At 38.8% G+C, this 71354-nt stretch overlaps 8 protein-coding genes across 8 annotated transcripts; 4 read left to right on the top strand and 4 right to left on the bottom strand.

Annotated features, from left to right (window-relative positions):
* Nucleotides 1-8682: 8682 nt before the first annotated feature.
* On the bottom strand, nucleotides 8683-9449 carry LOC106086494 (trypsin-1-like). Its single transcript, XM_013251189.2, has one exon. The coding sequence runs from the start codon at nucleotides 9421-9423 to the stop codon at nucleotides 8683-8685; it is 741 nt and encodes a 246-aa protein (XP_013106643.2). The 5' UTR covers nucleotides 9424-9449.
* A 24889-nt stretch (nucleotides 9450-34338) lies between these two features.
* LOC106086491 (uncharacterized) lies at nucleotides 34339-35002 on the top strand. The gene is made up of 3 exons (XM_013251185.2): nucleotides 34339-34365; nucleotides 34429-34767; nucleotides 34841-35002. The coding sequence occupies exons 1-3, from the start codon at nucleotides 34339-34341 to the stop codon at nucleotides 35000-35002; spliced, it is 528 nt and encodes a 175-aa protein (XP_013106639.2).
* A 4797-nt stretch (nucleotides 35003-39799) lies between these two features.
* On the top strand, nucleotides 39800-40607 carry LOC106086499 (uncharacterized). Its single transcript, XM_013251195.2, has 3 exons — nucleotides 39800-39928; nucleotides 39991-40329; nucleotides 40399-40607. The coding sequence occupies exons 1-3, from the start codon at nucleotides 39869-39871 to the stop codon at nucleotides 40552-40554; spliced, it is 555 nt and encodes a 184-aa protein (XP_013106649.2). The 5' UTR covers nucleotides 39800-39868; the 3' UTR covers nucleotides 40555-40607.
* A 7311-nt stretch (nucleotides 40608-47918) lies between these two features.
* LOC106086492 (uncharacterized) lies at nucleotides 47919-48641 on the bottom strand. The gene is made up of 3 exons (XM_013251186.2): nucleotides 48630-48641; nucleotides 48149-48484; nucleotides 47919-48074 (listed from the first exon to the last, which is right to left on the bottom strand). The coding sequence occupies exons 1-3, from the start codon at nucleotides 48639-48641 to the stop codon at nucleotides 47919-47921; spliced, it is 504 nt and encodes a 167-aa protein (XP_013106640.2).
* Nucleotides 48642-53534: 4893 nt separating this feature from the next.
* Nucleotides 53535-54261, bottom strand: LOC106086501 (uncharacterized). The gene is made up of 3 exons (XM_013251197.2): nucleotides 54202-54261; nucleotides 53794-54132; nucleotides 53535-53729 (listed from the first exon to the last, which is right to left on the bottom strand). Exons 1-3 carry the CDS (start codon nucleotides 54259-54261, stop codon nucleotides 53568-53570), a joined length of 561 nt encoding a protein of 186 aa, XP_013106651.1. The 3' UTR covers nucleotides 53535-53567.
* Nucleotides 54262-57881: 3620 nt separating this feature from the next.
* LOC131997683 (uncharacterized) lies at nucleotides 57882-58362 on the top strand. Its single transcript, XM_059368909.1, has 2 exons — nucleotides 57882-57941; nucleotides 57997-58362. Exons 1-2 carry the CDS (start codon nucleotides 57882-57884, stop codon nucleotides 58360-58362), a joined length of 426 nt encoding a protein of 141 aa, XP_059224892.1.
* Nucleotides 58363-60797: 2435 nt separating this feature from the next.
* Nucleotides 60798-69004, bottom strand: LOC106086493 (uncharacterized). Its single transcript, XM_013251188.2, has 4 exons — nucleotides 68984-69004; nucleotides 61444-61509; nucleotides 61033-61371; nucleotides 60798-60965 (listed from the first exon to the last, which is right to left on the bottom strand). Exons 1-4 carry the CDS (start codon nucleotides 69002-69004, stop codon nucleotides 60810-60812), a joined length of 582 nt encoding a protein of 193 aa, XP_013106642.2. The 3' UTR covers nucleotides 60798-60809.
* Nucleotides 69005-69074: 70 nt separating this feature from the next.
* LOC131997682 (uncharacterized) lies at nucleotides 69075-69483 on the top strand. The gene is made up of 2 exons (XM_059368908.1): nucleotides 69075-69268; nucleotides 69331-69483. The coding sequence occupies exons 1-2, from the start codon at nucleotides 69092-69094 to the stop codon at nucleotides 69481-69483; spliced, it is 330 nt and encodes a 109-aa protein (XP_059224891.1). The 5' UTR covers nucleotides 69075-69091.
* Nucleotides 69484-71354: the final 1871 nt, after the last annotated feature.

Here is a 71354-nt window from a genome sequence, read left to right as displayed (position 1 = left end):
TCAAAAAGACGTATCTGTGTCAAATTTCAGCTCAATATCTCAATTTTTTATGGTTGTAGAGAGATTACAACAGACGGACGGACAGACACACGGACTTCGTTAAATCGTCTTAGAATTTTACGACGATCCGAAATTTATATACTCTGTAGGGTTGGAAATTGATATTTCGGTGTATTGCAAACAAAATGAATATACCCCCTATCCTAAGGTGGTGGGTATAAAAATTGGTATCTGACCATTTCCTGTTATTGTTTTTTCTAACTGTTTAACAAGTAAAAGAGTGCTAAGTTCGGCCGGACCGAATCTTATATACCCTTCACCTTGCACCAAATTTGTCGAGTTTTTTTCCCGGTATCTCTGTTGTGCGGTTTCAGGCTATAGACCGATTCAGACCATTCCAACACGTATGTTGGAGGTCATGAGAGAAACCGTTGTACAAAATTTCCAAAAATAAACCAAATCGGATAATAATTGCGTGCTCTAGAGGATCAAGAAGTCAAGATCCCAGATCGGTTTATTTGACAGCTATATCAGGTTATGGATCGATTTCCACCATACTTACAGCACAGTTGTTAGAACTCATACCGAAACACTTCATGCCAAATCGTATAAGAATTGCGCCCTCTAGACGCTGTCATTCAGTCAAGATCCCAGATCGGTTTATATGGCAGATCGGTTATACGGTTAGTAATTGCGCCCTCTAGAGGATCAAGAAGTGTAGACCCCAGATCGGTTTATTTGACAGCTATATCAGGTAATGGACCGATTTGAACCACACTTAACACAGTTGTAAGAACTCATACCAAAACACCACATGCCAAATTTCAAGAATTGCGCCCTCTAGAGGATCAAGAAGTAAAGACCCCAGGTCGGTTATATGACAGCTATATCAGGTTATGAACCGATTTCCACCATACTTAGCACAGTTGTTAGAACTCATACCGAAACACTTCTTGCCAAATTTCAGCCAAATCTTATAAGAATTGCGCCCTCTAGACGCTGAAGTCAACATCCCAGAACGGTTTATATGGCAGCTATATCATAACTGGGACCGATATAGCCTATTTACAATCCCTACCGACCTACACTAATAAGAAGTATTTGTGCAAAATTTCAAGCGGCTAGCTTTACTCCTTCGGACGGACGGACATGGCTAGATCAACATAAATTGTCATGTCGATTAAAAATATACTTTATGGGGTCTTAGACAAATATTTCAAGAAGTTACAAACAGAATGACGAAATCAGTATACCCCCATCCTATGGTGGAGGGTATAAAAACATGTCTTTTCTTCGTCCTTCTATCCTTTTACTGTTTGGTTTTAGTACTTTCTGTTTTAAATTTTGATGTTTAATGGATGCCTATGTTGATATGTAATCTGTATTATTGTATATTCACTACAAAGTATCAAAAATATTTGAATGAAATTCATCAGCACTTTGAATTTACTGTGGCTATGCGGGTGTTTAATTGTTAATATCATTGTGTGTGTGTGTGTCCTTTTTGGCAAGGACTTGTGGCTTTCAATCATAAAAATTCAAAAATTACTCAAGCATGAAATTAAATCTTTTTGCTTAATTTATTTTAAGCCAATTATCATTATTAGCAGATTGTGGTCCATCGACACCTCTTAATGTTACAGTTTGGTAATATCACAACTTCTTTTGATTCTAATTCAAGACTTGGAAAGAAACCTCAATTTTTGGCTTTCACATTTAAGGTGAACATTATGAATTTAAGTAAAATTGCTTGGCTCTTAATGTGATTAATGGTTAATGGCTTGTGTTGAACAAAAACTTCCAATTGCATAGAGTAATTGAGGTAGGAATGTAAGGAAAGTAGTTGGAGATAAAGGTATTAGAGATTTGGGGTCATACTTATACATTTTTAACATCACAAGCTGTCTATGATTCTTGAGGTATTTGGTTATATGTAATGATGTGGTTACTTCATTATATGGATATCCAATGCTAATGAAGAAAAGTTAACATACCGTAACATTCTTTTGTTTCAACCATTCAATAGCTTTGCCATTCATAATGATTCTGTGCAGGACAGAAGTGTGATGAGAGAAAACATGCGAGCACAACTGCCTACAATGATGTTTAGAAAAGAACTCATCATTTTTTACTCAACAACATACCTTAACATCCAATACATACTTCGATTCCGAAGACAGACAAATACAAACACAAGTAGCCTATGTCCATAGATATGGTATTGTAACACAATCAACTAGTTGCAGACATTAGATGAAACTCATGCACTCTTAAGGACAAAGCAGATTACTTTAACATTAGGGTGCTTGCATATGCTTATTTCATGATCTAAGTTGCTGTAACAACTATCCCTTATCTCCTTTATATGCATAACCAGATTTAAATGTGTATTTGTGGAACTATCCTAGAACTAACGTAGATAACTTTACAGATTCTATTTTTCTTTAGTCTTCTTAAAAGCTTTAAGCTGCATATTCTCTTCTTATCCATTCTCCATTACAGTTTCTTTGGGCCACTATCAGTCATTTTTTTGAGTTTACCTTCTCTATTTCAACATCATAATTTTTTGCTTCTTCTCCATTCTATTTTGTTTTTTAATGATGTCTTATATTTTGTTCTTTGTCCATAGAACTTTTAAGTGTTTCCAACAAAACACTTAGTATGGTGTTGCTAGTCTCAAAGGATGATATTAAGTTAAGAGGTGCTTAATATTGCTTTATCTCAAACAAGAAACTTAAACGTAAAGAAAAATTTTAGAATATTCTTTCAGTTAAAGTTTTGTTAGTTGGATATTTTAATTGAAAGTTATTATGGTTGTACAAAAGTTTTAAATGGGTTGACTTTACCTGCTAAACTACCATATAATGGCGTTGGTGTATCATTAACACTGAAAATATTGTCTTCGTTGGTTTTCAAAGGATGAATCTGAAAAAGTTTGCTTTATTACATTAAAGTTGCAAATTTTTTTTTTTAATTTTTGATAATGAAAGATTTTTTTTTTTTCCATAATACTTAGCAACAAAGTATGACAGCTTTCAAATTGTTACAAAGGGCCAGAACATATTGTCCAAAATGAACTGCGATGCATGAGAGGAGAAACGTCTATTCCGCAGAGAGAAAGAGAAAAATTGAATTCACGGCCTTAGACCTGTTGTATGCACTATGACACATTACTACAAATCCTGAAAAAAACTTGCTACAAAAATGTTGAATATGTGAGCGACATTGTTGTGATGTTCGGTAATTAACATTTGTATGGTAGACTTGCTGAGCCCGGCCCGCTCTGCTGCTGTTCGAGAAAATTATTCCTAATTGGGAAATTTCTGCCTAATTTTAATGCCAATTTTCCTACCTCTTATTTAAACCCCAATTAGTAAAAGTCCTCTTTAAGGGTATGGTGGATCCCCAGAGACTTGGTCTCAAAAGTGAAAGTCGATTTCGTGCTTTACTCCCAAAGACATTTCATCTAAGATCCATATTGCCATGGTCGGTAAATATGTCGATTTGAGGGGTTTTTTGTGGGTGGGATGACCCACAAAACACTTTGTCCCACAATTGGATATCAGATTCGTTTTCTACTCTCAAATTCCTTTAATTTGATACCCATATTGTAGTGATTGGTCTATAAATCCGTTTGGGGGCGGCCCTTCTAGGCACCCCACCTCATATTCTGATAACAAAGTTTTTATTTTAGATTAATGTTAGTGTGCCAATAAAAGACGCCTTAATCGCCCTACCCATCTCCGAGATTTTAGAGTGAGAAAGCTAAAAAATAACACCGCAACGAAGTCATTGCGAAGATAAATGCTGTATGATCACGTTTGACCACACTGCCCTCTTTCTGGCTTCTCGAAACTAGCGCCATTTACTGGCTGTTCTCAATTGGATCAACTAAATCCATTTGCAACAGCCTTTGAATACTACCAGTAGATGGCGCCAACTATAAATATATAGTCATTTATAGACAACTACCTATTAAATAGTCATAATTTAGTCTAAATCAAATCAAATTGCCATATAAAACGATTTTATGTGGTAAAGAACCTATTTGCCAGTCTATATCTTTGGTGCGGTGCGGATAATTGTTAAACCATGTAAAACTTTAGAACAAAAAAGTGGTCTTGTCCATCGATGAGCTAAAAATGCTTGCAAATCTTAACGTTAAGGTTTGCAACCTCAACTACCACGCTGAAAGTCATAATTTTTGGAGTATGGAGGCCTACATTTATTTGTGACCCCACACAGTAATTGTCATTATGAGTGATCGACTGTTTTGGGGTAAGGTGGTCCGCTAGATATATGAGCAGAATGAATAATTTACCCCATATTGTCATGATTGGTGTATACAGCTGTTTGATGGAGGATGTCTATATGAGGGTTGTGCGCCACACGCTATCTGTCACTTGAGCACATATTTGAATGACGCACTCTATTCAATAATATCTATCATTTGATCCCCCATTGTTTTAATTGGTCAAATAATATATTGGAATAATCTTGGACACAAACTTTTTGGTAATATTCATCATAAACTCCCAAATACAATACCTTCCATTTTAGTCTTACATAGCTATGTTCGAGTAAAATTCCCATTCCCAAATTCCCACTTAGACATAATTTTTCATGTCATATTCGTAATCTTCTCTCGAATAGCTTTCATTTGAGTCCCATATATTGGGTTGCCCAAAAAATAATTGCGGATTTTTTAAAAGAAAGTAAATGCATTTTTAATAAAACTTAGAATGAACTTCAATCAAATATACTTTTTTTACACTTTTTTTCTAAAGCAAGCTAAAAGTAGCAGCTGATAACTGACAGAAGAAAGAATGCAATTACAGAGTCACAAGCTGTGAAAAATTTTTCAACGCCGACTATATGAAAAATCCGCAATTACTTTTTGGGCAACCCCAAATAGATAGATATGTACCTCCAATATGTTTGTTTGGGAAACTTTTGGGATTGGAGTGGCCCCTGGCTTCCTTGAATTCGACTTTTAATACCATATTCGTATTCTACTCTTTAATACCTTTCATTTGATACCCATAATGTTCCGATCGGACAACCTTGATTTTGGTTAGCGTTATTGGGGTAACGGGGGAATGTCCGCCCCTTCCAATATCAAAAAATTATATAGCCTATTCCTCCTACCTGACTATATTCGTAATCTACTCCCGAATACCTTTCATTCGAGTCCCTTATTGCCATTATCGTCCAATATGCCATTTTGAAGGGGTTTTTGTTCGGTGCAGCCCCCTAGGTACTTGGACCCAAATGTTGATACCTAATTTGTATTCTACTCCCAAATACCTTTCTTTTGAGTCCCATATTGCCCCGATCAGTCCACATTTATTTTTGGGTGGTACATTTGGGATAAGGGGGAGGGTTCGTCCCCTTAAGATATCAAAAAATTATATAGCCTATTGCTCCTTCCGGACCACTCCCCACAATCGTTGAAAATTTAAAAAGATAGATTATAAGAACATCATTATAGAATAAGACTTCGTTTTCAAATTTAATACGAGTTGGGTTCAAAAGTACGACCTAGGTACTCTCTAGAAGTAAATCGGGAGATGAGCCCATATTCTTTATCGAAAAGTGTACATTTGGAAACTATATTGAAGGGACTTATACAACTTACCAATCTGAATTTAAGGGAAATATGATAAAAAAAACAACATCTCCGATATGGTTCTCGAAAATTATTCAAATCTCTTAATTGGGGAGAGTTGCACAGCCAATGGCTGAGTGGGAATGGCATCGGTGTATTGAATATGCCGAGTGAGATGTATACCTTTGAAGGGGTTCTAGAACTAGCGGCTGCAAATAAAGCCATATTTACTGCTTACCTATTAAAGTAGAGAATGTGTGGCGAATGGGATCAAAGTGACCATAATCCAATTCAGATTATGGGCACTGCTTGGAATAGGGGAATAAGGGTTATTACAAAGCGAACTAAAGTTTTAGGGAGACTATATCAACATTGCGTTAAGGGAATTTAAGGGCATGGACAATAGTTTACCAGATTACAAAGGTAAGCAGATAAGTGAGGTTAGTAATGTGCTTCCTTGTAGATGCCCAAAGATGTAAAAGTTTCCTATTGGGTGGTGTTTCTGGGGGTGGGAGACCCCCGACAATTAGGGGGAAATTTTATGCCAAGTTCGTACTTTACTCTTAAATACCTTTCATTTGATACCCATATTGTCCCAATCGAATGCCACCGTAGCGCAAAGGTTAACACGTCCGCCTATAATGCTGAACGCCTAGGTTCGAATCCTGGCGAGAACATCATGAAAATATTCATCTGTCGTTACCCCCTCCTAATGCTGGCGACATTTGGGAGATACTATACCCTTTGGTATGGCATCCATGTAAAAACTTCTCTGCAAAGAGGTGTCGCACTGCGGCACGCCGTTCGAACTCGGCTAAAAAAGGAGGCCCCTTATCATGATGAGCTTGAAAAAACTTCAATCGGACTGCACTCATTGATATGGGAGAAGTTTGCCCCTGTTCCTTAATGGAATGTTCATGGGCAATTTTGCAGTTGTGCAGCGCAAACATTTAATTTGTAGGAGGAGGATGAGGGAGTAACTGGCGATAACAGGTCGCTGAGTACCTTAATTGGCGTCATATCTAGACACTGTGCCATGGGTTGCATGGCGTCGCGCCTGGGAATACCCCACAATGATTTCTGCAGCTGTTGCCTTGATGAGGATGAGGAGGAGACTATCGAGCACTTGCTATGTACATGTCCGGGTCTACAGGGACGCAGGCTCACCTTTCTGGGGAGGCAGTTCTTCTGCGATCTGGGTGATCTTGTGAACATATCTCTGGGAGGTCTCCGGAGATTTGTTGACGGAACGGTACTTATGGCACACCTTGTCGGGGGTGCGCCGGCAAAAGCGTATATGTGCTTGCGTGGGAAAGCTGTTTATTCCCCGCTTTGGTACTCCTTTTCTCCTGTTTCTTTTTTTCGAGTATAATCTCTGGATATGGTTCGAGGTCTCACATCTTCCTTCCCTTCACTTTCTTTCAAGGGTATCTTCAGGGGCTAAACTGTCCTCCGAGTGAACTCATCTATGGTGCTCAACTTATTCGACCTTTGGGTTGATATCGGGAGGGCTATTCATACTTATCATACCAAATTTCATTGCAAGTGAGAACTGCAGGCAGGGGTATTTTTCTGATTTGCGGTATACTCATAAAAATTGGGTTATTCTCAGCACACTGATAAAGCAATTTGATAAAGTTTGAATTTTTTCAAACTTTTTTGGGTTAAAAAATTGCGGTGTTTTTATCAAACACTCATTATACCACTGCATGTAAAATAGAGTATTTGCGGTGGTGATTTACTTCATATGGGTAGATATCGGGAAGAACTTTTAATACTTACCATACCATCGCAATTGTTTGAAAATCACAGAACTACAAGCAGTGGTATTTTTTTCATTTGTGGTATACTCGTTAAAATGTGTTAGTATCTATCGCCACCGCATTTGATGCGGTATTATGCTTAGTACACTAATATGAGAGGCGATCGTATGAATACTCGTGCATTCATTTTCAAGCTGCGTGCGCCACCGCTTCCAATTTAACATCCTCATCGACGGTCATAATTGCCGTATCGCCTTTGCAACGACGAAAAAGCCCATTTATGTTAACAAAACAGTATTTCAATATTTGCAAATGTTTGCCCATGAACATTCCGCTAAGAAACAGTGGCAAACTTCTCACATACCAATGAGCTTAGTGCGATTCAAGTTTTAAGCTCAATGATAGGGAACCTCCTTTTTATAGCCAAGTCCGAATGGCATGCCACAGGGCGACACCTCTTGGGAGAGAAGTTCTTAAATGGCATAGTTCCTCACAAATGATGCCAACGTTAGGAGGGGAAAACCACCGTTGAAAATTTTTCTGATGGTCTTGCCAAGATTCGAACCCAGGCGTTCAGCGTCATATGCGGACATTCTAACCTCTGCGCTACGGAGGCCTCCAATGCTAATCTTTATTTTCGCTCCTGAATACCAATTTTTATAAATTTTTCAAACTTTCTTATGTTAAAAATAAAATTGCGATGTTTGCGTTGTTTTTTGGGAAACACTCATCGTACCTCCGCATGTACAGGAGACACGTGAGCATTAGTAATCGCAGGGGTAGTTTTAACTCAGGCTGCGTTCGTTGGCTTCATAGCGTTTCACACACAAAAATATCAAACCGTCTCAAAATCATTTGTGCTTTTGTACAGGCCATTTGCGTTAATTAGAGTTAAATGGTTGCATTAGTTGTGTTGATATCGAAACACAAATATTTTTACGGTGCAGCGCAAATGCGATACACCGTTGCAGATCATTGTTGAAGATACTCTCCACGTTGGGTTATATCAATTAAGCCAAAATTATTGAAAAATTATGTTCGCACATTTTTTAGATTTTCATTTTTCTAAGACTCAACTCAAATGTGACGCAATGTGTTTTTAACTCTATCGGGTCTCACTTCATGTTCTCAAGAAGTAAAATCATTTTTTTGGGGACAACCCCATATAAAACTTCCCCTAAATGTCCCATGTAATTCAATAAAACACTCCGATATGATGCATTGTGTGTGTGTTTTTTTATTAAACAAAAAATGAGAAATGATGGAAACACAAAATCAGTTAATCTTAAACCAAAATCGCAGATTCCAAACTTAAACCCCTGAATTTTCCTTAATCCAAGAACGCAATGCTCCCACATAGGTGTACATGGCCGGTTTGCCTTCGGCACCACAACCGAAACCCCAAGAGACTACACCAAACAACTTATTCTCCACCACCAAAGGTCCGCCGCTATCTCCTTGGCAAGAGCTTACCTGGCCACTGGGATGGCCAGCACAAATCATGCGATCGGTGACACCTGGTATATTCTGGGGATTACAATAGTCACGACTCCACAATTGAACCTGGGCAAATTTCAATCTATTGGGCAATTGTAAATTGCCATTAATGGCTCCATAGCCACTAATGGTGGCCAAGGTGTCGGCAGCGAAATTCGAGTCCGCAGAAGCCAATTCGATTTTGTCCACAGTAGCTGAACCCAGGCTAACAGCTTGGGCCAATTTGATAAGCGACATATCATAGTCCTGATTTTGTGGATTATACTGGGGATGTATGATAAATTGTGATATGCCCACATTTTGTCCTTCTGCCGTGCCAAGATCCGTGGCGCCCACCACAACCCTCATTAGACTTGGACTCTGACCCATGGTGCAATGAGCAGCCGTTACTATAAAATTCTCCGATATTAAGGAACCACCACAATGATGACGTCCTTTTAGCTGCAAAGACACCTGGTATGGAAATTGTCCGGGTGTAGCAAATTGCCCACCAATAATTCGACTGGCACTGGCAATGTGGGCCACAAGGAGCAAGAAAATCCAGCAAACTAGCATTTTTTTTTTACAAAATGAATTTTGGTTTTGCAATAATTTACAAAAAGGCACTGATTTCTTAAAGTTGTTGAATGGCTTTTTATACCCCTTGTCAATTGGTTCTTCTCACAGCAGGATGTCCAAAATATTTAAATTCTTAACATTCTAATGTTTGCAAATTACCATTAGTCAAGTATTTGGCCAATATTTGTGAGTTGCCTTTGACCCATTTCTATTTTACTTCAAAAGATAATAAATTTCATGGAATTTAACTGCCACTCATTTTTCTCTAAGACAAGTATGGGGGGAGGGAAAGGGGTCTCATTTGCCTAACTCCAGTGTTTCACTTAGCGAAACACCATTTGAATATTAAATAGGGAAACTCAGCTTATTACCTGTTCTAAATTTCAATGGGGTAGTATTTAGCTAAATGGCCTCAAATATATCACCTAACCATGGTGGAAAAACAAATTAACCCGGCATTCAGTTTGCTCGAGACTTTCAAGCATGTTATGGTTGGTAGTGTTTTAGCATTGCCGGGAGGAAGGCGAGTCTTTACTGACAACGTGAATTACTCTGCTGCAATCGTAGATGACATTGGCATCGCCTGTACGGCGGCTAATATTTAGCACCAAATTGGATTCCTCTGACTATGCCCGGACTGTGTGGAAAGATGTTTTTGGCTAGCATTTATCGATTTGAAGTTCTCTCTTTGCCATATGGTAATGGTATTACTACTGGCGAGTACCAAAACGCTCATTATCGACCTAAGATATATCTCCTAACTATGATGGAAATTTTGTGGCAGTACACAACAACCAATAAGTACGGCATTAGTTTGGGTGAGACATTTTTATATAGCCTCCATAACAAAAACCGTATGTCTTAAACGTTAGTGTTTTAAGATTGCGGGGAGAAAGTTTTAAGTGAAATCGGTCATGGCTCTGTTATAATCGTAGATGACAGTGACATTGACATTGACTGTGCGGCAATTATCTGTAACCAATGGCATGTCAACATTATCAGAACGCCAAGTCTTTGCTGGCATTAGGTGCGACTCTGCCATAAACATAGATGACAGGGATATTGGTTGTATAGCGATTTGCTATAGCCAATGGTGGGTCTGTATATGTGCTGAGAAGTGGTATCGAAATATGTTACAAGCTGGCAAATTGTAGGCTTACGACACCCATTTTCAGATATATGGATACGCTGCAATACTTGTAAGAAGTAATCCGCTCATCCAGTACTACTGCTCCGATGTGGTTCTCGATAATTTTGCAGCATTCGCTTGGTCATATGTATCGCTGTCAGTATGATATCATTCTCGACATACAACTATTGTATTGGGTTGCCCAAAAAGTAATTACGGATTTTGCATATAGTCGGCGTTGACAAATTTTTTCACAGCTTGTCACTCTGCAATTGCATTCTTTCTTCTGTCAGTTATCAGCTGTTACTTTTAGCTTACTTTAGAAAAAAAGTGTAAAAAAAGTATATTTGATTAAAGTTCATTCTAAGTTTTATTAAAAATGCATTTACTTTCTTTTAAAAAATCCGCAATTATTTTTTGGGCAACCCAATAGCTTTAGCGCGGATTCCAAAATGTATCTCTTTGATCTTAAAAAGGGAACTTAATTATCCCATAATGGATCTTCATGGTCACATAAGGGATATTTATAATTCCATAAGAGATCATTTTGAACACATAAGAGATTTTTATGATCTCTAAAGGGATATATCATTCGATTCATAGGATCCTTTAAGGGATCATAAAGCAACTTATGAACCCATAAGGGATCTTTATGAACCGATAAAGATCTCATAAGCGATTTTAATGATCCCATGCAGGATCTTTATAATCCCATAAATGATCTTTACGATTCCATAGATTATCTTATGATCCCATAGGCGAGTTTAATAATCCCATAAGGTATCCTTATGATGCCATGAAGGATCTTTATGATCCCCACAGGGATTTGTGTGCTTCAAAAAGAGATTTTATGATCCCATAAGTGATATGTATATCCTCATTAGGGTTATTTATTATACCATAAAGGCATTTATGATTCCATGAGGGATTCCTTTGATCCCAGTGACTTTATGGTTCCATAAGAGAAGAACCCAATAGGGACCTTTATGATTCCATATGGGATCTTTGTAACCTGATAAGCGATCCCTACAATCTCATATGGGATCTTTCCCATCAGGTTTGTTTATGACTTTTATGATTCCATGTGGGATTTCTTTATGGATATTTATGGTCCAAGAGGGATGTATATGATCTCAGAAGAGAGCTGTATGATAGTTAAAGGGATCTTTTTGATAAGGAATATTTATGATCCCATAATGGATCTTTATGATCTCAGAGTGATAGTTAGGAGAAGAAATAATGATCCTAAAGGAATCTTTACGGTTGTTGTTGTTGTTGTAGCAGTTTATTGTGTACTATCTTTCGTCTGCTTGATTCTGTTGAGTGTCAAGACCCAGGAACTCCGCGACTTAGATGGGGTGCGTCCACAGGGATCTGGGTCTGAGTCGAGTGGGTCTGGCCGGGCAGTTAAACAGGTGACGTGTATTGTGCGGTCCCTGGTTACAATCGGGACATACAACTTGCAAGTCGGCATTAATCCTAGCTCTGTGGGAATTGAAGCGGCTGCATCTGCCGGAACGTAATTGAGCCAGAACCACTCTGGTTTGCCGGGGGAGGTCGATTTCTTCGGGTGCAATGGGTGGCGGTCGTTCTCCAAGGACTACATTCACCCGGTAGCCAATAAACGCGTCTGCTACCGTGTCTGCATGAATGTTGTTCAGACCCGCTTGATATGCCGCTTGATCTAGAGGTTCTCTCTTGTAGCGCTGGACCTCGCGCTCTAGATCGTGTAGATCTACCTTAAGGCTTCTGGGCGGTGGGTATCTATCCACAAGATGATGATTTGGATGATTTCTGCGATAACAGCCCAAAAGGTATTGCTTAGACAGCTTGTAGTTATGTCTTCGCACTGGTAGGATCTTTGTCTCCTGATGGAGGTGGTCCACATGAGAACTGAGGAGACAGCCCGTCGCAGTTCGGAGGGCGGCATTCTGACATATCTGAATATTATTCCACTGCGTGTCACAAAGTTGACGAGACCACACTGGCGCTGCATAACTTACCACAGACCGGCCAATTGCTTTGTACGTGGTCAACAAGGTTTCTTTGTCTGCACCCCAAGTGCTGCCAGCGAGTGACTTGAGGACCTTGTTTCTACTTTTGACTTTATTGCAGATTGCTGTGGCATGTGGGGAGAAAGTGTAGGAGCTGTCAAATGTGACCCCAAGTATTTTGGGACACTTGATGGTCGGAATCATTTCTCCATCGACCATCACAATCAGCTCAGTATTCACCTCACGCGTATTTGTAGTGAACAGTGTGGCTGAAGATTTGAAACTCCCTGTTTCACTCTACGGTGTTTTGACTTCTTATCCCTAAATTCCACAAATGACTGGCGGCCACACAGGTAATTCGAGACCCAACGTTTCAGGCCTGGCTGGAGGGACGTGTTGGCGATGTCCTCAAATAATTTGGCATGGCTGACCGTGTCGAATGCCTTCGATAGGTCCAGTGCCACGAGGACCGTCCTATCACATGGCCTGGGTTGATTGAAGCCACGGCAAATGTGTGTGGTGATGGCATGCAAAACTGTTGTTGTGCTGTGCAGTCTCCGAAATCCGTGTTGATGCTCGGCGAATGGAAATTCTCCTACGAGGCTTGGGAGGAGTAATGCCTCAAGCGTCTTAGCCACTGGTGAGAGAAGGGAGATCGGTCTGTACGACTCCAGCCACAAGTTCCGCTTATGTTCGTTGACTACCCTGTTTATTTCCAGATTCAGCTCGCTGATTATGGGGTTAGCGGGGTCTATAGCACGAACCCCATCACGCTCGTCTGCGAGTACCACTGCTTGCGCCGGGAAATTGGGTCGCACTTGCGGTATTCGACCGGCTGGTATAAAGCGAGCGGCTGCTGCGTTGATGATGTCTCGGAATTTCCTCTCGGCCACAAGCACATCAGAGGGGGATGGCAGTTCATTGAAGCGGCGATTGGTATACTCTCTGAAGCCAGTCCAATTGGCCTTCTTGTAATTGATGAACGTCCGGCGCTCAGAGGTTATGAAGTCGGGTGGTCGGTCGATGGTGAGGATTATGGGGAGGTGTTCTGACCCCAAAGAGATGACGGCTTGCCAGAATACGTGTCAGGGGATGCAATTGAGATGTCTGGCGAGCTGCTGCACCTCCTCGTAATCCTAGTGGGGGCATCCTCATTCACCGTGCAAAACGTGGAGCTATCTATCTGCTCTGCCAAAGCTATGCCACGCTGGTCGTTACCTAGGGGAGAATGCCATGACGAGTGATGTGCATTAAAATCCCCCAGAACCAGACGACTATGGCCAGATAGCAACCCACTTATGTCGGGGCTGTAGGCCTGGCCATTAATCGGGACACAGCTACCAACCGGCGGTATATACACGTTGTATATCTCTATCTCGGCAGTACCAGACCTGACTGCTACCCCCATACATTCCATGTATGGGTCACTAGCGTCAAGCGCAGGCGAGATAGGTCTATACTGCACGGAATGGTGTATAACGAAGGCCAATCCCCCACCTCCATTCCTTGAGCGATCCTTACGTAGCACATTGTAGCCGTGACAACTGTGCAACCTGCAGGTGTTAGTCAGCTTTGTCTCCTGGATCGCTGCGACCGATATGCTCTTCCGACTCATAAAACCTACAATCTCATCAATCTTGCCTCGCAGTCCGTTGCAGTTTAACTGCAAGAACGATACACTTCCCGGCACTGGCCTGGCAATAGTAGGGCTAGGGTGCTGTCGTTGCATAAATTGCCATACGGGAGAGATCGGGGGGGTCACATAGTCCGACGACGAGGACGCCGAAGGCGACGCTTGTGACCCACTGCTGGCTATGTTCGCACAGCACCTAGCGACATAGCCAGTATGACTATACTCCCGTAGCGAAGTTAGGCCAGAGCAAGAACGGAAATGTGGACAACCATTGTATTGCAATCTGGCAACTGACAGCTCTATCGTAAAGCTTGACATTTTTGAGGTTATGCGTACTCAGAAAGTTTTGACATACGAGCGCTATTTGTGTTGTTTACAGTAACTTACAAGATCCCATACAATTTGTATCCCACACAATTTGTCAGCCGCTCAAAAAAAGGCTCGTGTCGATTGGTCGAAAGAAATGATAAAAAATACTGTCGTGGTGCTTCGATGTCTTTGGCGTCTATGACATCGTGACAGGTGATTAATCGCGGATTTACGCGTATGAGACCGAAAGTAAACAACAGTCGACTATATGGATGTTTCAAGATGAGACAAATCCTGCAAAGGTTGCTCGCGCACCAAGAACTTCCAAGCAAATGATCGCCTGTTTTTCCGGAATAACTGGAAATGTGCAGTCGTCAATTCTGAGTGGTGCACAACTATTGTATTTGTTTGCCAGTTGACTTCCAAGAAATTGGGAAGACCAACCGCCGAAGACGGATCCCTCTTCACCATGACAATGCGAGCTTTCACACATCAGCTCAAACAACTGCATTTTTGAGCACTCAAAACATCGATTTGATGAGTCATCCGCCGTATAGTCTTGACCTGCCACCGATTGACTTCTTTTTATTCCTGTACGTGTAAAAATAAAATGAAAGGTCAACGTTTTTAGAGATCTGAAGAAGCGGTTGATGTGTTCAGAATGCATGTTTTTGAGATAACTCAAGCAGAGTGGCAAAAATGTTTCGACAATTGGCGGAAACGCTTGCAAATGTACAGATCATAATGGACGGTATTTTGAAAAACAATAAAGCGATATTCAATGATTAATATTTGTTTTTGTTCTCTAATCCCGAAATATAAAACGCAATACTAGTAGTAGATATTTGGGAGACCTCTAGTAGTTTTCACTATTTGATGTTTCATATTAAAATTTGTTTATTTTTGCATTACCCACACACACATAAAATATTGAATAAATATATCAAAACACAAAAGGATTTTCAATGCCGGACTTTTCACGAATTCCACTCACTTGCATTTTCCACATTCATACAATAACAACACCAATTACTTAAGAATACGAACTGTGGAACCTTCCAACAGAAGACTGCCAATTAACTTTTGATTGTCCAAATATTTCAAAGTATAGTTAAAGTCCACAGTTGGACAGTAGAGAGGCAAATATTCATCTGTCACACTGAAGCCGGTCATATTGTACCAATTATTCTGAAAACCCAAAAAAGAAAATTGCTAAGGTTTTCCATAATATACGTCTGCACTTACCGCTCTCAAGGGACAGGCCAAAGGTACATTGCTGCTCCTAAAGGCCTCGTTCATAAGCTCCCTCACTAGTGGTAACGTGTTGGCTTGCTTCAGCGCTGTGCATATATCCTGTTTAATGTTAAGAAAGGTCACAACTTTATTGCCTTTGGGCACTCTAAATTGAATCTGCACCTGCCCCATTGTTGTCTTGGGTAAATCCCTATCGAATCTATGATTGGCATTAATGAGGTAACGACCTTGAGCCAATTTTTTAAAAGTACAGTGAAAATTGCTCATGGGACTGCTAAGGGCCATGCAGGTTATATTCTTAACATTCAGATAAAATGGACGTTTTGCTGCCTAGAAATGTATTAAAACTTATAATGAATTCAATAGAAACGATAATACTTCCGTCGCTTACCTGTACTGTTAAAAAACAGACCAACATAACGAAAACGTACAGCGTTCTGTAAAACATTTTCATTTAAAACCCGACTATTCATACCACAACAAGTCTATGATGGAAAATCACCATTAAAGGTAAACTCTCAAAAAAAAATACATGAGTACCTCGATTGATTCAGTCATGAAGTTAATCAAAAATCGTTCACAATAATTGTGGCGGTAGTAATTAACCTTAGCATTCTGATTATATCAATATTTTTTAAAACCTATTTTGAAAAATAAGCCGAACATAACAATTAAGAAAATGTTGCTTTAAGTAAAATATGGCCCCAATTATGGTAAGAATACAACCTCAGAATGCCTCATGGATACGCTAAGGAAAGATTCGGCTAACTCAAAAGTACTTTAGAATTCCTCAAGGGATTTAAAATATACCCCATGGGTTCTTAAGCGTACCTCAATGGGTCTATTGGAAGCCCTCAGGGGGGTTTTAAACACCTTCAAGCGATCTTTAGAATCTCCATGAGGTTTTTTTATAGTGCCTAAGTAACCTTCAGAATCCCTCAAGGGAACCTTAGGATCCCCCTAAGGATCTTTCGCTTTGCTTAAGGGATGTTTCAAGCACCTTCAAGCGCTCTTTAGAATCTCTATCAGGATCTCGGCAGTGCCTAAGGAACCTTCAGAATACCTCAAGGTAACTTTAGGATACCCTTAAGGATCTTTCGCCTCACTTAAGGGATGTTTAGGATCCATAGGTTCCCTCAGGGAATCTTAAGGACCCCGCATGCGATTTTTAACATCCCTCAGGGAATCTTCTGAATCCGTCAAGGATCTTAGGGATTACTCAACAGATTTTTTAAATTCTTCACATTCAAGCCATCTTTAGAATCTCTATCAGGATCTCTACAGTGCCTAAGGATTCTTCAGAATACCTCAAGGGAACTTTAGGATCCCCCTAAGAATCTTTCGCCACACCTAAGGGATGTTTAGGATCCCTAGGTTCCCTCAGGGGATCTCAAGGACCCCGCAGGCGATTTTTAACATCCCTCAGGGAATCTTCTGAATCCGTCAAAGGATCTTAGGGATTCCTCAACAGATTTTTTAAATTCTTCAGCCATCTTTAGCATCCCTATCAGGATCCCTACAGTGCCTAAGGATTCTTCAGAATCCCTCAAGGGAACTTCAGGATTCCCCTAAGGATCTTTCGCTTCTCTTAAGGGATGTTTGGGATCCCTAGGTTCTCTCAGGGGATCTTGAGGACGCTTTAGGCGGTTTAAGCATCCCTCAGGGTATCTTTAGAATCCGTCAAGGGATCTTTAAGATTCCTCAATAGATTTTTAGAATCCTTCAAGAAAACTTTGGGATCCCTCAGAGGCTCTTCAGGACCCCTCACGGGGCTCTTCATTATGCCTCAAGGAATATTAAGGCTACCTTAAGGGATCTTTAGTATCCCTCAAGGGATCTTAAGTAACTCTCAATAGATCTTTAGTATCCCTCAAGGAATCTATAGGATCCCTCAAGCAACCTTAGGGATTCAACAAGGGATCTTTAGGATCCCAAAAGAGATGTTTACGATCCCATACGGGATCTTTAGGATTCCTCAAGTGACTTTTGGGATCCCCCAAAAAAACTTAAGGATCCCTTAATGGACTTTCAAGTTTCCCCAGAGGATATTTGGAAACCCTCAGGGATGTTTAGAATCCATCAATGGATACATAGAATTTCTAATAGGACTCCGCAAAGAATAATTGGGATCTCATAAGGAATGTCTAAGATCCCACAAAGAATCTCTAGGATCCATCAAGAGATTTGTAGGTTCCTCTTAGAAATGTTTATAATCCGTCATAAGTTTTTCAGTTCTAAATAGAAGGTCCCACATTATTGTGGTAAAATTTCAATTGGACAGTTAAGTTTAATATGATAGAAGTATACTTCTGTTCCTTAATGAAATACTCGTGGTTAGCCGAATGTGACTTGGATAAGATCAATTGTAGATCCGGCCATTTAAGCGGATTTATAACCATATTTCGTTATCTGGAGCCAATAAAGGCGTAATTAGTAGCCGGTTTCTTTGAAACAGTGTGTAGTGTAAGGCCTCTCGTTATGTTTTAACTTTTTTAGAGAAAATTCCATGTCAATATGTAGAACCCCGATAACATAGGATGGAGGCCACCTTAGCGCAGAGGTTAGCATGTCGGCCTTTGACTCTGAACGCCTGGGTTCGAATCCTGGCGAGAACATCAGGAAAAATTTTTCAGCGGTGGTTTTCCTTTCCTAATGCTGGCAACATTTGTGAGGTACTTTCTCCAAAGAGGTGTCGCACTGCGGCACACCGTTCGCACTCGGCTATAAGAAGGAGGCCCCTTATCATTGAGCTTAAACTTGAATCGGACTGCACTCATTGATATGTGAGAAGTTTACTCCTGTTTCTTAGTGGAATGCTCATGGGCAAAATTTGCAATTTTACCATAGAATAGGGAGTATACTAATCTAGTCATTCCGTTTGTAACACCTCGAAATATTCTTCTTAGACCCCATAAAATATATTTTCGATCGTCTCAAAGTTTTGAGTCCATCTAGTCATGTCCGTCCGTCCGTCGAAATCTCGTTAGAGGTCGAACGCGTAAAGCTAGCCGCTTGAAATTTTGCACAGATACTTTATATTAATATAGGTCGTTGGGGATTGCAAATGGGTCATATAGGTTAAGATTTATATATAGCTCCCATATGAACCGATCTCCCGATATGATTTCTTGAGTCCTTACAAGCCGCAATTTTTGTCCGATTTGGCTGAAATTTTGCACATAGTGTTCTGTTATGACTTCCAACTACGTTGTTAAGTACGGTCCGAATCGGTCTATAACCTGATATAGCTCCCATATAACCCGATATCCCTCTTTGTCTTCTTGAGCCCTTACAAGCCGCAATTTTTGTTTGATTTGCCTGAAATTTTGCACGTAGTGTTCTGTTATGACTTCCAACAAATGTGTCAAACAACGGTCCAAATCGGTCTATAACCTGATATAGCTCCCATATAAACCGATCTCCTGATATGACTTCTGGAGCCCTTACAAGCCGCAATTTTTGTCCAATTTGGTTGAAATTTTGCACGTAGTGTTCTGTTATGGCTTCCAACAACGTGGTTAAGCACGGTCCAAATCGGTCTATAACCTGATATAGCACCCATAAGAACCGATCTCCCGATTGACTTCTTGAGCCCTTACAAGCAGCAAATTTTGTCCGATTTGGCTGCAATTTTGCATATCTGTTATATTCTGTTATGACTTCCAACGACTGTGTTAAGTACGATCCAAATCGGTCCATAACCTGATAGAGATCCCATATAAACCGATCTCCCGATATGACGTTAGGAAGGAACCCTTACAAACCACAATCTTTGCCCCATTTAGCTGAAATTTTGCACCTTGTGTTCCGTTATGACTTCCAAAAACGTTGTAAAGTACGGTCTGAATCGGTCTATAACTTGATATAGCTACCATATAAACCGATCTCCTGATAAGACTTCTTGAGCCCTTACAAGCCGCGATTTTTGTCCAATTTGGCTGCATTGAGTATGTAGAGCTTTGTTATGACTTTCAACAACTGTGCCAAGTACGGTCCAATTCAGTTCATAACCTGATATAACTCCCATATAAACCGGTTCCTAGAAGCTTTAATCTTTGCTGGTTTGACCGAAGTTTGATATGTAGAATAAAATCATGCAATTAAATCCATGATAGTGGGTTCCCAAGATTCGGCCCGGTTGAACTTAGCACGCTTTTACTAATTTAAACTCCGTATTTTATTTAATTTTAGCATATTTTCGCAACAACAACTACAGTTCTACAGTTCAAATATTTTTCGATACATGTTAAAATTGTTTATCTGTATTTATTTTGTTAATGCCATCAACTGGTTTACTCACGCACTTTGCCCATGGGTTCACGTGATGTTGAACCCTGAGCCAAAACATTGGCAAAATGTTTTTGACCATCGAAAAAATCCAAGGAAAAGTTAAATTTTATATTTGGCGGAGTGTAAGTGGGCATTAAAGACGTCGAAACTGTAACATTCTTCATGAAATACATGAAATTCTAAGAAAGATAGGAAAAAAAATTTATACATTAAGATATCCCATATCATCAACACATGTGACCATATACCCACCCCTTTGACGGGACACGAATAGGGCAAATTGTCCCCTTTTCTTATCTCCGCCACCAGATCCCTCATAAGAGGAATAGGTATTTTTTGGCTAAGGCTATCACAAACATTTAGCTTGACATCCAAAAAATTCAGAATTTTTTCACCCATAGGCAATTTGACACGCACTTTGATCACCATATCGGTGGTGCGAGGCAAATCACGCACCAATTCAAATTCGGCATCGGCGGCATAATTTCTGGCATCCAGCTTTCTTAATTTGCAAAAGTGTTCCTTTATAATATCGCCTTTATTGGAACATTCAAATGAAGATAGTTCAAGTCTGGCTATGCGTTTGGCAGCCTAAAAAAATAACAAAGGATCATTAGTAAGAAATTAAAGGTTGTTGTGATAGCTTAACAGTGAAATGGGAATAAAGCAACTGACCTGATTAGGAGTTAGGTAGCTCATAGCCATCAGTAGGTAAATTGTGTTAAACAACATTTTCCGTGGAAGATTTTTTAAGGAATAATTTTGAATTAAGTTACTAAAAGACACCACATTTGCCATTGCAATTATTGTAATTACTTTATATAATATTTTGTGGGTATTAAATCATAAGTTACTACAATTAAAAGCCAATAAGTTGTAATTTGCTATAAGCTTTTGTTTATATGCTCCATTTGTGAAAATCATCGATAATTTGTTCAATTACATGCACACTTAGTGTCGAAATATAATGAAGCTTAATTCGCTCAAAGCTTTCCGCAAAGAATTTTGAAATGGATCCAATAGAAATATTGGACAAGTTTCCCAAAAGAAAGAGTATTAAAACTACCCTTTTGCCAAAAAAGGGTAACAAAACAACCTCTACCTAAAGGAAAGGGCACTAAAACTATCCTTACCCTAAGGAAAGGGTATTGATAGCTCTACCCTTTCCTAAAAGAAACGGTCTCAAAACTTTCCTTTCCCAAAGGACAGGGTACAAATTCAACCCTACGCCAAAAGAAAGGTTATCAAAACTACCCTTCCCCAAGGGAATGGGTATCAAAACTCCCTTTTCCAAATACAAGGGTATACAAATTAGCAAAACTATCCTTTTTCAAAAGAAGGGTTAGCAAAACTACCTTTGGTTAGCAAACTATCCTTTTCAAAGGAAAGGGTGGCAAAACATCCCTTTTCCAAAGGAGAGGTTAGCAAAACTGCCCTTTCCAAAAGAAAAGGGCATAAAACTACCCTTTTCCACAGCAAATGGTATAAGGAAAAGGAATCAATACTACTCTTTCCCAAAGAAAAGGATATCAACACCACCATTCCCGAAGGTAATGGTATCAAAACTACTTTTCCGAAGGAAAGGGTTTGAAATCTACCCTTTCCCAAAGGAAAGAGTACATAAACTACCCTTTGCCAAAGGAAAGGGTATCATAACTACACTTTCCCATAGGAATAGATATCACAACTTACCTTTCCCAAAGGAAAGGGTATTAAAAGTACCCTTTCCCAAAGGAAAGGATATTAAAAGTACCCTTTCCCAAATGAAAGGGTATCAAAGCTACGCATTCCCAAAGGAAAGGGCATCAAAACTACCCTTTCCCAAAGGAAAGGGTATCAAAACTACCCTTTTCCAAAGGAAAGGGTATGAAATCCAAAGGAAAGAGTACATAAGCTACCCTTTGCCAAAGGAAAGGTTATCATAATTACACTTTCCCATAGGAATAGGTATCACAACTTACCTTTCCCAAAGGAAAGGGTATTAAAACTACCCTTAGCCAAAGGAAAGTTTATCAAAACTACCCTTTCCCATGGGAATGGGTATCAAAATTACCTTTTCCTAAACGAAAGGTTATCAAATCTAATCTTTCCCAAAGGAGAGGGTATCATAACTACCCTTTCTTAAAGGTAAGGTTATCAAAACTACCCTTTCCTAAAAGAAACGATATCAAAACTACCCTTTCCCAAACGAATGGTAAGCAAAACCTCCCCTTTCCAAGGACAAATTGTATCAAAATTACCCTTTCTCAAAGGAAATGGTATCAAAACTACCCATTCCCAAAGAAAAAGGGTATCAAAACTATCCTTTTTCAAAGAAAAGAGGTTAAACACTGCCCTTTCCCAAAGAAAAGGGTATAAACCTACCCTTTCCCCATGGAAATGATATCAAAGCTACCCTTTCCCAAAGGTAAGGGTATTCAAAGGATATCAAAACTACCCTTTCCCAAAAGAAACAGTATCAAAACTACCCTTTTCCTAAATAAAGGGTATCAAATCTACCCTTTCCCATTGGAAAGAGTATATAAACTGTACTTTTCCAAAAGGAAAAAGGTTAAAAACTACTCATCTCCAAAGGAAAGGGTATAAAAACTACCCTTTCCCAATGGAAGGGGTATAAATACTACTCTCTCCCAAAGGGTAAAGGTTAAGGGGTTGTAAAAAAACTATCCTTCCCAAAGGAGAAGGTATCAAAGCTACCATTTCCCAAGGAAAGGGTATCAATACTGCCCTTTCCCAAAGGAAAAGGCATAAAAACGCCCCTTTTTCAAAGGAAAGGCTATGAAATCTACCCCTTCCCAAGGGAAACAGTGTAAAAACTACCCTTTGCCAAAGGAAAGGTTATCAAAACTACCCTTTCCCAAACGAAGGGGTAGCAAAACTACCCGTTTCCAAAGGAAAGGGTATTAAAATTACCCTTTCTCAAAGAAAATGATATCAAAACTACCCTTTTCCAAAGGAAAGTGGTTAAACACTACCCTTTCCCAAGGCAAAGAGTATTAAAAGCACCCTTTCCCGAAGAAAAGGGTATAAACAACTACTTAACTACTAAAACTACCCGTTCTCAAAGGTGTCAAAGCCACCTTTTCCCAAGAAAAGGGTTCTAAAGCTACCATTTCCCAAGAAAAGGATTTTAAAGCTACCAGTTCCCAAGGAATGGGTATCAAAGCTACCTTTTCCCAAGGAAATGGAAACAAAACCACCCTTTCCCAAAGGAAAGGATATCAAAACTAACAAAGCTACCATTTCCCAATTAAAGGGTTTTAAAGCTACCATTTCCAAAGGAATGGGTATCAAGGCTACCCTTTCCCAAGGAAAAGCTACTTCCCAAGGAAATGGTTTTGAAGCTACCATTTCCCAAGGAAAGGGTATTAAAGCTATCATATCTCAAGGAAAGGGTATCATTACTACCATTTCCGAAGGTGCCAATGCCACCTTTCCAAAGAAAAGATTATCAATGATACCCGTTTTCAAGGAAAAGGTTAATAAAACTAATCTTTCTGAAAGAATGGTGTAATAAAACTACTTTTTTTAAGGAAACAGGTAATAAAATTATTCTTTCTGAATGAAAATGAGAATAAAACTACCCATTCTGAAGGAAAAGAGTAATTAAACAACCATTTCGCGTGGAAAGGAGTAATAAAACCACAATGGGTCAAGGAGGTTAGGTTGAAAAGAGGGTGCAGATATTAATCCGCCCCATGCCACTATGGACATACACCTAAGCCAGTAATAGACTTTTTGTGCGCTCTATTTTCTTCTCAAGGAAAAGGGTACTAAATTAGCCCTATTTGAAGGAACAGTGTAATAGAACTAATTTTTCTCAGGCAATGAGGTAATAAAACTGCGCGTTCTTAAGGAAATTTGTCACATTCCGTCTTGTCTCCTTTCTTGTGTACGGGACATAGTATGCTGGGTTTCCAATAATCGGGTATGCTGATGCTTAAGCCTTATCAGAGTGTCGCCACCGGTCTTAAATAGTTCAGCGGTTAATCCGTCGGCTCTTGCTGCCTTGTTGTTTTTCAGTCGGGTCACCGCTACTTGGACCTCATTTTGACTTGAAGGGTAAACATTCTTTGAACACACACATGCCAACTACAGAGGGATAAATCTCCTCCCCATCGCATACAAGATGCTCTCGAGCGTACTGTGTGAAAGATTTAAACCTAAAGTCAATGAGATAATTGGGCCCTTTCAATGCGTTTTTGGACCTGGTAAATCCACCCTGGACAAGATATTCACATTGCGTCAAATCCTGGAAAAGACCCGAGAAGAACAAATCAACACCTACCACCTCTTTGTTGACTACAAAGCCGCTTTCGATACCCCGTTACGTTCAAAAGTATTTCAAACCATGTCTGAGTTTTGTATCCCTGCAAAATTAAAAAGGATGACACTTGATGATACGCGTTCCTCAGTAAGAATAAGAAAGAATCGCTTCGAACCATTTAATACCTAACGAGGTTTCAGACAAGGAGACAGCCTATAGTGTGATTTCTTTATTATCCTGCTGGAGAAGATTATACGAGATGCAGATGTGAATAGATATGGCACACTAATCACAAGAGAACACATGCTACTCGCCTATGCCGACAACATTTGTATCATAGATCGGTCACCGAAGGTAGTAATTCCAGCCTTTGAAAGAATCGAAAGAGAGTCAGTGAAAATGGGTCTGGCAGTAAATGGAGATAAGACAAAATTGATGGTATCAAATCCCAAAATGCACTGTACAACCGATCAGATAAAGAAAAGGGAAAAGGTAGGGAACTACAACTTTGAGATACACAGTAAAGACTACAGTTTGAGATAAAGCGAAGAATAATACTGGAAAACATATGCTACTTTGGATTAAGTAAGCAGTTTAGAAACATGGCCACCTCCCGACAAACGAAGATTATACTATACAAGACACTCATACAACCTGTGTTGTTTTATGGTGCTGAGGCATGGGTACTTGTGAAGGCAAACGAGGCAGTGCTTGGAGTGTTGGAGAGAAAGATTCTTCATAAAATATATGGACCAGTTTGCCTTAGTGGAGAAATATAGGCGTCTTTTGAACCACGAACTGTATGACGACGAAAGCATAGCTACACGTATCAAAATTCAACGGCTGCTTTGACTAGGTCATGTTGTCAGAATGGACGAAAAAGCTCCAGCAAAGAAGTCTTTTGAAGGCAAAGACGCGCAAACCAGGACGACCAAAAGCCCCATGGAAAGATCAAGTGGTGGGAGACATCTCGAAACTTGGTGTCAGAGATTTTAGAATGAGCGAAGAAGATCGGGGCGATTGCAACGCTATTATACGTTCGGCTAGTGGAACAAATGTTCTGTCATAGCCAATTAAAGTAAAGTTCTTAAGGTGATTAAAGTATCATCAGTTAAATGAAAGTGTAGCAAAACTATTTGCGCCGCGGTGGCTTTCCTTTAGCTTTGAAATAAATGTAATTCTCTATTAGACATATTTATAACATTTTCTATGCAGCACACAAGGCGCTGATTCACAAAAAAGACCAACAAAAAACTTCAGTTAGCCTGCAAGCACTGTGGAACCTTGCGTCAAAGAATTGCCCAAAAGGCGATTTTTGCTGTAATACTTCATGGAATAGTTGAATTTTATAAATGCCGGCGTATAGGTGGGCAAATTGGCTGTTGAAACTGTAAAATTATTTATGGTATACACGGTGTTCTAAAAAACAAAAACAAGAAAGCAAAAATTTTTAAATATCAAAAAAAAAACAGAAACATCTCCTTACCGATTTAATGGGACATACATAGGGTAAATTGCTGACCCTTCTCATTTCTATGATCAAATCTCGCGTTATAGGTATAGCCATGGCCCTATCCAAGCCATCACATATATTCAATCGTAGATCTAAGAAATTTAAAATCTTATTACCCATTGGCATTTTGACTTGAATTTGGGCATGAATTTCAGCATTTGCGGGAAAATCGCGACGTAACTCAAAAAAAGTATCAAAGGCATAGGTGCTGATATCCAATTTTCGTAGCTTACAGTAAAATTGCTTGATAATCGCACTGTGATTGGTGCATTCATAATTATGCACTTCCAGACGGGCCTGACGTTTGGCAGCCTAGCAGAAAAAAATTCGTAAAAATTTAAAGTCTCTGCAGGATTTCAGCTTACCTGAGTTATCTCAAGGGTTGCCATGATTATCAACAGCAACAAAATATGAAACAACATTTTCATGATTAGACTCTAGAAGGCAATAATCTAAAGTAAGAATTTAAATTTATGATTGCTACTTTATAGTACATTATAATAAGAGTTACAGATCGCTAAATGTTCGATGGCGATGTCATGTTATTTGCATTAGAGGGTTTAAAATGGTTAATAAAGTCATTATATAGAAATCCGATTGTATCAACAATCTCCTCAAAAATACTTCAAACACCATTAATTTTGTTTAAAAACAAGTTAAAGGGTGCTAAGTTCGGCCGCGCCGAATATTATATACCCTCCACCATGAATCGCATTTGTGTTATTGACCGGTATGTACCATACTTGTTATGCCACACAAGTCATAGACAAAATTTCAGGCAAAATGAGGTATAATTGCGCCTCAAGAGGCTCAGAAAGTCAAATTGAGAGTAAACCGACCTCTCAATATGGCAACTATATCAGGGTATGAACCGATTTAAATCATACTTGACACAGTTGTTGGAAGTCATACTAAAACAACAAATGCAAAATTTCAACCAAATTGGTTAACAATTGCGCCCTCTAGAGGCTCAAGAAGTTTAATGAGGAGATCGGTTTATATGGCAGCTATATAATGATAAAGAATGATTTAGACCATACTTGACACAGTCGATGGAAGTCTTAACAAAACACCCCATGCAAAATTTTAGTCACATCGGATAAGAAATGCGCCCTCTAGAGGCTCAAAAAGTCTAATCAGGAGATCGGTTTATATGGCAGCTATATCAGGATATAAAATGATTTAGGCCATATTTGACAATGTTGTTGGAAGTCATAACAAAACACCCCATGCAAAATTTTAGCCAAATTGTATAACAATTGCTCCCTCTAGAGGCTCAGGAAGTCTAATGAGAAGATCGGTTTATATGGCAGCTATATTAGGATTAAGACTGATTGAGACCATACTTGACACAGATGTTGGAAGTCATAACAAAACACCCCATGCAAAATTTTAGCCAAATCGAATAAGAATTGCGCCCTCTAGAGGCTCAAGAAGTCTAATGAGGAGATCGGTTTATATGGCAGTTATATCAGGATAAAGACTGATTTAGACCATACTTGACCCAGATGTTGGAAGTCATAACAAAACACCCCATGCAAAATTTTAGCCAAATCGAATAAGAATTGCGCCCTCTAGAGGCTCAAGAAGTCAAGACTCAAGATCGGTCTAGATGGCAGCTATATCAGGATATTGACTGATTTAGACTATACTTGAAACAGTTGTTGGAAGTTATAACAAAACACCCCATGCAAATTTCAGCAAAATCGGATAGGAATTGCGCCTTCTAGAGGCTCAGGAAGCAAGATCCCAGATCGGTTTATATGGCAGCTATATCAGGTTATGAACCAATTGAAACCTCATTTGGCCATACAAGACCCCAGATCGGTTTATATGACAGCTATATCAGGTTATGGGACGATTTGAACCACACTTGGCACAGTTATTGGAAATCATAACAAAACACCTCATGCAAAATTTCCGCCAAATCGGGTAAGAATTGCTCCTTTTATTGACTGAAGAAGTCAAGATCCATGATCGGTTTATATGGCAGCTATATCAAAACATGGACCGATATGGTCCATTTTCAATCCCAACCGATCTACACTAATAAGTGGTATTCGTGCAAAATTTCAAGCGTCTAGCTTTACTCCTTTGAAAATTAGCGTGCTTTCGACAGACAGACGGACGGACGGAAAGACTGACAGACGGAAGGACATGGCTAGTTCGACTTAAAATGTTATGGCGATCAAGAATATATATGATTTATGGGGTCTTAGACGAATATGTCGAGGTGTTACAAACGAAATGACGAAATAAGTATACCCCCATCCTATGGTGTAGTGTATCAAAAATCAAATACATGCATATGTATTTGTTTTTAATGAATGAAAATTTGACAACAGAGAAAAATTATTCAGACCAGGCAACTGTTTGTCAGTCAAGTCGCATTATCAGCCATGTACACAACAATACACTCAATACAACTAAATGAGTCATTAAGTTCGGCCGGGCCGAACTTTGGATACCTGCCACCTCGGTTATATGTCTAAACCACCGTTCGTCATAATCCGGTGAAAAATGTCTAGTTTATGCACCCAGCTATATCGAAATGTGGCACGATTTGGACCAAATTTGTCACAGACATTCAGTGGTCTAATAAATACAAGTTTCCGTCCAAATTTGTAGAACAAAATATTGGTGTATATTCACATATAGACCGATCTGAGCCATATAGAATACGGTTGTCGAAAAGCCTAACATAAGTCACTGTGTCAAGTTTCAGCGAAATCGAATAATAAATGCGTCTTTTAGTGGCTAAGTCTTTAAATCCAGAGATCGGTCTATATGGCAGCTATATCCAAATCTATACCGATCTGAGTCAAATTGCAAAAAGATGTCGGGGGGCCCAACACACTCATTGTCCCACAACACAATACACCTTTATTTGGCCCAAGACCTGAAATCGACGCACAAGACACACACAGAAGGTGTTTTATAGTCTCTTCTTCTTCGATGTTCTCCCAGCTTCGGCAAAAGTCGTTGCTGGCAACCTTCAGTCTGTCAGCATGTTTTTCGATAAGACAGTCATGACGGACATATTAACTGAGACGTCCGTTCTAGCCAATGACAGCAAAGCGGTAGACCTCTTCAAATCTAGATTAGGGCACATAGTTTTGGAATTCACACAGCCCCCTCTTTGTGACCATCTATCATTCGTTGTCCTTCGGCCCTGGTCCGGAAAACTTAGCTTTCATGTCGCTTGTGGCATACCCACAGATTGCAGTATCCCTGGAATGTTTAGGGTTATTTCTAGTCTCGCAAGCACGTCCGCTTTACAATTCCCTGGGATATCTCTGTGGCCCGGCACCCAGAACAGATGAATTTTTAAATGTTCAGCCATCTCCTTGAGAGATCTGCTACAGTCGAGGGCGTTTTTTGTGTTCAAAAATACCTTCTCCAGAGATTTAATGGCTGCCTGGCTGTTTGAGAAGATATCAATGCCAATCGTTGTAGTGACATTATAATTTAGCCATTCTACCACTACTTAATTGCAAGGATCTCCGGTTGATACACACCGCAGTGGTCGGGTAACCTTTTCGATATGACCAGTTCTAGGTCTTTAGAGTACACCCCAAAGCCCACCTGGTCGTTCAGTTTGGAACCATCCATACAGAAGTCTATGCAACTTCTGAAAAAGGTGGCTCAGGGAGGGTGTAATCCACACTGCCTGGAACTTCGGATATTGTATGAAGGATTACACAGTGTCCGTAGCCGCCACATGACCAATGAGAAAACTCCCTTAACCTCACGGCAGCGGTCGCTGCAATTTGTCTAGCCACAATGTCCAGAGGCATAAGATGTAGCATTAAAGTCAGTGCATCAGATGGTGTCGTCCTCAAGTGCGGCTGTGATGCACAATCAAGCCATCCTTTGGATCCGTTTGAGTATTGAGCAGTAGGTGGGCTTTTGAAGCGCCATTCACCAGACCGCTGTTAGCCAATATTATCCTTCTTTTTATTTCGCAACCGGTGCCATTTGTTTCGGTTACGGCGGTGTCGAGGTAGATAAAGTTACTGACTATCTCAAAGTTGTGGTTCCCAACTTTCTCCATTTTCTTTACCTGATCGGTTGTTCAAGGCGTTTTGCGAGTTGATACCATCCATTTTGTCTTATCTCCATTTAATGCCAGACGCATTTTCACTGACACTCTTTTGATGCTTTCAAATGCTGCAGTTACTACTTCAGGTAGCCGACCTATGATATCGATGTCGCGCAATGGGAAAAATTGGAAAAAATATTCGTATTTGTGTTCCGATTTTCAAAATATTTTTTTTTTGCTGGATATTCCTCAAAAATCCCAACAAAAAGCCCGCTTGTGGTGTATAATATCTCCACTGGTTTTGGAGATATACGAAATTTAATTTGATTAGCATCATCTGTGAAGAAGTACAGTCCAATGATGCCACCAGCACAAAAGCCGCACTAAACTGTGACTATTTCTGGATGCATTGGTAGCTCTTGCAATGCTTCTGGCTGACCTTCACTTCAAAATCGACAATTTTGCTAATTTAAATGCTCAATGGGTACATAACCTTTGAGAAAAAAAAAATGAGTTTCGTCGTAAAATGGAAGAAGCGCGCGATGAACTTTCTTAACAGATCACGCATTCAGATAACAAAATTCCATAATTTGCAAGCGTTGTTCGTTTGTAGGGCGATTCATGGTTAAATTATAGACCAAACTGAAGGTGTTTGCCAGTGAAACAAAACACGAAACTTGCGTGAGCTCTTCAAACCAATGTTACCAAAAAGATAACAGCTAAAAATGCACCCTTCATTCACAGTTATTCGCTTCAGGATCTAAAATTTCCAAAAATAAATCTAAATTTTACATTTTTTGCAAAAAAAGCAACATCACTATTTCCTTCATATCTTTTTTATACACTCCTTCGCTAATCCATTAACTTCGCTAATCCGTTTGTAACACCTCGAAATATTGATCTAAGTCCCCAAAAAGTATATATATATTCTTGACCGTCTTAACATTTTTAGTCGATCTAGCCATGTCCGTTCGTCTGTCCGTCTGGCTGTGAAAAGCCCGAAAAATTTCGAAGAACTAAAGCCGGAAATTCTACCAAAGAATTAAACATGAAACCGATGGCTTTGGTGCAGGCACATCCTTCTGCAGAGACAAAGAAGGAAATCTGGTAACTGACACAGATAGCATGCTGAGGATATGGAAAGAACATTTTACGCAACTGCTAGTGTTCGACGGTGGCGGCGAAGAAGATACCGCAAAACCAATCAATGATGATGGTCAGAATGAGGTTCAAGTAGCAGTGACCCGACTAAAGAACAACGAGGCAGTAAGAGCCGACGGGTAACCTGCTGAACTATTTCAGACCGGAGGCGACACGCTGATAAGGCGTATGCATCAGCTTATCTGCACAATCTGGCTGGAAGAACGCATACCCGATGATTGGAACCTCAGCATACTATGTCCCGTACACAAGAAAGGAGACAAGACGGAATGTGCCAGCTACAGAGCAATAAGTTTCCTCCCCATCACATACAAGATACTCTCGAGCGTACTGTATGAAAGATTAAAACCTAAAGTCAATGAGATAATCGGGCCCTATCAATGCGGCTTTAGACCTGGAAAATCCACCCTGGATCAGATATTCATACTGCGCCAAATCCTGGAAAAGACCCGAGAAGAACAAATCAACACCCACCATCTCTTTGTTGACTACAAAGCCGCTTTCTATACCTTTTTTACGTTCAAAGGTATTTCAAGCCATGTCTGAGTTTGGTATCCCTGCAAAATTAATAAGACTGAAAGATGACACTTACTGATACGCGTTGCTTAGTAAGAATAAGAAAAAATTGCTCCAAACCATTCAATACCAAACGACGTTTCAGACAAGGAGACAGCCTAGCGTGTGATCTCTAATATCCTGCTGGAGAAGATTATGGAAGATGCAAATGGGAATATATATGGCACACTAATTATAAGAGAACACATGCTACTCGCCTATGACGATGACATCGGCATCATAGGTCTGCCTTTGAAAGAATCGAAAGAGAGTCAGTGAAAATGGGTCTGCCGGTAAATGGAGATAAGACGAAATGGACGGTTTCAACTCCCAAAACGTCTTGTACAACCGAGCAGATAAAAAAATGGAGAGCCCGGCCGGGATTCGAACCTAGGCACACGGAGCAACAACGAGAGCCATTGCCGTTGTCTAGCATTCGAAGTCATGAATACAACTTCCAACAGATGCATAAAATCATGTGTGGTACGGAAGAAGTGTAATTGCCACAGAAAAAAAGTCATTCATTACACAAAAATACATGCATTGGGAGAAAGTACAGCTAAAAGACAGGGTTGTCGAGCGTGGTTAATGTAGTAATTGTACCGTAGATGCGTTTTCGCAATTAATACGATTCAAATACAACATACCAACCCACGTTCCATAATGGTTGGTGTGTGTGTTGCTATCTTTGGCTTTCCTTTTCCATTTGCAATCTCCGATCATTGCGCTCGTCTTGAAAGAGAAACAAACAGAAAATGGAGAAAGTTGGGAACCACAACGTTGAGATGTATATAAAGGGTGATTTTTTTGAGGTTAGGATTTTCATGCATTAGTATTTGACAGATCACGTGGGATTTCAGACATGGTGTCAAAGAGAAAGATGCTCAGTATGCTTTGACATTTCATCATGAATAGACTTACTAACGAGCAACGCTTACAAATCATTGAATTTTATTACCAAAATCAGTGTTCGGTTCGAAATGTGTTCATTCACCGTAACGTTGCGTCCAACAGCATCTTTGAAAAAATGCGGTCCAATGATTCCACCAGCGTACAAACCACACCAAACAGTGCATTTTTCGGGATGCATGGGCAGTTCTTGAACGGCTTCTGGTTGCTCTTCACTCCAAATGCGGCAATTTTGCTTATTTACGTAGCCATTCAACCAGAAATGAGCCTCATCGCTGAACAAAATTTGTCGATAAAAAAGCGGATTTTCTGCCAACTTTTCTAGGGCCCATTCACTGAAAATGATTTGCAAGCGTTGCTCGTTAGTAAGTCTATTCATGATGAAATGTCAAAGCATACTGAGCATCTTTCTCTTTGACACCATGTCTGAAATCCCACGTGATCTGTCAAATACTAATGCATGAAAATCCTAACCTCAAAAAAATCACCCTTTACCTCGGCACCGCCGTAACCGAAACGAATGACACCAGTTTGAAGATAAAGCGAAAAATAGTACTGGCGAACAAATGCTACTTTGGACTAAATGTGCAGTTTAGAAACAAGGCCACCTCTCGACAGACGAAGTTTACACTATACAAGACACTCATACTACCCGTGTTGTTATATGGTTCTGAAGCATGGGTACTTGTGAAAGCATATGAGGCAGTGCTTGGAGTATTTGAGAGAAAGATTCTTCATAAAATATATGAGCCAGTTGGCGTTAATGGAGAATATAGGCGACGCGTGAACCACGAGGTGTATGAGCTGTATGACGACGAGAGTATAGTTACACTCATCAAAATACAATGGCTGCGTTGGCTAGTAATGTTGTCAGAATGCATGAAGAAGCTCCAGCATAGAAGTCTTTTGAAGGCGAACATAATTTTACACGCAAGCCGGGAAGACCAAAAGCCCGATGGAAAGATCCAGTGGTGGGAGACACCTCGAAACTTGGTGTCAGAGATTTTAGAATGAGCGCAGAAGATCGAGACACTTGGACAGCTATTTTACGTTCAGCTATTGGAACAAATGTTATGTCATAGCCAATTAAGGTAAAGTAAGTAACCTAATATTACCGTTCAAAATTCAACAGGTGTTCGAATAATAAGGTTCAGCCTTTAACAGAAGTAACCATGTTTTCGTGATCTCTTGCTAAATATTGTTCTTGGTAACTGTTGTCCCTATTATTTTTCCACCACAGTATATATTCTTGTCCGATGTAAATTTTATAACGATATAGCCGTGTCCGTCCGTCTGTGGTAGTTTGGATACAGACTTTATAGTTAATCATCACGGTTTTTCGTGGAGAGGTCTGCAACAGTCGAGGGCAGTTTTTGAATTCAGAAATATTTTTGCCTGGCTGTCTGTAAAGATATTTTTATGACATTATATCTTTGTCATGATCAATTCCACCTCCTAATTAATTGAAATGATCACCGTTTGCTATGCACTAAAGTGGTCGGGTAACCTTCCTGATATCTATGTTTCTAAGCAAAACAATAATGAATTCATTCCCTCCTATCGGAGTAAGCGATTATTTTCTGTGTCGCGCTCTATGATGTGCGGCATGTGTTCTGCACAAATTTCATAAATTATTGGCATGTGCAATAAATGATTGCTATTAAGTTGGATTTTTAAATGTAGAGGGTCTCATTACTACAAACTGATTAAATGCTATCATTGATTGAAAGTGAGCGTTTAAGTGATATTAACATTTAAAAAAACAAAAACTATTTGTGTTTCGAAATATTAGATATTAAAAGCAGTTGCTTATTGCAATACTTGGGAAAATGTCAAGATATTTGTTGCTGGTAATAATGCTGACTGGCCTCAAATCGGTTCAGGTAAGTGGCCCCACTTGCAATAGTTGTGAAAAATTTTTTGTTTCAAAGACACTTTGAACACAGACAGCCAGGCGATCTTTCAATGTGGAAATCTACAAAATCAACTGTGACAACTTTCGCTCACCCATGAAGTTCTTCAATTGTGCTTTTACCAAATTGGATACAAATCGCTTTGCATCTGATTGTGCTCTAATGTTGGAGCGCCAATTACTAAGAAACGCCGAGATTGGCATTGAGGTGACTTATGTATTGCCCAAGGGTCAAAATATTGTGAAATTCCTTCAAATTAAGTTGAATATATGCGATGCCCTTGAACAGCTAAAGACCGTACCTTTACTCAAAAAGCTATTCATTGAACTTATACACAATAGCAACATACCATACACATGTCCCATAAAAGGAGTAAGTGATGTGCAGAAGTATACATATGTACTAAAAAATGTTGATTTAAATGCGTCTCTTTCCATGCGTGCAGAATGAGGTGTATAATATGACCGGCTTTATAATATCCGATGAGGTTTTTCCACCCTACACACCCATATTGGCATTCAACTATACGGTGAGTTTTTATGAGAACCAGAAACTGTTTGCCACTCACCATACCCAAGGGGCCACTGTACCGAGATCTAAAATTTAAAATTTTAGTACAACTTAGCTGAGGTTACTTAATCCATTATAGCTTCAACTAAATGTAATATATGTATTACATATATATAAATATATGTATAAAACATATACAAATATATCTTATATATTGGGTTGCCCAAAAAGTAAATGCGTTTATAATAAAACTTAGAATGAACTTTAATCAAATATACTTTTTTTACACTTTTTTTCTAAAGCAAGTTAAAAGTAACAGCTGATAACTGACAGAAGAAAGAATGCAATTACAGAGTCACAAGCTGTGAAAAAATTTGTCAACGCCGACTATATGAAAAATCCGCAATTATTTTTTGGGCAACCCAATATAAAATTCAATTTGTGTTTGTTCCGTATAGACTCAAAAACGGCTGAACCGATTACCTTGAAATTTTCACAGATTGTGTAGTTTGGTCTGGAAGGAAACATAGGCTATATAATTTTTTGATATCGGGAGGGGGGGCGGACACTCCCCTAAAGTACTACCCAAAAATAAAATTGAACCGATCGGGACAATATGGGATTCAGATGAAAGGTATTCAAGAGTAGGGTAAGAATTTCATAATAAAAGTTGGGTCCCAGCACCTGGGGGGCCGCCCCAGCTCCAAAACCTCTTCAAATAGGTTTATTTGACGATCATGACAATAAGGGACTCAAATGTAAGGTATTCGGTAGTAGGAATAGACTTTATAATTTATTGATAACAGAAGGGGGCGGACCCTCCACCGTTACCCCAAAAACACCACCCAAAATCAAAAGTGGACCGATAAGGACAATATGGGTATCAAATGAAAAGTATGCGGGAGTAGAAAACGAATCTGACAAACCAATCCATGTCAAAATATAGGAGGTCACCCCATCTCCACAAAAAAGCAGAAATGGGCCCATTAACCAATAACGTATATATGGGACTCGGTTTGTTTGTTCCGTATAGACTGAAAAACGGCAAAAACGATTTTCTCGAAATTTTCGCATATTGTGTAGGTTGGTCTAGAAGGAAACATAGGCTATATAATTTTTCGGCATCGGAAGAGGGATGGACCAAAAGTGGACCGATCGGGACAATATAGGTATCAAATGAAAGGTATTGCATAGTATTGGGTTGCCCAAAAAGTAATTGCGGATTTTTCATATAGTCGGCGTTGACAAATTTTTTCACAGCTTGTGACTCTGTAATTGCATTCTTGCTTCTGTCAGTTATCAGCTGTTACTTTTAGCTTGCTTTAGAAAAAAAAGTGTAAAAGAAGTATATTTGATTAAAGTTCTAAGTTTTATTAAAAATGCATTTACTTTCTTTTAAAAAATCCGCAATTACTTTTTGGGCAACTCAATAGAATACGAATATGGTATAAAAATTTGAGTGGAAACAACCAGCGGGCCGCCCCAACCCCAAAACTCCCCCAAACAGACATATTGGATGTTCATTTCAATATGGGGCTCAAATGAAAGGTATTCGGGAGAAGATTTCGAATCTGGCATACAAAATCAGATCGAAATATAGGAGTCACGCGACCCCTCAAAAACGCCATTAGACCCATTATGACTATATGATATTTGGCTGAACGGATTTTCTTAAAATTTTCATAGATTGTATAAGTTTGTCTGGAAGGAAGCATAGGCTATGATATTTTTAGATATCGGATGGAGGCGGACCCTCCCCTTTACCCCAAGAATGCCACCCATATCCCAAAGTGGTACGATGGGCGCAATAAGGGTATCAAATAAATGGAATTGGAGACCAGAAAACGAATACGGTATTAAAATTTGGGTCCAAGTACCCAGCGGGCCTCCCCAACCCCAAAACTCCTCTAAACAGAGGACTCAATATGGAATTTAAATGAAAGGTATTAGGCAGTAGATCACAAATATGGCATAAAACATTAAGTCCAAGTAATAGGAGGTCGCCCACTCCCAAATACCCCCAAATGGGCATATTAGCCGACCATGGGTATATGGGGCTGAAATGGAAGTTAGTAGGGATTAGATTACCAATATGACATTAAAATTTGCGTCTAGGTGGCGTTTTGCTCCTAAAGATACGTCAAATGGGTTATTTGACCCATTATGACAATGTGGGACTCAAATGAAAGGTATTTGAAAACAGAAAACGAATTTGATATCCAATTTTGAGGCCAAGTGTTTTGGGGATACGCAGTAAACTGAACTTCATTTCCGTTGGGAAAAAAGAAAGAATTTGTTATCTATTGTTAGTGCAAAGTGCCGGTGGCCGCCCCAAATCACCCTCTAAACGATTCATATTTACCATGGCAATATGGGGCTCTAATTAAATTTGATATCCATATCTGAGTCGAAATGTCTGAGGTGCCATCCATCCCCTAATAAGAACTTTACCCTAAGGAAGAACATTACCACCAGGAATGAGTGCTTTCCGATCGCATCAATGAGTGCTTTCCCATTCAAGTTTAAACTCAATGATAAGGGACCTTTTTTTATAGCCGAGTCCGAACGGCGTCCCGCAATGCGACACCTCTTTGTATAACCTCTGAATATGGTCCGAAGTCTCATATCTTCTCTTCTCTTTCTTTCTAGGCTATCACAATGAGCTAAATTGGCCTCCGAGTGAGCTCTCCTTTGGTGAGTAATCCATTCAACTTTAATAATTTTTTTTTTAAATTCGTACATTCATACATTTTTGACAACAAGTGTAACACCGAACGGCGACACACAGTGGGATAAAATCGAAAAAAAAATAGTAAAATATTTTCCATTTGAGAACGGTTAGAGATAATTCTTTGAAATGGCTATACCTGAAGTGTTATAGAGATCATGTGGAAAATGTAAAGGCCCTTAGTGGTCCAGGCGCCTTTTTGCAGGCCCCTAGAATTGGTAACCTCAGCATTTCGAAAATTTGTTCGGGCTGCCAAATCTTCATTTGTGGTGCGATATTCAAAGTTCTTTTTTTGTTCAAAAATCCCTACATCCCTTAAGTAACATCGAAAATTAAAATCTAAATTGAGAAATATTTTTAGGTGCAAACATTACTTTGCATGGGTTTAGAGGACATATGGAGTCAAAACAAGTAAAAACGTGCTAAGTTCGTCCGGGCCGAATCTTGGGTACCCACCACCATGGCTAAAGATGTACCCTCATTAACAGAGTTTGTATTTGAATTATTTTGGTCTCAAGAAGTCACCATATTTACCGATTCGGATAAAACTTGACACTGATGTTGTAAATCACAAGATACGGCCAAATTTCAGGCAGAAAAATTTCCTCCAAATAAAAACAACAGCAAACTGTCATGTAGGACGTTCGAGAGTATATTGACATCTTGACAGTATATATTCGGCGACTAGATCTTTTTTTTTGAAATTCGTGCTTTTAGGTACAAAAACATAGTAAATGGTACTTTCTTCACAAATCGAGCTGCAGCTCTTAAAAATTAGAAAACTGTCATAGTATACATCGGGTGACTTGAAATTTATTTTTTTAATTAGCACATATAAAGAAAGTTTTTCAAAAAAAAAAGACATCAGAAAAATGCATGAAATCTTTATTTGCTTCGATAGTACGATCCATATAATTTAACCTTTGAAGATTGCAAATGCATTCCGAACGGCGCGCCGCAGTGCGACACCTTTTTGGGGAGAAAATTTTACAAGACATAGTACCTAAGAAATGTCGCCAGCATTCGAAGGGGATAACCATCGCTTAAATTTTTGTTCTCATGTTCTCGCCAGGAGTCGAACTCAGGCGTTAAGTGTCATAGGCGGACATGCTACCATCTGCACTAAGATGGCCTTTGAAGATTTTTTCATGCATATATTGGCCCTGACTGGTCCATCCGCTTAGTCCAATTTTGGCATACTTTTTCCAACATTTCGGCTTGTATCTCACGAATAAATGCTTCCGTGTTGTCTTCCAATGCGTCAATTGAAGCGGGCTTGTCTATAAAGACAGCGGGCTTGTCTATAAAGACATGACATGACATGACATCACATCGACCCACAAAAAATAGTCTAAATCGCACGATCTAGGTGACCAATAGACCGGTCCCGGACGTGTTATAAAATGTTCAACGAACTTGCCTCTCAATAAGTCCATTGTTACGCGTGCTGTGTGGCATGTGCCTTCGTCTTGTTGAAACCACATGTCATGCAAGTCAAGCTCTTGCATTTTGGTCCAAAAAAAAGTTGGATATCATCTCACGGTAGTGCTCACCATTCACAGTTGCGATACGATTCGCATCATCTTTGAAGAAGTACGGTCCAATGATGTCACCAGCCCATAAACCGCATCAATCTATGACATTTTCTGGATGCATTAGTAGATCTTGCAATGTTTCTAGCTGATTTTCACTCTAAAATCGACTGCTTTGCTTATTTACATACCCATTGAGTCAAAAATGAGCTTCGTCGTAAAATGGAAGAAGCGCGCCATAAATTTTCTTAACAGAGCACGCATTTTGATAATAAAATTCAATAAATTGCAAGCATTGTTCGTTGGTAAGACGATTCATGATAAGATTATAGACTAAACTGAAAATGTTTGATACAAAACACGAAACGTAGCTCACTCACGTTTAGACCAATGTTGCCAAAAAGATAATAGCTAAAAAATCACCCTTCAGTTTGATAATGATTATATCTACGTTGTTATGTATCCAAAGTTCAGCCTGCGAAAACTTAATGACTTTTTTAATTGTTTTCATTTGTTTTTATTCAAATTAAAAGTCCATTCAAAATTAAGTGAAAGGTCAATTCAAATTAAATTCTTGCTTGTATTTATTTTTTTTAATTGCCCAATTTCGTAATTTAAAGCCGCACGACCCTTTTATACCCAAATTATTTGTTATTAATTTCTAGGATGTTTTAGTGTAGAACTTTGACTAGTGGACTTTAAAATGTTTCAAAAAGTTCTGTTGATTTTAATGATATTTTGCCAAAACATCAACAACATAGAGGTAGGTTGATGGAAATGAGTACGCTATCCTGGTGGCTTTCTTACGCTCAAATCCTTTCGCAGTCCGCAAAGCGTCCATTTGACTTGATCTTGCATAGTGTTGAAGTTAAAAACGTCACGGATTTGTTCCAAGATTGGGACTGTTGCTTGAGAAAGTTGGCCAAAAATCGCTATGCCATCAGCGTTATGATCACCCTGTCTCGTCAATTGGCAAAAAATGCCGAAATAGAGATTTTGATTCATATTTCCCAGCCAAACACTAGCAAAATTATAAAATTCCTGGAAGTGAAATTAAATATTTGCGATGCTTTGGTCAATTTAAAGGCTGCGGTCTTGATAAAGGAGCTCTTCAAAGAATTAATGGGCGTTAGTAATTTACCCTACAATTGTCCCATAAAAGGGGTAAGTCAATGTAGAGTGATTGGGGCAAAGAATGAATTTTCTAGGACTCATATTTTCTACTTCCTTTAGAATGTCATGTACAATGTAACCGATTTTATTGTCGTGGATAAATTTTTCCCCACCTATACACCAAGCCTGCATTTTAACTACACATTGAAGTTCTATAACGATCGAAAGCTGATCGGCATTTATATTCTAAAAGGATCTACAGTGATAAGAAACTAAAAAATGTGTCATGTATCAAGAATTTCGCTTTAAAAATGCGGTAATTTTGAAATAAAAATAAAGTTTAATTTTTCTGGGTGAGGTTTTAGTGGCTTAATTTGGACGCGGCTGAGTATGAAACAGTAGTTGGATTTTTTTAGCGCAGTTCAGCAGACCACAATACCATATAGCTTTAAAGGTTTGATAACTACTAGCACACAGAAATGAGTACAAACATGGCAAGTTCGGCCGGGACCAATCTTTTATACCCTCTACCATAGATCGCACTTGGCAAGTTCTTTGCACGGTTTCTCCTTACAGGCAAATCAAAAGATAGCTTTATATGAAAGCAATATAGACTGATTTGAATCATACCTAGTTTGAATATAAGCGGTCATAGCAGAAATCATCACGAGCTCAAGAAGTATTTCCCGGTTCATAAAATGATGGTTCAAAATTCCAGATAGGTATAGCTAGGTTACGTTTAAGTGACAGTCTGCCATTAGACTCACTTTTCGTCCATTGTGATACCACAGGAACAGAAGAGGTAAGAAGCCGTCTAGTTCCTACCGTTGAACCATTCATATCGCTTCATAAAGCCCAACAACTTGCGTATGTTCACATACGCTAAATGAGACAGGTTCTCAAAGAAATGAGAACCTAAAGGAGAACTCCTTCTGACTGCTAGTGTGGGACACACACAGAAGGTGTTCTATCTCTTCTCTTCTCTTCTTCTTCGATGTCCTCAAAGCTTTTGCAAAAGTCGTTACTGGCAACCTTCAGTCTGTCAGCATGTTTTCCGATTAGATAGTGACCTGTCATGGCGGACACAATGACTGAGACCTCTGTTCTAGCCAATGACAGCAAAGCGGCAGACCTCTTCAAGTCTAGATTAGGCCACATAGTTTTGGAATTCTCACAGTCTCCTCTTTGTGACCATCTATCATTCGTTGTCCTTCGGGCCTGGTCCTGAAAATTTACTTTACATGTTGCTAGAGGCATACCCCCAGATTCCAGTATTTTTGGAATGTATTACATTTACAATTACCTGAGTCATATCAGTGGCCCGACACCCAGAACAGGTGAATTTTAAACTGCTCAGTCATCTTGTTGAGAGATCTGCTACAATCGAGGACGCTTTTTGAGTTCAGAAATACGTTCTCCAGGGATTTAATGTCTGCCGGGCTGCCTAAGAAGGTATTTAGGCCAATCGTCGTTATGGAATTATATCTTAGCCATTCCACCACTTCCTTAAGGAAGTGCAAAGATCTCCGCTTGATGCACATTACAGTGGTCGGGTAACCTTTTCGATATGACCAGTTCTAGATCTTTAGAGTACACCCCAAAGCCCACTTGGTCGCCTCATGACCAAAGTGGCTGCAGCAATTTGTCTGGCCACAATGTCCAGAGGCATTGGATGTAGCATTAAATTCAGTGCATCAGATGGTGTCGTCCTCTGTGTGGCTGTGATGCACAAACAAGCCATCCTTTGGATGCGTTTAAGTATTGAACAGTAGGTGGACTTTTGAAGCGCCGTCCATCAAACCACAACACCATATAGCATTATAGGTCTGACAACTGCAGTATATACCCAATGCATGACACGCGATCTTAACCCCAAACTTTTTGCCAATGGCTCTCTTGCAGGTGTATAGGGCAAGAGTTACCTTTCTTTCCCTTTACAAAAAGTTGGATATGAAGCTCAAATCCAGGTATTTTGCGCTGTCTTTAAATGGAACATTCTCTCCTCCCAAGGAGACAGGTGCCACTGTGGCAACTTGTATCTCCTGCTGAAAATAACTACCTCTTTCGGTAGCTCCCTTCGCTGTTGCACGTAGAGCAGCCTGAAGTATATCTCTTAGAGTGCTGGGAAACTTCCCCTAACCGCAATAGCCGCGTCATCAGCATACGCGACCATTTTTCCACATTTTTCGTACAGAGATTTTTAAACCCACCCCCGTAGGATAGGTGGTATATTCGTTAAGTCATGCCTTTTGCAACACATCGAAATATCAATTTTCGACCTTGCAAAGTACATATTTTTCGTATCGTCGTAAAATTCTAAGACGATTTAACGATGTCCGTGTGTCTGTCCATCTGTCCGTCCGCCCGTTGTAATCACTCAACAGCTGAGTAAGATGAGCTGAAATTCGACACACATACGTATTTTTGATGCACGCAGGATGAATTTTTGAACGGGCCAATTCGGACCATATTTGGATATAGCTGCTATATAGACCAATCTTCCGATAAAAGGTCCAATGCCCATAAATGCTTTATTTTTCATCCGATTTTGCTCAAATTTGAAAAAATTAGTATTTTTAGACCTTCCGATATATGACCGAAATATGGTTCAGATCGGACTATGTTTAGATATAGCTGCCATATAGACCGATCTCCCGATGAAGGGTCTGAAGCCCGTAAAAGGTTTATTTTTTATCCGATTTCGCTGAAAGTTGAATCAGTGAGTAGCTTTAGGCCTCCCAACATTGGACCTAAATATGGTTCAGATCGGACTATATTTAGATATAGCTGTCATATAGACCGATCTCCCGATAAAGGGTCTGAAGCTGATAGAAGCGTTATATATATTACCCGATTTCGCTGAAAATTGAAACAGTCGATTAGTTTAAACCTCCAAACATCGGACCTAAATATGGATTAGGTCGGATATAGCTGCCATGTAGAGCGATCTTCCGATAAAGCGTCTGAAGCCCATAAGAGCTTTATTTATTACACGATTTCGCAGAAATTTGAAACAGTGAGTGGTTTAAGGCCTCCCGACGTCCGACCCAGATCTGGTTCAAATCGGACTATATTTATATATAGCTGCCATATAGACCGATCTGCCGATAAAGGGTCTGAAGCCCATAAATGCTTTATTTTTTAACGGATTTCGCTAAAATATGAAACAGTGAATAGTTTTAGGCCGCCCAACATCCGTCCCAAATTTGTTTCAGATCGAACTGCCATATAGACCGATCTGCCGATAAAGGGTCTGAAGCCCATAAATGCTTTATTTTTTAACGGATTTCGCTAAAATATGAAACAGTGAATAGTTTTAGGCCGCCCAACATCCGTCCCAAATTTGGTTCAGATCGAACTATATTTAGATATAGCTTTCATATACACCGATCTCCGGATAAAGGGTCTGAAGTCCATAAAAGCTTTATTTTTATCCGATTTGGAATATCCCAAATTTGAAATAATTAGAAGTTTTTTAGTCTCCCGACATTTGATGGGGTACCTACGGGGGCCGCCCCACCCCCAAAACCTACCTAATATATATTTAGACCAATCAGGACAATATGGCACTCAAATGAAAGGTATTTACGATAAGAAAATGTACTGATATCCAATTATTGGACCAAGTGTTAGGGGGACCACTCCAACCCCCAAAACACGCCTTAATCGGACATATTTACCGACCATGGCAATATGGGACTCAAACGAAAGGTATTTGCGAGTATAATACGAATCTGATATCCAAATGCGGGACCAAGTTTCTGCAGATCCACTCCTTCCCCAAAACACCCCCCTAACAGGACTTATTTACTGACCATGGCAATATGGGGGTTAAATAAAAGGTATTTGAGTGCAAAATACGAACCACTCCCCAAGCAGGACTTATTTACTGACCATAGCATTATTGGGCTTAAATAAAAGGTATTTGAGTGTAGAATACCAATCTGATATCCTAATGTGGGGCCAAGTGTTGGGGGGCCCTCCCCCCAAAAACACCCCCAAAGAGGACAAATTAACGACCATAATAATATGGGGCTCAAATGAAAGGTCTTTGGTGGTAAATCACAAATTTGACAACAATATTCGGGAAAAAGTGACTATGGGGCCACCCCATTCCCATAACACCATTTGCTTACCATTCCAATATGGGGCTGTAATAAGAGGTATTTTAGAGTAGAACTCGAATCTGATATAAATGGGTTGCCCAAAAAGTAATTGCGGATTTTTCATATAGTCGGCGTTGACAAATTTTTTTCACAGCTTGTGACTCTGTAATTGCATTCTTTCTTCTGTCAGTTATCAGCTGTTACTTTTAGCTTGCTTTAAAAAAAAGTGTAAAAAAAAGTATATTTGATTAAAGTTATTTCAAATTTTTTTAAAAAATGCATTTACTTTCTTTTAAAAAATCCGCAATTAGTTTTTGGGCAACCCAATATATTTTTTGAGGGCCAAGTCACTGAACGGTCATCCCCCAAAACACTCCCCAAACTGGTCATATTTTCCGACTCTGGAAATATGGGACTCAAATGAAAGATATTTGGGGGTGGACCACGAATATGATATCAACATACGGGACCAACTGCCTAAGGGACGTCCCACCGCCATACAAACCCCCAAATAGGACACATTTGCTCACCATCACAATTTGGGTCTTAAAGGGAGTGGATCTTGATATTGAGGGTTTTTAGGGCTCATACCCCAAACCGAAAATATTTACTGACTTTTGCAATAGGGGGCTTAAATGAAACGTATTTAAGATCAGAAACAAATTTGATATCAAATTTTGAGGCCAATGACAATATGGGGTTCAAATAATTGAAATTTGAAAGTAGGTCACAATGCGGATATATTTTCAGGGCTAAGTGTTTGGGGGACCATCCCACTCCCAAAAAACCCCTAAATCGAACATATTTACCAAACACATCAATGTGGGGCTCAAATGAAAAGTATTGCGGAGAAGAGTGCGAAATTGATACCCACTGTCGGGACCAATTTTCTGGGGGTCTACCCCTTCCCCAAAAATACCCCACAAACAGCAATTATTTACTGGCCATAGTAATGTGGGGCTCAAATAAAGGTATTTGGGAGTAGAAAACGAATCTGTTATCCAAATGTGGGACTATATATTTGGGGCACCGCCCCTTTCCCAAAACAACCTCTAAAGAGTACAAATTTTGGGTCAAACGTTTGAGGACGTCTCATTCGATAAAATCCTCTTAAAGCAATGACAATATGGGGTCTAAATAAATTGTATTTAAGAGAAGAGCACGATGCTGATATTTTTTTCAGGGCGAAGTGTCCAGGGGACCCCCACACCCCCGAAAACCCCCCAAATCGGACATGAGGACAATATCGAGCTGAAATAAAGACTTTTAAAAATGCAGTACCAAACGTTAATGACCCTTAACTCTCCAAGCGAATTCATAGACCTATAAAGATAATCTGGGATTCAGATAAAGGCATTTATATTGTTATACTATTTTTTAAGCGATATATGTAAAGTTTTTTCCTAGCATGGTATTTCAATAATTTTGTTCCACATAAAGTAAAACAAGACGCAGCGCAGCGGGTCCGGTTCAGCTAGTTTTAAGTAAATTTTATCTAAAGACTAAATGTTTATGATTTTTTTTGTTATACCCTCCACCATAAGATGGTGGGTATACTAATTTCGTCATTCTGATTGTAACTACTCGAAATATTCGTCTGAGACCCCATAAAGTATATATATTCTTGATCGTTGTGAAATTTTATGTCGATCTAGCCATGTCCGTCCGTCTGGCCGTCCGTCCGTCCGTCCGTCTGTCTGTCGAAAGCACGCTAACTTCCGAAGGAGTAAAGCTAGCCGCTTGAAATTTTGCACAAATACTTCTTATTAGTGTAGGTCGGTTGGTATTGTAAATGGGCCATATCGGTCCATGTTTTGATATAGCTGCCATATAAACCGATCTTGGGTCTTGACTTCTAGAGCCTCTAGAGTGCGCAATTCTTATCCGATTGGAATGAAATTTTGCACGACGTGTTTTGTTACGAAATCCAACAACTGTGCCAAGTATGGTTCAAATCGGTTTATAACCTGATATAGCTGCGATATACACCGATCTGGGGTTTTGACTTCTTGAGCCTCTAGAGTGCGCAATTCTTATCCGATTGGAATGAAATTTTGCACGACGTGTTTTGTTACGAAATCCAACAACTGTGCCAAGTATGGTTCAAATCGGTCCATAACCTGATATAGCTGCCATATACACCGATCTGGGGTTTTGACTTCTTGAGCCTCTAGAGTGCGCAATTCTTATCCGATTGGAATGAAATTTTGCACGACGTGTTTTGTTACGAAATCCAACAACTGTGCCAAGTATGGTTCAAATCGGTTTATAACCTGATATAGCTGCGATATACACCGATCTGGGGTTTTGACTTCTTGAGCCTCTAGAGTGCGCAATTCTTATCCGATTGGAATGAAATTTTGCACGACGTGTTTTGTTACGAAATCCAACAACTGTGCCAAGTATGGTTCAAATCGGTTTATAACCTGATATAGCTGCGATATACACCGATCTGGGGTTTTGACTTCTTGACCCTCTAGAGTGCGCAATTCTTATCCGATTGGAATGAAATTTTGCACGACGTGTTTTGTTGCGATATCCAACAACTGTGCCAAGTATGGTTCAAATCGGTCCATAACCTGATATAGCTGCCATATAAACCGATCTGGGGTTTTGACTTCTTGAGCCTCTAGAGTGCGCAATTCTTATCCGATTGGAATGAAATTTTGCACGACGTGTTTTGTTACGAAATCCAACAACTGTGCCAAGTATGGTTCAAATCGGTTTATAACCTGATATAGCTGCGATATACACCGATCTGGGGTTTTGACTTCTTGAGCCTCTAGAGTGCGCAATTCTTATCCGATTGGAATGAAATTTTGCACGACCTGTTTTGTTGCGATATCCAACAACTGTGCCAAGTATGGTTCAAATCGGTCCATAACCTGATATAGCTGCCATATAAACCGATCTTGGGTCTTGACTTCTTGAGCCTCTAGAGGGCGCAATTCTTATCCAATTTGAATGAATTTTGGCACGTAGTATTTTGTTATTTTATCCAACAACTGTACCAAATATGGTTCAAATCGGTTCATAACCTGATATAGCTGCCATATAAACCGATCTGGGATCTTGACTTCTTGATACAGGTCTCCAACATATAATTTAATTGTGGTCCAAACCGGACCATATCTTGATATCGCTGTAATAGCAGAGCAAATCTTTCTTACATCCTTTTTTTGCCTAAGAAGAGATGCCGGGAAAAGAGCTCGACAAATGCGATCCATGGTGGAGGGTATATAAGATTCGGCCCGGCCGAACTTAGCACGCTTTTACTTGTTTTTAATATAACTTTTTTTCCGTTTTGCCCGGAGTCGCGGTAGTTTTTTCCACTAGTGACTTTTTTTGAGTATTCAAAATTCCTCTCGGCCGATTTTTTCACGCTTTTATATGTTTCTTGCTGTATATCAAAGATTTAATCTTGTTTATTAACATGAATAATTAATTTATACATTAAACCATCACCATTAACACATTTTCAAACACAAACACTTATATACCAAATAATTTAAAATTTAATTTATAGAAAAAAAATTATGTTTTCTTAACAATGCTACCTTCCAATTTCCAGTCAATGATTAAGGCCTCTTTGTTGAAAAAATTCAAAGATAAATTGAATCCAGCACTGGGAACGAATTCGGGCAATATCTCCGAGGTTACCACCATATTAGACATATAATACATAACATTCTATAATTATGAAGCAAACAAAAAATTATAAAGAAATTAAAAGTTTTGGGAGCTAAAATTATTAAACCTCTTACCGCACATATGGGACATGAGGTGGGAAAATTACTATTCTTAAGAACATCCTTTATAACATTCTTTACGATTGGCACTGTTCTTATGCCTTTTAGCAGATCGCATAGTTTTGTTTTCAGTTTAAAAAACGATTGTGATGTTATAGCCGGTGGCATTCTATAATCGATTGCTATGAAAATCATGGCGGCCGGGTCCAAGGGGCTTTGCAATTCCAGCATTGCATTGAAGGCATAGCGACCAATGGCCAGTTTCTTATAATCACACGAGCCCTGTTTCATGATGGGCGTATAGGACTTGCAACTGAGCTTATGGAACTCCAGGTTGAAGTTTCTCTTGGCCTTGATACAAAGTGGGAGAATAGGAAATGATCAAGAAAAATTTTTGTACAAAATCGTTTTTTAAAAAACAAAAATTAAAAATGTCTTAAGAAGCACTGACCTGAATTTGTATTAAGAATCCTGCTAGAGATAGTAGCAAAATTACTTTGAACAACATGATGATCTTCGATGTGGCTCTTCAAGCAATTCCTTACAACAAAAACTTGGAACAAAGTCTACGTGGCCAGATCCAATGTCTACGTGGCTAACTCTTTTTTTTTTGTTTACCTTGTTTTTGTTAATTTTAGTAAGCAGACTACATTATTTTCTCATTATTCTAACAATCATCGCATAGCAAATATCTAACTAATTAGGCTTAGCAAATTAGAAGAAGTAATTGGTGCCATATTATATCAAGCAATTTTGTCCAACATAACAAAACCTAAGCCATATATAAAATCAAATAACAAGCAATAGCGTGTTAAGTTGAGGGAGGACCAAATCTTGGTTACCCACCATCAAGGATTCTGCTAAAAATTTTCCCTTATGCACTCAGTTTGTATTTGAATTACTTTGTGACAATAAAATAGGGTATTGAATGAGGCATGAGGTGCCGACTGTATAATACCCTACACCTATCCTATAAGTACAAAGTAGTAGCTATCTCTTATTCAGAACCAATTTTGACGAACCTCGCCGTATTTAAACAAGTCGTATCACTTTTGGAGGAAATATGTTCAATATTTGTAATAACAACCGTTGACATATGACAACATTATTGCAAATTACCAAAAATTTGACAAATATATATATGGGAGCTATATCTAAGTCTAAACAGATTTCGACCAAACTTCTTAAATATTGTGGTAGTTGTCGAGGAAAGCGTTGTGCAAAATTTTGGAAAGCTTGATCCATAAATGCGAAGAAACAAGTAAAATTATGCCGGGCCGAATCTTGGGAACCCACCACCAAGAATTCTGCTAAAATATAGGAGCTATATCTGGTTATAGACCGATTTCGACCGTACTTGGCACAGTTTTTGAGACGCATAACATAAAATTTCAGCTAAATCGGATAAAAATCGCGGCTTGTAAGAGCTTAAGAAGTCAAATCGGGCTATCGGTTAATATGGGAGCTATTGGGTTGCCCAAAAAGTAATTGCGGATTTTTTAAAAGAAAGTAAATGCATTTTTAATAAAACTTAGAATGAACTTTAATCAAATATACTTTTTTTACGCTTTTTTTCTAAAGCAAGCTAAAAGTAGCAGCTGATAACTGACAGAAGAAAGAATGCAATTACAGAGTCACAAGCTGTGAAAAATATATGAAAAATCCGCAATTTCTTTTTGGGCAACCCAATATATCATGTTATAGACCGATATGGACTGAACTTGGCACAGTTGTTGGAAGTCATAAAAGAACATGATGTGCAAAATTTCAGCCAAATCGGATGCAAATTGAGGCTTCCAGAGGCTTAAGAAGTCAAATCGGGAGATCGGTTTATATGGGACCTATATCAGGTTACAGACCGATTCAGACCGTACTTGACACAGTTGTTGATAGTCATAACAGAACACTATTTGCAGCCCTATCGGATGAAAATTAAGGCTTCCAGGAGCTATAGAAATCAAATCGGGAGATCGGTTTATATGGGAGCTACAACACGATATAGACCGATTCAGATCATACTCGGCATAATTGCTAGAAGCCATAACAGAACATGATGTGCAAAATTTCAGCCAAATCGAATGAAAGTTGAGGCTCAAGAAGTCAAACCGGGAGATCGGTTTATTTGGGAGTGTAAAGTTCTGTATGTTTGGTTGAGGATAGGCCAACAAATAACAAACATGTGTGCAAAGTACGTATACCAAAAGTTAGGGAATTTCTATGATAAAACCTAAGATCATAAAATGAGCACATGTTGGGACACTTAGGTAGAAGTAAGCATTTAAATGTATTGTTTATCACTAAGTGATTTTCTAACCCTTAAGAGTATATGTGTTTCAACTAATGTAGATAGCCAGTTCACTATCTACATATCCTGTGGATGGAAATAGGATCAATGTGTGTTGTATTTGTTGTCCTTAAATATTGGGTTGCCCAAAAAGTAATTGCGGATTTTTTAAAAGAAACTAAATGCATTTTTAATAAAACTTAGAATGAACTTTACTTTTTTTTGCACTTTTTTTCTAAAGCAAGCTAAAAGTAACAGCTGATAACTGACAGAAGAAAGAATGCAATTGCAGAGTCACAAGCTGTGAAAAAATTTGTCAACGCCGACTATATGAAAAATCCGCAATTACTTTTTGGGCAACCCAATATTTAAGATTCTACAGTTTGTAGGAGTCTAAGTATATATTAGGTGTTAAGATAGTTTTTATAAGAAATAAAGAGGAGTTCTGTTCTAGACACCATTCAATGCGGTCGTTCATTTTATTTCTCCGACTAAGAGGAAGCTATATCAGGTTCTTGACCGATTCATAACGAAAGACTATCTGCAAAATTTCAGCCAAATCGGATGAAAAGTGAGGCTTCCAGGGGCTCAAGAAGTCAATTCGGGAAATCGGTTTGTATGGGAGCTATATCCAAATCTGAACTGATATGCCTTATTTGCAATCCCCAAAGACCTACATCTATATTAAGTATCTATGCAAAATTTCAAATGGCTAGTTTTACGCGTTCTTCATTTCGACAGACGGACGGACGGACATGGCTAGTTCGACTCAGAATGAAGAGACGATCAAGAATGTGTATACTTGATAAGGTCCTTGATCGATATTTCGAGGCGGTACAAACGGAATGACTAGGTTAGTATACCTCCATCCTCCATATGGGTATAAAAATCGGGCGCTATACATATATGGTAGCTATATCTAAATCTTAACCGATTTCTATGAAATTCACCAGTAATGTCGAGAGTCAAGAAAAAATCCTTCCTGCCAAGTTTTGAGAGAATCGGTTAAAAAATGATTTTCCTAAAATGAATATTTCTTAAAATCGGACGAACATATGGGAGCTTTATCTTAATCTGAACCGATTTCGACCAAACTTCTTAGATATTGTGGAAATCGTCGTGGCAAGATTGGTCAATAAATGCGCTTGCAGTGGCTCTTGAAGTGAAAATCGGGCTATTTACATATATGACAGCTATATCTAAATCTGAACCGATTTCTATAAATTTCACCGTTAAAGCCGAGAGTCAAGAGAAAATCCTTCCTGCCAAATTTCGAGAGAATCCTTTAACAAATGACCATTTTGTTCCATTATTACTGCAAATCAAACGAAATCGAAATCTAAACCGATTTTTCCAATTTCAATAGGCTTCGTCAATAGGCCGAAACAATGCCTATTCCGAATTTGAAGACGATCGGATGAAAATTCCGACCTGTAGTTTGTACACAAATTAACATGGATAGATAGACAGCCGGATATAGCTAAATCTAAACCGATTTTTTCCAATTTCAATAGGCTTCGTCAATAGGCCGAAAAACATGCCTCTTCCAAATTTAAAGATTCCGACCTGTAGTTTGTACACAAATTAACATGGATAGATAGACAGACGGATATAGCTAAATCTAAACCGATTTTTTCCAATTTCAATAGGCTTCGTTAATAGGCCGAAAAACATGCCTCTTCCAAATTTAAAGACGATCGGATGAAAATTCCGACCTGTAGTTTGTACACAAATTAACATGGACAGACAGACAGACGGACATAGCTAAATCGAATCAGAAAGTGATTCTGAGCCGAACGGCATACTTATCAATGGGTCTATCTCTCTTCCTTCTGGGTGTTTCAAACAAATTCACTAAGTTATAATACCCTGTACCACAGTAAAGGTGTAGTGTATAATTAAGGGTACTAGGGGCTCAAGAAGTTAAAACTGGTCATCGGTTTATATGGGGGCTATATCAGTTCGGAGGTCACTGTGGTGCAGAGCTTAGCATGTACGCCTATGATGCCGAACGCGTCGGTTCAAATCCCGGAAAATTCGAAACCGAGATTGGCTTCGTATTTTCCAATTTGCAAAGCCATTTGTGGTTCGATTTTTATGCATGATTTGGATTTGTGACAAAATTTACAATGACTATGCCCTACCAATTGTCAGCATTTGATTATTCAGTCAAAAGTTATACAGTTGAGAAGTCAAAAAATATGAAAAATGTGTATGTTTTTTGTATTTTTGCTTAAATACCTAAATATTTTTATTTGGCACAGTCATTGGAAGTCATGCGCCAAAGCAATTCAGACAAAATGTCAGACAAATCGGGTCATAGATGTCCCCTCTGGCTGTTTAAGAAGTCAAGATCCTTGATCTGTTTATATGGGAGCTATATCAGGTAATGAACCGATTTGAACCACACTTGGCACAGTTGTTGGAAGTTAAAACAAAACATTCCATTCAAAATTTCAGCCAAATCGGATAATAATAGCACCCTCCGAGTTTGGCTTATATGTCAGCTATATCAGCTTATGAACCGATTTAGACCATACTTGGCATAGTTGTTGGAAGTCATAACAAAACACCTCGTTCAAAATTTTGGTCACATCGGATGAGCGCACTGTAAAGGCTCAAGAAGTCATGACTCGAAATCGGTTTATATGGCAGCTAAATCAGGTTACGAACCGATTTGGACCATACTTGGCAAAGTTGTTGTTAAACAAAACACTTCATACTAAATTCAGCCAAAAAAGATAAGAATTGCGCCCTTAGAATCTCAAGAAGTCAAGATCCAGGATCGATTTATATGGCTTTATAAAAATATGGACTGATATATCCCATTTACAATACCAAATGACCTACACTAAAAGGAAGAATTCGTGCAAAATTTTAAGCGCCTTAATCACTTAACTGAAAATACCGCTAAACTGAAAAAGTTTTTCCGTCCCAAATTCTGTTTTTGCATGAAACTGAAAACCCATAAGTGAAAAGTTATTTCTATGGAAAATTCGCGTCCTCAATAAAATTCCCAAAAAAACATATTTTGATATACTGGTTATGATTGCCTTTACTTTTAAAAATTTCTACATATTCACTTTACTAGGAATGATTAATTATTGGGTTGGATTTTTTAAAAATATCTGGAAATTGCCACCTTATCCTTTAAGTTTTAGTTTTACGAGTTGTTGATCCCTCCAAAAGATATATGACAAGAGTTTGCTTTCCCTCATAAAAACTCAAGGTGAAGTTGAAATCTACAATTGGCGCATAAGGGGGGCAAATACTGTCCGTAATAATCAAATTCGTTACATTGTACATGACATTCTGCAAAGAAGATGGGAAAAAGAAAAAATTGATTATGCTTAAGGTTTAGGACCTAAGATTTTACCCCCTTGACAGGACATGATAATGGAAAATTACTGAATCTTGTTAGGCCATTCAATATTTCCTTAATCATTGGCACAGTGGGCACATGCAGGAGGACATCACATATCTTAAGCTTAAGGTTAATCAAAGGCACTACCCTTTTGGCATGGGGCAATCGGTACTGCAGCAGTATCTCTAGGTCAGCATCCAAAGGCACTGGGCGATTCAGATAAAACATAAGATTAAAACCAAAACGATTTGGGGCCAATTTACGAACATCACACTCTAGCTGACGAACAAGATCTGTAAATGGTGTACAACTAACATTTCGCAGCTCCAAATTGAAATTTCGTTTTGCAGACTAAAGCGTGGATAGACAATAGAAATCAGTGTAGTGACAATGGAAATGGATGGAGGAACTAAAGCTTACCTGAGATCCAAGGCAGCAAGCTAAGGCCACCAAGAGGCAAAACACAAATTTACAAAACATTCTGCGTTTTACTGAGCAAAGTACCTTTTCTTCTGAAACATCAATACAAGCTAATCGAACAATATCATATGGGTTTTTAATTCCCAAACTACTGTTAAAAGCAAAAAATTAAAAAAAATCTAAATTTAACTTTTCGCGCTATAATTGCATTTAGTTTCACTTGAATTTATCGATGTGTGTCCATGATTTTAGTGATAATGGAAATGAGTTCATACTTTATTAATAAACACCGTTTACACTTTACAGTATCTGTTGATGACCAGAGAAATGAATTTTTATTCTAATTTCATCAATGAGGGTTTGTGGTGATGGAGGGGAGGCAATACTTAACTATACACAGCAACTTATTGTTGCGTTTCACTTAGAAGTCATTTTTTTGTGCTAATGGGCCATGGGACCATGGACCCACAACCATTGATTCCCACCACCATTTATACAAAATAAATTAAGTTGTAGACCATAATTTTATTCTATTACATACCAAACTTCTGTCAAACCAGCAAAAATTAAAACTTCTAGAAATCGAACAAGGATGATCGAGAGACCGGTTTACATGAGAGCTATATTCGGTTATAGACTAATTTTGGCCGTATTTGGCACAGTGGTTGGAAGTCGTAACAAAACATCGCATGCAAAATTTCAGCTACTTCAGACAACAATTGCGGCTTCCAGGTGCTCAAAAAGTCAAATCGGGAGATCGCTTTATATGGGAGCTATACCTAAATCTAAACCGATATGACCCATTTACAATCCCCAATGAACTACATCGATATTAAGTTTCTGTGCACAATTTCAAGCGGCTAGCTTTACGCGTTCGACCTCTATTAAGATTTCGACTATAAGTCACTGTTCAATTTTGTAGAACAAAATTTTGGTCTTTTTGGCAGCAATATCCAAATATAAACCGATCTGTAACCATTACGGACACGGATATGGAAAAGCCTGCCATAAGTCACTGCGTCAAATTTCAACGAAATCTGGTAATAAATGCGCTTTTTATAGGGTCAAGACTTAAAATCGAGAGATCGTTCTATATGGCCCCTTAACCAAATTTGGACCGATGTGGACCAAATTAAACAAGGATATAAAAATCATTTATTTTATTATAACTCCCCTACTATATATGTAGTTATATCTTAATAGCAGCTGATCTCGATCATATTTTATTCAGGTCCCGAGAACTCATATACAAATAACATTTTCAGACAATAAATCTGCTTTTTATGGGATTAAGACCCTAAATTGGAGTATCATTCTATATCACAGCTATATCTATATAGTCTGATCCGACCCATATTTGGGGCGGATGTTGGGAGTCCTATAACTACTCACTGTTTAAAATTTCAGCGAAATTGGATAAAAAATAAAGGCTTTAGACCCTTTATCGGGAAATCGGTTTATATAACAGCTATATTTAAATATAGTCCGATCTGAAGCATATTTTTGGCGGATATTGGGAGGCCTATAACTACTCACTGTTTTAAATTTCAGCGAAATTGGATAAAAAATAAAGGCTTCAGAACCTTTATTGGGAAGTCGGTCTATATAACAGCTATATTTATATATAATCCGATCTGAACCATATTTAAGTCAGATATTGGGAGGCCTAAAATTATTCACTGTTTCAAATTTCAGTGAAATTGGATAAAAAATAAAGCATTTATGAGCATTAGACCCTTTATTGAGAAATTGGTCTATATGAAAGCTATATCTATTTATGATCCGATCTAAACCATATTGAGGTCAGATGTCGGGAGGCCTAAAAATACTCACTGTTTCAAATTTCAGCAAAATCGGATAATAAATAAAGCTTTTATGGGCATCAGACCCTTTATCCGTAGATCGGTCTATATAGCTGCTATATCTAAATATAGTCCGATCTGAACCATATTTGAGTCAGCGGTCAGAAAGCCTTAAGCTACTCAATGTTTCAAATTTCATCGAAATCGGTTAACAAATAAAGCTTTTATGGGCTTCAGACCCTTTATCGGCAGATCGGTCTATATAGCAGCTATATCCAAATATGATCCGATTTGACCCGTTCAAGAATTTAACCAGCTTGCATCAAAAAGACGTATCTGTGCCAAATTTCAGCTCAATATCTCAATTTTTGAATTCTGTAGAGTGATTAAAACAGACGGACGGACAGACACACAGAAACCGACGATCCGAAATATATATACTTTGTAGGGTCCGAAATTGATATTTCGTTGTGTTGCAAACGGATTGACTAAATGAATATACCCCTTATCCTACGGTGGTGGATATAATAAAATGTACACAATTAAAGTAAACACCAAATAATTGTTCGTCGTTTAGTTCACGATTTTCTTTTCGTTAACGAAAACAGCTGACTTCAATGATATCGATATTCGTTAAAAATGATTACTGATTGCCAAATTCGTTAACTTTGCTGTTATCGTTTTTTAACTAAACGATTTTCGTTTAAACATTTTACAGAATTGACGGTCGGTTATAGAGACGGGCCATTTCTTGAGATAACACTGGCACTGACATAACACTTATTGTTCAACAAATCGATTTTAAAGTATGCCGCGTGTCTTGTAACACCTTCCTGTTGAAAATACATGTCGCACAGTGGGATGGAGAAAAAAATAAGTAAAAATAATTTTGCCATTTTGGAACGGATAGAGATATCTTCATTTACATGGTTAAAGCTGATGTGTATCTAACTTATATTTAAAATTTCAGGGTCCTAAAAGTTTTAGGGGCCCATTGGTAGGCCTTCATAGTTGGTCACCTCGGCCCTACAAAATTTTTATATCTTCATGTGAAATTTCATGAAGATATCTCTATACGTTCCAAAATGGCAGACTTATTTCCACTTATTATTTTCCCCATCCCACTGGTGTCGTGCAGATCCACATTTTCCAATTAAGGTCAGATACAATCAGTGAGCATATTTTCCATTCACGGCAACGTAACGATTGGCATCGTCGATGAAGAAGTATGGTCCAATGATGCCGCCGGCATGTAAACCGCACCAAACAGCTATTTTTTTGTGGATTGGTGTGCATATGTGGATTTGCAACCGACCAACTACGCATATTTTGCCTATTGTCGAACCCATTAAGTCAAAAATGAGCTTCGTCACTGAAGATGATGATGATGATAACGTTCTTAAAGAAGCGCTCTCCTACTCCTAGTTTCGGTAGTTAATTTTTATGATTTGCAGAAGTTTTTCGTTCGTGTACTTTACCATGATTAAAATGTTGAGCCAAGTTAAAAGTGGCGGTTCGATGATTAGTGTATTCAATGTTGTCAATTCCCCTTTTGGAAAACCTTATACTTTATAGCGTCGCAAATGGATATTTCGATGTGTTTCAAATGGAATGACAAAATAAATATATCACCCCACTCTTCGATGGTGGGTATAAAAATAATTAAATTCTATGGCTAAAAGCTCAATTTTTATATCAATTTTGGCTTTAAAAGAATTTTTCGAGTTAAATGTGGCTTTTAAGACATCAGTAACCTAAAAGCTGATGTTGGATTTGGATTTGTTTTGGTTGATACTCTATACGTTACTGTAAACTCGTATGGTCATATTTGTAATTCTGTGATTCCATTTGAACTTTGGGTTGGCTTGTATACTGAAAATGTTTTATACATCTATTCTCTGCCTTTTAATAATCTTGAGTTGCTGTAGTGAATCCCAGGTAAGACAAAACCTTTCCCCTTTTCATTTTACTATACATTCTTTCTCCAACTTAGTCTGCAAAACGACACTTCAATTTGGAACTGCGCAATGTTACCTGTAGCTCATTTACAGATATTGTTCGCCTAGTGGATTGTGATGTTCGTAAATTGGCCGAAAATCGCTTTGGCATGGATGTTATGTTTTATCTGAATCGCCCAGTGCCTTTGGATGCGGACATTGAAATCCTACTGCATTACCGAGTGCCTAAGAGCACCAGAGTTGTGTCCTTTATTAACATTAAAATGAAAATATGTGACATCCTCCAGCATGCAACCACTGTACCAATTGTTAAGGAGGTTTTAAATGGCTTAGCAAGATTCAGCAATCTTCCCCTAACATGTCCTGTCAAGGGGGTTAGTATCATAGAGTCCCAGCCTTAAATACAACCTATTGAACATTCTGCTTAACTTCTTTGCAGAATGTCATGTACAATGTAACGAATTTGATTATCACGGACAGTATATGCCCCCTATATTCACCAATTGTTGACTTCAACTTGACTGTGAATTTTTATGAGGTGAACCAAATTTGTGCTACATATTTTTTGCAGGGAGCAACAACTCGGAAAACCAAGATTTGAAGGCGAAATAACCAAAGATTTCACAAACCAATATTCAACTATCCGAATTCAAACCCAATATATAAATATCTTCAGTAGGGTGAACTTCTAATTGTTTTATATCGTGTATTAAGTTGACCTATTCAATGTATATCACATTTCTTTTGAGGAAAATAAAATAATTTTTTAATAGTGCCTTGGAAAATGTTTTCGTTTTTTCGATTTTTATACCCACCACCGTAGAATAGGTGGTATATTCATTTAGTCAACCCATTTGCAACATATCGAAATATCAATTTCCGACCCTACAAAGTATATATATTTCGGATCGTCGTAAAATTCTAAGACGATTTAACGATGTCCGTGTGTCGGACTCTACAGCCTTCAAAAATTGAGATATTGAGCTAAAATTAGGCACAGATGCGTCGTTTTGATGCACGCTGGTCATGTTCTTGAACGGGCCTAATCGGACCATATTGGGATATAGCTGCTATATAGACCGTTCTGCCGATAAAGGGTCTAATGCTCATAAGACCGATCTCCCCGATAAAAGGTCTGAAGACCATAAAAGCTTTATTTATAACCCGATTTCGCTGAAATTTGAAACAGTGGGTTATTTTAAGCCTCCCGATATCTGACCTAAATATGGATTAGATCGGTAAAGCTGTCATATAGACCGATCTCCCGATCAAGGGTTTAAATCTCATAAAAGCTTTTTTAATTACCCGATTTCGCTGAAATTTAAAATGATGCGTTATTTTAAGCCTCCCGACATCTGACCTTAATATGGATTAGAGCGGTCTATATTTCGATATAGCTGCCATATAGACCGATGTGCCGATAAAGGTTCTGAAGCCCATAACAGCTTTATTTTGTACACAATTTCGTTGAAATTTGAAACAGTCAGTAGTTTTAAGCCTTCCGACATCTGACCTAAATATGGATTAGATCAGTTAAGCTGTCATATAGACCGATCTCCCGATCAAGAATTTATAGCCCATAAAAGCTTTTTTAATTACCCGATTTCGCTGAAATTTAAAACGATGCGTTATTTTAAGCCTCCCGACATCTGACCTTAATATGGATTAGATCGGTCTATATTTCGATATAGCTGCCATATAGACCGATGTGCCGATAAAGGGTCTGAAGCCCATAAGAGCTTTATTTATTACCCGATTTTGCTGAAATTTAAAACAGTGGGTAGTTTTAAGCCTCCCGACATCTGACTTAAATATCGATTAGATTGGTACAGATCGAACTATATCTAGATATAGCTGTCTTATAGACTGCTCCGCCGATAAAGGGTCTGAAGCACATAAAAGCTTTATTTATTACCCGATTTCGATGAAATTTGAAATAGGGAATTGTCTTAAGCCTCGTGCCATCCGACCATCAGAATTTGCTCCAGATCGGACTATAAATATATATAGCTGTCATATAGAACAATTAAGGGTTTGTCGCCCATAAAAGCTTTAATTATTACCCGATTTCAATGAAATGTGAATCAGTGAGATGTTTAAAGCCTCCCGCCATCTGGCCCAGATATTGTAAAGATCGGACGATATTTTTATATAGGTGTTATATAGACCGATATGCGGATGCGAAGTTTGAAGCCCATAAAAGCTTTATTTATTATCCGATTTTGTTGAAATTTGAAATAGTGAGTTAATTTAAGTCTCCTGACATCCGACCCAAATATGAATCAGATCAGACTATACAGATATAGTTGTCACATATACCGATCTTCTAATTTAGGGTCTTAATCCCATATAAAGCGGATTTCTTGCCTGATTACGATGAAACTGTTACATGTATATGAGCTCTCGGGGCCTGAATAAAATATGATTGTGACCAGCCCCTATTTAGATATAACCAGCCCCTGTTTGGATATAACCAGTGGGGTTATAAGAAAATAGGACGATTATTATATACTTGGTGGTGGGTAAACAAAGATCCGTGCGGCCGAACTTATCACGTGTTTACTTGTTTTAATTTATATTAAAAATATTTCCATACACCAACCTCTCTGCCCAACACACTCTCACCCGACCCGCACCCTAACAACTCCTATTATCCTATCTACCTTTTTCATATGTCAGTTTTTCACTTCATTACAATTATTTTTGGGAGCTCATGCATTCATTCTTGATTTTTTCGTTTGAAACAAAATAATTGCTCAACAAAATTTTATTAATAATTTTGAGAAAAAAAAAAAAATTACAACAAATTTACAGAAATTTCGCAGCACCCACACAACTCTACTCCACTCTATGTCTTTCGCAGGGTAGAGCCCTCAACTTGAAAGAAGGCAAACTTTGTCTGCTGCTCGAAAAAGTTTAGAGTAAAATTAAAGTTAACAATTGGAGCATATATGGGAAAAAGGGCTTCGGTTACAATCAAATTTGTAACATTGTACATTTTGTTCTGCAAATGGCAAAAGAACTGCATTAGGAAATGGACCCTGCTGTGGGAGCAGCTTAAAATGACTTACCCCATGTATGGGACACGAAAATGGCAGATTGCTGACCCTTGCCAATTTATTGAGGATCTCCTTAATCAGCGGTACAGTTGGCACATGGGTCAAGATGTCACAGACCCTTAGTTTGAGATTTAGGAATTTCACTGTCCTTATTCCTTTGGGCAGTCTATAGTGTATCAAGATCTCTATGTCGGTATCTTGGGGCATGTTGCGACTCAGTTCAAACATAGCATTGACGGCGTAACGATTTAGAGCCAATTTTTTAAAATCACAGTTGATTGTTTGTACCAGATCGGTGAACGTATTGTAACTTATATTGTGAAGCTCCACATTAAAAGGCCTTTTTGAGCCCTAAATGTATAGAATGGTCAGCAGAGATGCATGTATTAAGACAAAAAGGAAATACAACGTAAAAGGACTTACTTCGCCTATGCCTAGGCCATTCAAGGCAACTATAAGAAAAAATACTTTACTCTGCATGCCCGCCAACTATTGTTTGTACACAATTGAGAAAAAAAAGAGAAAACAGCCGATGAACCTATGAAAGAAAATAACACTTAATAGAAATTTCCACATCACTGGAAATGGGACAAAAAAAAGCATTTAACTCGATCAAATTATCTATAAAAATAAATATTAAATACATTTTTTTTAAATTGTTATAGGCAACTATTGGGAACACAAACATAATAATTGCAAGACATAGAAACTAAAAAAAAACAACAAAAACAAAAAAAATTTATGAAAAGAGTAAAAAACAATAGAAGTCTTAGCCTTTTCTCAGGCTAAGACTTTAAAGCCCTTGATAGGTCCATACGATAGCTACATCCAAATATGGTCCGGTCTGCACTATATTCGGAAAGGATATGTTGTGGTCTAATAAAACTCACTGTACCAAATTTCAATGAAATTTGGCATTAAATGCGCCTTAAATTTGCGCATCGGTGTATATAATCCCGTATGGCCCATTTCTGAGTCCAACATGCTGTGAAAAGTTTCAGCTTAATGTCTTCAAATTTTAAGACTGCAGCGTGATTTCAACAGACATATGGACAACAGGACGGTCATATATTCCGACGGAAAGGGGAAAAACAAGTAAAAGAGTGCTAAATTCGGCCGGGCCCAATCTTATATACCCTCCACCATGGATCGAATTTGTCAAGTTCTTTGGCCGATATCTCTTTATATAGACAAACAAAGAATAATGGATAAGAATTGCTATGCTATATCAGCTACACTAAGTTATGAACCGATTGGGCCATACATACAAAGTGGAATTAATTGTGCAAAATTTCCGCCAAATCGGATAAGAATTGCTGCCTCTAGAGGCTCAAGAAGTATAATCGGAAGATTGGTTTATATTGGAGCTATATCAGGTTGAAAACTGATTTGAACCACACTTAACAGAGTTGTCAGAAGTCAAAATAAACAAGTAAAAAGGCGTTAAGTTCGGCCGGGCCGAACTTTGGATACCCACCACCTCGGGTGTATATGTAAACCACCTTTCATCAAAATTCGGTGAAAATTTCATACCTTATACTCATATACCTCATACCGATCTGAACTATATACGACACGGATGTCGAAAAGCCGAACATAAGTCATTGTGTCAAATTTCAGTGAAATCGTATTATAAATGCGCCTTTTATGGGGCCAAGACTTTAAATCGAGATATCGGTCTACATGGCAGCTATATCCAAATCTGGACCGATTTGGGCCAAGTTGCATAAAGATGTCGAAGAGCCTAACACTAAGCACTGTCCCAAATTTCGGCGAAATCGGACAATAAATGCCTCTTTTATGGGCCCTAAACCTTAAATCCAGAGATCGGTCTATATGGCAGCTATATTCAAATCTGGACCGTTCTGGGCAAAATTGAAGAAGGATGTCGAAGAGCTTAACCATACTCACAGTCTCAAATTTCAGCGACATCGGACAATAAATGTGGCTTTTATGGCCCCAAAACCTAAAACCTAGATATCGGTCTATATGGCAGCTATATCCAAATCTGGACCGATCTGTGCGATATTGAAGAAGTATGTCAAGGGGCTTAACTTAACTCACTGATCCAAATTTCGGGGACATCGGGCAATAAATGAGCATTTTATGGGCCCAAAACCATAAATCAAGAAATCGGTCTATATGGCAACTATATCCAAATTTGAACCGATTTGGACCAAATTGAAGAAATATATCAAAGGGCCTAACACATCTCACTGTCCCAAATTTCAGCAAAATCGGATAATGAATGTGGCTTTTATGGGCCTTATACTATAAATCGGAGGATCGATCTATATGGCAAATCTGGACCGATCTGAGCCAAATTAACGAAGGATGTCGATGGGCCTTACACAATTCACTGCCCCGAATTTCATCAAAATCGGATAATAAATGTGGCTTTTGTGGGCCTAAGACCCTAAACCAGAGGATCGGTCTATATGGCAGCTATATCCAAATCTGAACCGATCTGGACCATATTAAAGAAACATGTCAAGGGGCCTAAGACAACTCACTGTCCCAAATTTCAGCGAAATCGGACCATAAATGTGGCTTTTGTGGGCCTAAGACCCTAAACCGGAGGATCGGTCTATATGGCAGCTATATCCAAATCTGAACCGATCTGGACCAAATTAAAGAAACATATCAAGGGGCCTAAGACAACTCATTGTCCTAAATTTCAGCGAAATCGGACCATAAATGTGGCTTTTATGGGCCTTAGACCCTAAATCGGCGGATCGGTCTATATGGTGGCTATATCAAGATATAGTCCGATATAGCCCATCTTCGAACTTAGCCTGCTTATGGACAAAAAAAGAATCTGTGCAAAATTTCAGCTCAATATCTCTATTTTTAAAGACTGTAGCGTGATTTCAACAGACAGACGGACGGACATGGCTAGATCGTCTTAGATTTTTACGCTGATCAAGAATATATATACTTTATAGGGTCGGAAATGGATATTTCGATGTGTTGCAAACGGAATGACAAAATGAATATACCCCCATCCTTCGGTGGTGGGTATAAAAACTTGGTGCAAAATTTCAGCCAAATCGGATAACAGTTGCCCCCTTTAGAGGCTCACGAAGTCATATAAGGTTATGAACCGATTTGAACCATAATTGACAGAGTTGTTGAAAGTCAAAATAAAACACTTGATGCAAAATTTCAGCCAAATCAGATAAGAATTGCGACCTTTAGAGCCTCAAGAAGTCAAGATCCGATTTCGATTTATATGGGAGCTATATCAGGTTATGATCCGATTTGGACCATACTAGGCAGAGTTGTTAGAAGTTAAAATAAAATATTGGGTGCAAAATTTCAGCCAAATCGGAAAAAAAATTCGTCCTCTAGATGCTCAAGAAATCAAGATCCGATAACGGTTTATATGGGAGTAATATCAAGTTATGACCCGATTAGGACCGTATTAGGCAGACTTGTTAGAAGTCAAAAAAAAGCTATTGGTGCAAAATTTCAGCCAAATCCGATTAGAATTGCGTCCTCTAGAGGCGAAAGAAAATCAAGATGCGCGAGCGAACATGTTTACCGATTGGGATGATATGGTTATGAAATGAAATGTATTAAAGAGTAAAGTTAGTTCTTGGCTTTTAACTAACACCCTAAGTATTATGGGGTTATTTTAATAACCCCTGGATAACCACCGCTGAAATTTTTTTTCTGATGTTCTCGCCAGGATTCGAACCCAGGCGTTCATTGTCATAGGCGGCCATGCTAACCTATGCGCGCTTCGGTGGCCTCCGCTCCGATCCTGATATAACTAAAGCTGGCAAACTATCGATAATAGCAAATTGGTATACAATTTTGGGGTCAAGTAACCTGGGGGGACGCCCCATCCCAAAACCCACCCGAGCGAACATGTTTACCGATTGGGATGATATGGGTATCAAATGAAATGTACTAAAGAGTAAAGTTAGTTCTTGGCTTTTAAATAACACCCTAAGTATTATGGGGTTATTTTAATAACCCCTGGGATAACCACCGCTGAAATTTTTTTTCTGATGTTCTCGCCAGGATTCGAACCCAGGCGTTCATTGTCATAGGCGGCCATGCTAACCTATGCGCTACGGTGGCCTCCGCTCCGATCCTGATATAGCTAGAGCTGGCAAACTATCGGTAAGCAAATTGGTATAAAATTTTGGGTTCAAGTTACCTGGGGGACGCCCCATCCCAAAACCCACCCGAGCGGACATGTTTACCGATTGGGATGATATGGGTATCAAATGAAAGGTATTAAAGAGTAAAGTACGTTCTTGGCATTTAAATAACACCCTAAGTATTATGGGGTTATTTTAATAACCCCTGGATAACCACCGCTGAAATTTTTTTCTGATGTTCTCGCCAGGATTCGAACCCAGGCGTTCATTGTCATAGGCGGCCATGCTAACCTATGCGCTACGGTGGCCTCCGCTCCGATCCTGATATAGCTAGAGCTGGCAAACTATCGGTAATAGCAAATTGTGTATAAAATTTTGGGTTCAAGTAACCTGGGGGGACGCCCCATCCCAAAACCCACCCGAGCGGACATGTTTACCGATTGGGATGATATGGGTATCAAATGAAAGGTATTAAAGAGTAAAGTACGTTCTTGGCTTTAAAAATAACACCCTCAGTATTGGGGGAATCCCCCACCCCCAAAAACACCACCCAACAGGACACTTACCGAAAGATATTTAAAAGTTGAATACAAATTTTACATTAACATTTATTCGTTGGTGTTTGAGGGGCCTCCCCACCCCCCAAAACCACCCAGCATAACACATTTACCGATTGCGACAATATGGATATCAACTGAAAGGAACTTAAAAGCAGAGTAAAAAGCTGATATAAAAATATATTCCTTGGTGTCTGAGGCGCATCCCCCCACCCTCATCCCATTCACCCCTCAACAATATATATTTACCAATTGGGACAATATGGATATGAAATGAAAGTTGAGTACACATCTGTTATAAGAATTTGGTCCAAAGCTAAAAACCCTCAAAATGGGCATGAATATCCATTGCCAGGACTTGACTACAAATCTGCTATACACATTAGGGACAGACTCTGGGGCAGGGTCTGGAACAGACCCACCCACGTAATACCTTTCAATTGGACTGTAGTTCCATCGGAATAGTATGGGAATTAAAGCAAAGGTCTATGAAAGTAGAGTTCAAATTTAATGTTCATATAAAGAATTCGAGTATCTGAGTTACGTCATGTCGTTTAGCAGGACTTGTATATCGCGACAGTAAAGGACTAAACTAAATTGTCTTTTGAGACGTAGCGTCGGGGGCGACCGCCCCACGCTACATTCCCCTCAATCAAGACATACTTGTGGACTGGCAAAAAGGGGCTGCGTTCTGATACCTGTTTTATGGCCAAATGTTTCAGGGACGCCTAAACTCCCCTTAAACCACACATATTGGGTTGCCCAAAAAGTAATTGCGGATTTTTCATGTAGTCAGCGTTGACAAATTCTCTCTCTGTAATTGCATTCTTTCTTCTCTCAGTTATCAGCTGTTAATTTTAGCTTGCTTTAGAAAAAACGTGTAAAAGTATATTTGATTAAAGTGCATTCTAAGTTTTATTAAAAATGCATTTACTTTCTTTTAAAAAATCCGCAGTTACTTTTTGGGCAACCCAATATATACCTATATGTAGCTCAAGTGTGGTTTTTGGGAATAGAGAATATCCACTTTCGGGGCAAAAGATTTGGCTACTCCAAAACCAAAAGAATGAAGTAGATCTAACATCCAAACTTTATTGGGCGGACCCTCAAAAATGCCAGATCTCGGAAATGGGCGGGGTGATTTAACGAAAATCGGAAATTTGGTATCCCTATTTAAAGTGAGATATCTAGGGGGTTCGCCCCACCTTCAAAACCCGACAAATGGAAATATAAATCAATAATGATAAAATGGGGTATTTGAGACTAGAGAGGCCCGGGGGTCCGCCTCACCCCCAAAAATACCCCCATACCGGACTTATTTACTGTCCATAGCAATATAAGGCTCAAATAAAAGGTATTTGGGAGTACAGCACCTATATGATATCCACCTTAAGGCGAAATATCTAAAAGGCACACAAACAGGACTTACTTCCTGATAGTATACGGCTCAGATAAAATAAGGGAGTGAAAGAAGGCGCAGCGGAGCGGACCCTGTTCAGTTAGTAGATATATATATATCTATATATATAACCCGATTTTCACTCCTAAAGCCACTGCAAGCGCATTTATGGGCCAATCTTGCCAAAATTGTGTACAACGCTTTCCTCAATGACCACTACAATATCTAAGAAGTTTGGTCGAAATCGGTTCAGATTTAGATATTGCTTCCATATATATGTTCATCAGATTTTTGGTAATTTGCAATAATGTCATCATTTGTCAATCGTAGTTATTATAGCTTAAACATATTTGCTCGAAATTTGATACGGATTGTTTAACTACCCATTCAAAAACTTCCGCCGAGGTCTATCAAAATTGGTTCAGAATCAGATATAGCTTCCACTTTATTATAATGGGGTATGTGTAGGGTTTTATACAGTCGGCACCGCCTGAAGTTTGGTTTTCCTTACTGGTTTTAAACATAGGCAGGTTGGTTGAGTTCAAAGATGGGCTATATTAGACTTTGTCTTGTTTAAGCCCCTATATATACTGATCTGCCAATTTAAGGCTCTGAGCCCACAGAACGGCGCATTGATAATCCAATTTTGATGCAATTTCTTGAGTTAAATTAAACGCCTTAACTTTTGCGGGTGGCCACCGTAGCCCAGAGGCCAGCATGTCCGCCTATAACGCTGAACGACTGGGTTCGAATCCTGGCTAGAACATCAGAGAAATATTTTCAGCGGTGGTTATCCCCTCCTAATGCTGGCGACATTTGTGAGGTACTATGCCTTGTTAAAACTTCTCTCCAAAGAGATGTCGCTCTGCGGCACGCCGTTCGGACTCGGCTATAATAAGAAGGCCCCTGAAAAGTTTGCCCGTGTTCCTTAATGGTATGTTCATGGCCGCATGCATTTGGCCGGATAAAATTTGCATTTGTTACCCGATTTCGCTTCGGCCCGTAAAAGCGCAGTCATTACACGATTTCGGTGAAATTTTGCATTGTGAACTGTATTTGACATCTCGGGCGTATATGGTGCACCTATATTTTGATACAGCTGCAATGTAGAATGATCTCACGATAGAAGGTCTGGGGCGCACCCGAAAAATAAGGTATATTTTAACCTATATCGTTGAAATTTTTAACGGTGAGTTGTATAAGGCCCTATGATATACGAGCTGACATCCGAGGTCCATATGGGGCTGCCTTATAGACTAAACCCGCGAATTCGTCTACAAGCAATTCTTCCTATGATATAGTGGGCAATATGTCCAAAACTAAAATCAAGATCTCTCCACCTAAACTGTGAATAGCAAAGACTATAAATTCCCATACCAATGTAATGTCGATTATTGTGAAATCTCTTAGTCATATAAATTCAATTGTTCTCGTGTTCTGCTTTTTTGATTGTTAATGGAGATCATTTTTCGCTGATTTGGCAACATAAGCCCATTAAGTTTTTTCTGCAATTTTTCCATTAGAAGTATAGACATGATTGAATATTTTTCTAAATATAGATGATTACCAAATGATTTTCAAACTGCTGTGTGTGTGGCAGAGTATTGTTTCTTAATCAATTATAAAGTCATTAGGGAGCCAACTAATTTTCTAAAAATTTTAAGTTACACACTTCAAAAACATTCTTTAAAAGTTTCCACATTAAAAATGTTGTTTTGGAAATTTTTTTATCTTTTTCTTATTCTTAAATCCCACAATCCTGGCCCGGTGAGAAGGTTTTCAATTCTTGATTACCCTAGTTCAATTTAATTTCATTTGAATTCCTTTACACTGTCTTCTAGGCTGCCAAGCGTATGGTCACCTTAAAATTTGAAAGCTTAAAATGTTTCAATTACAGTGGTTTGATAAAGCAACATTATTGTAGTTTAACAAAACTCGAACGCGGTTTGTATGCAGTTCATCTAGATTTTGAGCTGTATCGTGATTTACCTCGGAATGCTGAAATGCATATCAAAATTCAAGTTAAACCGCCAGTGGGTGATCAAATTATGAATTTCATGGATATCAAGCTGAACATTTGCGATTTTCTAAGCAATAATATGCCAAATCCCATTGGTATAAGTGTGATAACAGAGATAAGAAGGGTTGCTAATTTGCCCTACTCGTGTCCCATTAAAGGGGTGAGATTTGTTTTTTCTTTGCTAGAAAGCAAATTGTAATGTATGATTCTTTTACATTATAGAACTTTGCATACACCATCAAAAATTCCACATTTTCAAACAAGATATTGCCACCCTATACACCGCAATTTATAAAATTCAACTTTTCTTTGAACTTGTTTGCGGACAGCGAACCTATGGCTCAAATTTTGTTGCAAGGTTCCACAGGTCGATGAATGTGAGAAATGATGATCGCTTGGCCTAATGGGATACAGAGATATTTGCCTTTGAAAAATATTTTTTTTTTTTTTTGGCGGTACCAATTTTAGATTTGAATTGTTTCCTCTTCTTACTCCCATTAGTTCAATAAAATGTTAATATTTGGCTAAATTTGTGAGTTTTTGGTCTGCAAGCGATTCAATTGTGGGTTAGGGCATCAAACTGGCTTCTACAGTAAACATAGCAAATGCAAATTTGGCCATGAACATTTCATTAAGGAACATTGGCAAACTTCTCACATATCAATGAGTGATATTGAGTTGCCCAAAAAGTAATTGCGGATTTTTCATATAGTCGGCGTTGACAAATTTTTTCACAGCTTGTGACTCTGTAATTGCATTCTTTCTTCGGTCAGTTATCAGCTGTTATTTTTTGCTTGCTTTAGAAAAAAGTGTAAAAAAAGTATATTTGATTAAAGTTCATTCAAAGTTTTATTAAAAATGCATTTACTTTCTTTTAAAAAATCCGCAATTACATTTTGGGCAACCCAATATATGATTCAAATTTAAGCTCAATGATAAGGACCTCCTTTTTATAGCCAAGTCCGTCGCACAAGCCATAACCTTTTTACGTTCAGTGGTTCTTTTCTCCTGACGTCCTGGAATACCATAGTGTACCGGAAGCCAAGTCAACGCCATGTCACGAGCCCGTAAGTTACGCAGGGACTCCAAATATTCTGCAACGGACTCAGAAAAAAATAAAAATTGGTATCAATCACGAAATTAATTGATCGAATTAATTTTTTAACTGAAAATGCTTCCATCACGAAAATAGAAATATCAATCACCATTTTTGAAAAAATAATTGAAAAAATATTCAATAAAAAAATTCCATATTCAATTAAAAAAAATAATTGAAATTTAAAAAAAAATTTAATTAATCTCTTAATTGATCCAATAAAAAAATGATTGAAACTTTCAATTAGCTTTTTAATAAATCCAATTAAAAAAAATAGAAGTATCCTTTCTTATCCAAACCATGGAACATATTGTGTATACCATTATAAAGAGTAGGACATCCAGCGAACTGCTCAAATACAAACAGCATTCCTATATGAAGGGAAGGTCGGTGGAGACTGTCCTGGACGAGGTTGTGCATAAAATAGAAGAATTCTTCAATGCCACGTCGTACACATTGGCGGTACGCATTGACTAGGTGTTTTACAATGTGCAGACAGACACATTGATCCAATCCTTAGACAAGTACCGGGTGGACCGGGATAAGCCATATGCTAAGGAACAGGTCGATAAACTGCGGATCCCATGACATAAATATAAGATTCAGGCACAGGGGCATTTTATCGCCACTACTTTGGGTGATCACCATAAATAACTTATTGCGGATGCTGACTGAGGAGCGATTTGAACCCGTCTTCTATGCAGATGATCTCATAATACTTCTTATGGCTAAGAATCCAAACGAGTTATGCAGTAGGGCCGAAAGGGTCTGGTATGTGACATATGACTGTGCTAGACCCAGGCGTCTCAATGTTAACCCAAAGAAGACGAGGAAGATGAAGGTAGGCCAATTTGACGCACCACGTTTCCTCAACAAAACGATTTCGTTATCTGACAAATTAAAATACTCAGGAGTGGTCTTGGATAGGAAACTTAATTGGAAGTTTCACATTCAGGAGCGTACTAAGAAGGCTCACAGATGTTGGGTACTATGTAGACGGGCCTCGTAGGCTCGAAATGGGGCCTGAATCCGAGGCTAATTCACTGGCTCAACAGCAGCGTGATCAGACCAATACTTACTTACGCCTCAGTTGTTTGGTGGACTGCTATGGAGAAAAAGTGCAACATAAAGACCATACAACAAATTCAGA

This window comes from Stomoxys calcitrans, chromosome 5 (assembly GCF_963082655.1).
Source record: "Stomoxys calcitrans chromosome 5, idStoCalc2.1, whole genome shotgun sequence".
NCBI lineage: Eukaryota > Metazoa > Arthropoda > Insecta > Diptera > Muscidae > Stomoxys > Stomoxys calcitrans.
This window is presented reverse-complemented; position numbering and strand designations above follow the sequence as displayed.

Excerpts from the sequence above, each read along its gene's own strand:
- LOC106086494 (XM_013251189.2), bottom strand. The coding sequence starts at position 9,423 with ATGCTAGTTTGCTGGATTTTCTTGCTCCTTGTGGCCCACATTGCCAGT.
- LOC106086491 (XM_013251185.2), top strand. The coding sequence starts at position 34,339 with ATGCTGACTGGCCTCAAATCGGTTCAG. Across the intron at positions 34,366-34,428 it reads CTGGCCTCAAATCGGTTCAG|ACAGCCAGGCGATCTTTCAA; the intron begins GTAAGTGGCCCC and ends CTTTGAACACAG. Across the intron at positions 34,768-34,840 it reads ACACATGTCCCATAAAAGGA|AATGAGGTGTATAATATGAC; the intron begins GTAAGTGATGTG and ends CCATGCGTGCAG.
- LOC106086499 (XM_013251195.2), top strand. The coding sequence starts at position 39,869 with ATGTTTCAAAAAGTTCTGTTGATTTTAATGATATTTTGCCAAAACATC. Across the intron at positions 39,929-39,990 it reads AAAACATCAACAACATAGAG|TCCGCAAAGCGTCCATTTGA; the intron begins GTAGGTTGATGG and ends ATCCTTTCGCAG. Across the intron at positions 40,330-40,398 it reads ACAATTGTCCCATAAAAGGG|AATGTCATGTACAATGTAAC; the intron begins GTAAGTCAATGT and ends TACTTCCTTTAG.
- LOC106086492 (XM_013251186.2), bottom strand. Across the intron at positions 48,075-48,148 it reads CCTCATGTCCCATATGTGCG|AATGTTATGTATTATATGTC; the intron begins GTAAGAGGTTTA and ends TCATAATTATAG.
- LOC106086501 (XM_013251197.2), bottom strand. The coding sequence starts at position 54,261 with ATGTTTTGTAAATTTGTGTTTTGCCTCTTGGTGGCCTTAGCTTGCTGC. Across the intron at positions 54,133-54,201 it reads CTTGCTGCCTTGGATCTCAG|TCTGCAAAACGAAATTTCAA; the intron begins GTAAGCTTTAGT and ends TCCACGCTTTAG. Across the intron at positions 53,730-53,793 it reads TATCATGTCCTGTCAAGGGG|AATGTCATGTACAATGTAAC; the intron begins GTAAAATCTTAG and ends TCTTCTTTGCAG.
- LOC131997683 (XM_059368909.1), top strand. The coding sequence starts at position 57,882 with ATGTTTTATACATCTATTCTCTGCCTTTTAATAATCTTGAGTTGCTGT. Across the intron at positions 57,942-57,996 it reads GTTGCTGTAGTGAATCCCAG|TCTGCAAAACGACACTTCAA; the intron begins GTAAGACAAAAC and ends TCTCCAACTTAG.
- LOC106086493 (XM_013251188.2), bottom strand. The coding sequence starts at position 69,004 with ATGTTGCTTTATCAAACCACT. Across the intron at positions 61,372-61,443 it reads ATGGCCTAGGCATAGGCGAA|GGCTCAAAAAGGCCTTTTAA; the intron begins GTAAGTCCTTTT and ends CTATACATTTAG. Across the intron at positions 60,966-61,032 it reads TTTCGTGTCCCATACATGGG|AACAAAATGTACAATGTTAC; the intron begins GTAAGTCATTTT and ends TGCCATTTGCAG.
- LOC131997682 (XM_059368908.1), top strand. The coding sequence starts at position 69,092 with ATGCATATCAAAATTCAAGTTAAACCGCCAGTGGGTGATCAAATTATG. Across the intron at positions 69,269-69,330 it reads ACTCGTGTCCCATTAAAGGG|AACTTTGCATACACCATCAA; the intron begins GTGAGATTTGTT and ends TTTACATTATAG.